Source organism: Gorilla gorilla, chromosome 7 (genome assembly GCF_029281585.2).
Source record: "Gorilla gorilla gorilla isolate KB3781 chromosome 7, NHGRI_mGorGor1-v2.1_pri, whole genome shotgun sequence".
NCBI classification, from domain to species: Eukaryota; Metazoa; Chordata; class Mammalia; order Primates; family Hominidae; genus Gorilla; species Gorilla gorilla.
This window is the reverse complement of record NC_073231.2, coordinates 74,268,204-74,340,292: the sequence shown is the minus strand read 5'-3', so window position 1 is coordinate 74,340,292 and position 72,089 is coordinate 74,268,204.

Sequence of the window (72,089 nt, the reverse complement as noted above, 5' to 3'; positions counted from 1 at the left end):
TCCATCCTGCTGAATCAAAATAAACATTTAACTCTCTGAGCTTCATGCACACATCAGAAAACAGTTTCACAGATAGCTTTTTTGTAATTTTTCTCAGTGGATATTTGGCTTTTTACAATAGGCCCCAGTATCTCCAAAATGTCCTTTCACAGATTCCACAAAAAAAAGTGTTTCCAATCTGCTGAATCAAAATAATGGATTAACTGTGTGGGTTGAATCCACGCATCACAAAGCAGTTTCACAGATAGCTGCTTTATAGTTTTTATCATGGGATATTGAATTTTTTATTATACACCTCTGTGGGTTCCAAAATGTCCCGTTGCTGATTCTACAAAAAGAGTGTTTCCAACTGTGGAAACAAAAGAAAAGTTTAAATCATTGAGCTGAATCAACACATCATAAAGGAGGTTCACAGATAGATTATTTCTAGTTTTTATCAAATGATATCTTGTTATTTACTATAGGCTTCACTGGGATCTGAAATGTCCATTTACAGATTCTAAAAAAAGAGTGTTTCCAATCTGCTGAATCTAAAGAAAGGTTTAACTCTGTGAGTTGAAAGCACACGTCAAAAAGCAGCTTCTCAGAAAGCTTCTTTCTAGTTTTGATCATGGGACATTCGTTTTTTTACCATAGCTCCCATTGGGCTTTGAAATATTTCTTCACAGATTATGTAAAAATATTTTTTCTAATCTGCTGAATCATAGGAAAGGTTTAACTCTTTAAGTTGAATCCACACATCACAAAGCAGTTTCACAGATAGCTTCTTTCCGGTTTTTATCATGAGGTATTTTCTTTTCCACTATTGTCCCCGTGGGGTACAAAATATCCCTGTGCAGATTTTACAAAAAGATTGTTTCTATCCTGCTGAATCAAAAAAAGTTTAACTTTGTGATCTAAGTCCACACATCACAAAGCAGTTTCAAAGATAGCATCTTTCCGGTTTTCATCGTGATTTACTTGGTTTTTACTGTAGGTCTCAGTTGGCTGTGAAATGTCCCTTTGCAAATCCTACACAAAAAGTGTTTTCAACCTGCTGAATAAATAAAATGATTTAACTTTGTGAAGTGAATCCACACATCACAAACCTGTTTCATCAATAACTTCTTTCTAGTTTGTATTGTGAGATATTTGGTTTTTCACCCCAGGCCTCAGTGGGCTTTGAAATGTCCCTTTGCAGATACCACTAAAAGAGTGTTTCCAACCTGCTGAAAAAATGAAACATTTAACTCTGCCTGCAGCATCCACAAATCACAAAGCAGTTTCACAGATAGCTTCATTCTAGTTTGTATCATGGGATATTTGGTTTTTCACTATAGGCCTCAGTGTCTCTGAAATATTTCTTCAAAGATTCCACAAAAAAGTGTTTTCAACTTGCTGAATCAAAAGAATGGATTACCTCTGTGAGGTAAACCCACAGATCACAAAGCAGTTTCACAAATACCTTCTTCCTGGTTTTAATTGCAGGATATTCAGTTTCTCACTATAGGCCTCAGTAAGGTCTGAAATGTCCATTTGCAGATTGTACAACGAGAGTGTTTTCAACCTGCTGAATGAAATAAAGGTTTAACCCTGTGAGCTGAATCCTCACATCACAAAGCAGTTTCAAAGATATAATCTTTTTTAGTTTTTATAGTGGGATATTCGCTTATTTACTGTGGTCCTCAGTGGGGTTTCAAATGTCCCTTCACAAATTCTACAAGAAGACTGTTTCCAAAATGCCAAATCAAAAGAAAGGTTTATGTCTGTGAACTGAATCCACACATCATAAAGCAGTTTCACAGATAGCATCTTTCCAATTTTTATCATGGTATATTTGGTTTTTCACTATGGGCCTCAGTGGGATGTAAAATGTCCCTTTGTAGATTTTACGAAAAGAGTGTTTCCAACCTGCTTAATCAAAACAACCATTTAACTCTGTGAGCTTCATCCACAATTCTGAAAGCAGTTTCACAGATAGCATTTTTGTATTTTTTATCAGGGACATTCAGTTTTTCACAATAGTCCTCAGTATCTCAGAAATGTCCCTTCACAGATATTACAAAAAACGTGTTTCCAATCTGCTGAATCAAAAGAATGGATTAACTCTGTGGGATGAAGCCCCACATCACAAAGCAGTTTCACAGATAGCTTCTTTATAATTTTTATCACAGGATATTCATTTTTTTATTGGCCTCTGTGGGCTCTGAAATGTCCCATTGCAGAGTCTACAAAAATAGTGTGTCCAACCTACTGAATCAAAAGACTGGTTTAAACTGGTGAGCTGAATCTACACATCATAAATCAGGTTTACAGATACATTCTTTCTAGTTTTCAATCAAATGATACACAATTTTTTATTATAGGCTTCAGTGGGTTTTAAAATGTCCATTTTCAGATTTTACAATAAGAGTGTTTCCAACCAGTTGAATGTAAAGAAAAATTTAACTTTGTGAGCTGAAAGCACACATCACAAAGCAGTTTCACAGACACCTTCTTTCCAGTTTTTATCACAGGTTATTCAGTTTTTCACCATAGGTCCCAGTGGGCTCTCAAATGTTTCTTTGCAGATTCTACAAAAATACTTTTTCCAACCTGCTGAATCAAAGGAAAGGTTTAACTCTGTGAGTTGAACCCACACATCATAAAGCACTTTCACAGATAGCTTCTTTCTCATTTTTATCACAGGATATTTGCTTTTTCACTATTGGCACAGTGGGGTTTAAAACGTCACTTTGAAGATTTTACAGAAAAGACTGTTTCCAACCTGCTGAATCAAAAGACAGGTTTAAATCCGTGAGCTGAATCCACACATCACAAAGCACTTTTGCAGATATCAACTTTCCAGTTTTCATCCCAGTTTGCTCGTTTTTTTTTTTACTATAGGACTCAGTGAGCTGCAAAATGTCCCTTTACAAATATTACAAAAATAGTGTTTCCAACTTGCTGAATCAAAAGTAAGGTTTAATTCTGTGAAGTGAATTCACACATCACAAAGCAGTTTCACAGATAACTTCTTTCTAGTTTGTATTGTGGGATATGCAGTTTTTTACCACCGGCCTCAGTAGACTCCATAATGTCCCTTTGCAGATTCTACAAGAAGAGTGTTTCCAACCTACTGAATCAAAGAAAAGCGTTAACCCTGTGAGCTGAATCCACACTTTGCAAAGAAGTGTCAAAGATAGCTTCTTTCTCTTTTTTGTCATGGGATGTTCAGTTTTTCACTATAGGCCTCAGTGAGCTCCAAAATTTGCCTATGCAGATTCTAAAAAACGAATGTTTCAAACCTACTGAATCAAAGCAAAGGTTTAACTCTGTGAGTTGAATGCACACTTCACAAAGGAGTTTGGGAGATAGCTTCTTACTCTTTTTTTTCACAAGACATTCCATTTTTCACTATAGGCATCAGTGGGCACTGAAAAATCCGTTTGCAGATTCTACAAAAACAGTGTTTCCAAACTGCTAAGTCAAAAGAAAAAACTCTGTGAGCACAAACAATGAAGCAGTTTCACAGAAAGATTCTTTCCAGTTTTCATTGTAGTGTATTCCATTTTCACAATTGGCATCAGTGGTCTCTGAAATGACACATTGCAGAATCTAAGTGAAGAGTTTTTCAAACCTGCTGAATGAAAAAAAAATGTTTAACTCTGTGAGCAGAATCCACACATCACAAAGTAGTTTCGTGGATAGCTTCTTTCTAGATTTAGTGCAAGATAGTCCCTTTTTAACTATAGGCCTCAGTGGGCTCTGAAATATCTTCATGTAGATTCTATGAAAAGAGAGTTTCCAACATACAAAATGAAAAGAAAAATGTAATGCTGTGAGCTGAATGCGCATGTCACAAAGCACTTTCACTGATAGGTTCCTTGTAGTTTTGTCATGGAATATTCTGTTTTTTATTATAGGCTCCAGTGCAATGTCCCTTTGCAGATTCTACAAAAAGAGTGTTTCCAACCTACTGAATCAAAAGAAAGGTTTAACTCTGGGAGCTGAATCTACACATCACAAAGCAGTTTCACAGGTAGCTTCTTTCTAGTTTTTATCACGGGATATTTGGTTTTTCACTACAGACTTCAGTTGGCTTGAAAATTTTCCATTGCAGATTCTACAAAGAGTGTTTCCAACTTGCTGAATCAAAAGAAAGGTTTAACCCTGTCAGCTGAGTACACACATCAAAAAGCAATTTCACCGATCACTTCTTTCTTATTTTTGCCACAGGATATCCAGTTTTTCAATATAGGCCTCAGTGGGCTTCAAAATTTCCCTTTGCATATTCTACAACAACAGCGTCTGACCTGTCAAATCAAAAGAAAGGCTTAACTCTGAGTTGAATGCACACCTCACAAAAGATTTTACAGATAGCTTCTTTCTCATTTTTATTGCAGGATATTCAGTTTTTCACTATAGGCCTCAGTGAGCTCTGAAATGTCCCTTCACAGATTCTACAAAAAGAGTGTCTCCAACCTGCTGAATTGAAAGAAAATTTTAAATCTGTGAGCCAAATCCACACATCACAAAGCAGTTTCACAGATAGCTTCTTTTTAGTTTTTATCATGGGACATTCTGTTTTTTACTGTAGGCATCAGTGCCTTATGAAATGTTTCTTCACAAATTCTACAAAAAGATTGTTTCCAACCTGCTGAATCAAAAGAAAGATTCAACTCTCTGAGTTGAATCCTCTGATTACAAAGCAGTTTCACAGATACTTTCTTCCAAGGTTTTATCATGGGATATTCAGTTTTTCATTATAAGCCTCTGTGTGCCCCTAAATGTCCCTTCACAGATTCTACAAAAAAAGTGATTCCAATCTTCCGAGTCAAAACAAAGGTATAACTTTGTAAGCTGGATCCACACATCACAATGCAGCTTCACAGGTACCTTCTTTCTAGATTTTATCATGGGATATTCAGTTTTTCTCTATAGGTCTCAGTGCACTTCAAAATGTTCCTTCACAGATTCTACAAAAAGAGTGTTTCCAACTTTCTGATTAAATACAAGTGTTTAACTCTGTGAACTGAATCCACACATCACAACTTCCTTTTACATATAGATTCTGTGTAGTTTTTGTCATGGGATATTTGATTTTTCACTATTGGCCTCAGATCGCTTTGAAATGTCTCTTCACAGATTTCACAAAAAGAGTGTTTCCAACCTGCTGAATCAAGAGAAAGGGTGAATTCTGTGAGGTAAATCTACATATCACAAAGCAATTTCACAGATAGCTTCTTTCTAGTTTCTATCATGGGATATTCGGTGTTTTGCTGTAGGCCTCAGTGTGCTTTTAAACTTCCCTTCACAGATTCTACATAAAGAGGGTTTCCAACCTGCTGAATTGAAAGAAAGGTTTAACTCTGTGAGCTGAATTCACACATCACAAAGCCATTTCACAGATATCTTCTTCAAAGTTTTTATCATGGGATATTCTGTTTTTCACTATAGGCCTCAGTGCTCTCAGAAATGTCCCTTTGCAGATGCCACAATATGAGTGTTTCTAACCTACTGAATCAAATCAAAAATTTAACTCTGTGAGCTGAGTCCACACTCCACAAATAAGTTTCATATATACCCTGTTTAGTGTTTTTACCCCCAAATATTTGGTGTTTCACTATAGGACTCTGAAATGTCACTTTGCAGATTCTACAAAAAGAGTGTTTCTAACCTGCTGAATCAAAAGTAAGTTTTAACACTGTAAGCTGAAACCACACATCACAAAGTAATTTCATACTTAGATTCTGTGTAGTTTTTATCATGGGATATTTGATTTTTCACTATAGGCCTCAGCGTGCTCCAAAATGTCCATTCGCAGATTCCACAAAAAGAGTGTTTCCGATCTGGTGAATCAAAAGAAAGGCTTAACTCTGTGAGCTGAATCAACATATCACAAAGCAATTTCACAGATAGCTTCTTTCTAGTTTTTATAATGGAATATTCAATGTTTCACTGTAGGCCAATGTCTGCTTTTAAATGTCCCTTTGCAGATTCTACAAAAACAGTGTTTCCAACCTGCTGAATAAAAACAAAGATTTAACTTTTTGAGCTGAATCCACACATAACAATGTAGTTTCACAGGCAGCTTCTTTCAGTTTTTATCACAGGATATTCAGTTTTTCACTATAGCCCTCAGTGGGCTTTGAAATATCCCTTCACAGATTCTACAAAGAGCGTGTTTTCACATTTGGTTAATTAAAAGAAAGGTTTAACTCTGTGAGATGAATCTACACATCTGAAGCATTATCACAGACAGCTTCTTTCTAGCTTTTATTGTGGGATATATTGTTTTTCACTATATTCCCCAGGGTGCTCTTAAATGTCCCTTTGTAGATTCTGTGAAAACAGTGTTTTCAACCTCCTGACTCAAAAGAAAGGTGTAACTCTGTGAGCAGAATCCACACATAACAAAGCAGTTTCACAAATAGCTTGTTTCTTGTTTTGACCATGGAATATTTGGTGTTTCACTATAGGCCACATTACACTTTTAAATGTCCCTTCACAGATTCAACAAAAAGAGTATTTCCAACCTTCTGAATTATAAGAAAGTTTTAACTCTGTGAGGTAAATCCACACTTCACAAAGCAGTTTCAAAGATACTTTCTTTCTAGTTTTTATCATGGGATATTCGAATTTTCACTGTAGGCCTCAGTGTGCTTTAAAATTTCCCATCACAGATTCTACAGAAAGAGTGTTTCCAACCTGCTGAATCCAAAGAAAGGTTTAACTCTGAGAGGTGAATCCACACATCACAAAGCAGTTTCACAGATACCTTCTTCCTAGTTTTTATCATGGGATATTCATGTTTTCACTGCAGGCCTCAGTGCTCTCTGAAATATTCCTTTGCTGATTCCACAATAAGAGTGTTTTCAACCAGCTGAATCAAAACAAAGGTTTAAATCTATGAGCTGAATCTACACATCACAAAGCAGTTTCACAGAAACTTTGTTTCTAGTTTTTAATCTTAGGATATTTGTTTTCTCATTATATGCCTCAGTAAGCTTTAAAATGTTTCTTCTCAGATTTGATAAAAATAGTGTTTCAAGCCTTCTTTTTAAAAAGATAGGTTTAACTCTTTGAGATGATTTCAAACATCACAAAGCAGTTTTACAGATAGCTTCCTTCTAGTTTTTATTGTGGGATATTTGGGTTTTTACTATAGGTCTCAGTGCACCCCAAAATGTCCTTTTGCAATTCTACAAAAGTAGTGTTTCCAACCTGCTGAACTAAAAAAAAAGTTTAACTCTGTGAGCTGAATTTGCATATCACAAAGCAGTTTTACAAATAGCTTCATTTTAGTTTTTATCACACGATTTTCAGTTTTTCACTACAGGGTCAGTGCTCTTTGAAATGTTCTTTTGCAGATTCTACAAGAAGAATGTTTCCAACTTGCTAAATAAAAAGAAAAGTTTACCTCCATCAGCTGAATTGACACATCACAAAGCATTTTCACGGGTAGCTTCTTTCTAGTTTTTATTGCAGATATTCATTTTTTCACTGCATGGCTCAGTGGGTTCCAAATGTTCCTTTGTAGATTCTATGAAAACAGTGTTTCCAACATGCTAATTGTTACAAAAGTCTTAACATTGTGAGCTGAATGCACACATTACAAAGAAGTTTTGCAGATAGCTTCTTTCTAATTTTTATCTTGGAATATTTAGTTTTTGACTATAGGTGTCAGTGAGCTTCAAAATATTCCTTTTAATAGTGTACAGAAACGATGTTTCAAACCAGCTGATTGTAAACAATGGTTTAACTCTGTGAGGTGAATCCACATCCCCAAAAGTGGTTTCACAGATAGCTTCTTTATAGTTCTTATTGCAGGATATTCATTTTTTCACTATAGGCTTCAGTGCCCTTTGAAATATTCCATCACAGATTCTACAAAAAAAGTATTTCCAACCTGCTAAATGTAAAGAAAGGTTTCACTCTGTGAGCTGAATGCACACATTACAAATCAGTTTCAAAGACAGCTTCTTTTCAGTTTTTATCACAAAATATTTGGGTTTTCACTGTAGGCCTCAGTAGGCTCCAAATGTTCTATCAAAGATTCTACAAAAACATTTTTTCCAACTTGCTGAATGTAAAGAAAAATTTTACTCTATGAGGTGAATTTACACCTCACAAAGCAGTTTCACAGAGAGCTTCTTTCCAGGTTTTAATTGAGAGATATTTGAATTGTAACTATAGGCCTTCACGGCCACCAAAATGTCCCTTTGCAGATTCTATAAAAACAATGTTTCCAACCTGCCAAATGTAAAGAAATGTTTAATTGTGTAAGCTAAATTAACACATTGAAAAGTGGTTTCACAGATAGCATCTTTCTAATTTTTATCATGGGATATTCTGTTTTTCACTATAGGCCTCAGTGACCTCTGAAATGTCTCCTCACAAGTTCTACAATAACAATGTTTCAATTTTGCAAAATGTAAAGGAAGGTTTTAATCTATGAGCTGAATCTACACATCACAAAGCAGTTACACAAAAAACCTCTTTCTGGTTTTTATCGTGGGATATTCAGTTTTTCACTATAAGCCTCAATTGGCTTTGAAATGTCCCCACACAGATCCTACAAAAATAAAATTTCCAACCTGGTGAATGTAAAGGAAAGTTTAACTCTATGAGCTCAATATACATCAATAAGTGGTTTGACACATAGCTTCTTTGTAGTTTTTATCTTGGGTTAATCCATTTTTCACTCTTGGCCTCAGTGAGCTCCAAAATATCCCTTCACAGAATCTATAAAAACAGTGTTTCCAACCTGCTGAATGTAAAAAAAGTTTAATTCTGTTTCCAACCTTCCAAATGTAAAGAAATGTTTAATTGTGTAAGCTAAATTAACACACCACAAAGTGTTTTCACAGATAGCATTTTTCTAGTTTTTAACACGGGATATTCGGTTTTTCATTATAGGCCTCAGTGAGCTTTGAAATGTCCCTTTGCAGATTATACATAAATAGTGTCTCCAACCTGCTGAATGTAAAGAAAGGTTTCACTCTATGAGCTTAATACACATATCACAAAGTGGTTTCACTGATAGATTTTTTCTAGTTTTTATCACAGGATATTTAGTTTTTCACTATACACTTCAGTGGGTTCGAAATGTCCCTTTGCAGGTTCTACGAAAACAGTGTTTCCAACCTGATGAATGTCAGAAAGTTTTCACTCTATGAACTGAATCCACACATCACAAAGTGTTTACACAGTTAGATTCTGTCTAGTTTTTATCATGGGATATTTTGTTTTTCATTATAGTCCTCAGTGAGTTCCAAAATGTTCCTTCACAGATTTTACAAAATCAGTGTTTCCAACCTGTTGAATGTGAAGAAAAGTTTCCCTCTATTAGCTGAATCCACACACCACAAAGCAGTTTCACACAAAGTTTCTTTCTAGTTTTTATAGCACAACATTCAGTTTTTCACTATATGCCACCACGGGCTCTGAAATGTCCTTTCACAGATTCTACAAAATCAGTGTTCCCATATTGCTGAATGTAAAGAAAGATTTAACTCTGAGGGCTGAATCCACCCATCACAAAGCAGTTTCTCAGAGAGCTTCTTTCTAGTTTGATTGCCATATACTTGCTTTTTCATTATAGGCTTCAGTGAGCTCCAAAATGTCCATTCATACATTTTACAAAAACAGTGTTTCCAACTTCTCAAATGTGTAAAGAAAGATTTAGCTTTGTGAGCTGAATCTACACATCAGAAAGCGTTTTCACAAGTAGCTTCTTTCCAGTTTTTATGGTGAGATATTTTCCTTCTTACTATGGGTCTCAGGGAGCTAGGAAATGTTTCTTTGCAGATTCTACAAAAACAGTGTTTCCAACCTGCTGAATGTAAACAATGGTTTAACTCTATGAACTGAATCCATACATCACAAAACAGTTTCACAGAGAGCTTCTTTCTAGTTTTTATTGCCGGATATTAGGTTTTTCACTACTGGCCTCCCTGGGCTCTGAAATGTCCCTTATCGGATCCTACAAAAACAGTGCATTCAACCTGCTCAATATAAAGAAAGGTATCACTCTATGAGCTGAATCCACACAACACAAAGCTGTTTCACAGATAGCTTCTTTCTAGATTTTATCATGGGATATTTCATTTTTCACTATTGGCCTCAGTGAGCTCTGAAATGACCCTTTGTAGTTTCTACAAAAAACAGGGTTTCCAAACTGTCAAATGTAAAGAAAGTTTTATCTGTGTGAACTGAATCCATGCATCACAAAGCAGTTTCACAGATAGCTTCCTTCTGGTTGTTATCACAGGATACTTTGTTATTCATTATAGACCTTGGTAAGCTCTGAAATGTGTCTTTGTAGATTCTACAAAAACACTGTTTCCAACCTGATGAATGTAAAGAAAGTTTCTATTCTTGAACATAATCCACACATCACAAAGTGGTTTCACAGATAGCTTCTTTCTAGTTTTTATCCTGAAATATTATGTTTTTCACTATACACCTCAGTGATCTCAGAAATGTCTTTTTGCAGATTCTACAAAAAGAGTGTCTCCAACCTGCTGAATGTAAACAATGGTTTAACTCTGTGAGCTGAATCCACACATCACTAAGCAATTTCAAAGATAGCTTCTTTCAAGTTTTCATTGCAGGATATTCAGTTTCTCACTCTAGGCCTCAGTCAGATCCGAAATGTCCCTTTGCAGATTCTACAAAAACTGTTTCCAAACTGCTAAATGTAAAGAAAGGTTTGACTCTGTGACCTGAATCCACACATCACATAGTAGTTTAACAGGAATCTTCTTTCTCGTTTTTATTGTGGGATATTCAGTTTTTCAGTATAGGACTCAGTGAGCTCCAAAATGTGTCTTCATAGATTGTACAAAAACAGGGTTTCCAACCTCCTGAATGTAAGGAACAGTTTCGCTCAATCAGCTGAAACCATACATCACAAAGTTGTTTCACAGAAAGATTTTTTCTAGTTTTTAATCACAGATATTTGGTTTTTCGCTTTAGGCCTCCATGGGTTCCAAAATATCCCATTGCAGAACCTACAAAAACAGTGTTTCCAATCTACTACTGAATGTAAAGAAAGATTTGACTCTGTGAGTTCATTCCACCCATCACAGAGCAGTTTTACAGATAGCTTCTTTCTTCTATTTATAGTGAGATATTTGGTTTTTCACTGTAGGCCTCATTGAGCTTTGAAATGTCCCTTGGCAGATAGTACAAAAACAGTGTTTCCATCTGCTGAATGTAAAGAAAGCTTTAACTGTGTAAGCTGAATCTACACATCAAAAAGCGATTTCACAGATAGCTTCTTTCTAGTTTTTATCATGGGATATTCTGTTTTTCAATATAGGCCTCAGTGACCTCCAAAAAGTCCCTTTGCAGATTCTACAAAAATAGTGTTTCCAACCTGCTGATTGCAAAGAAAGTTATCACTCTATGAGCTGAATCCACACATCACACAGTAGTTTCAGAGATAGCTTCTTTTTTGTTTTTATCTCAGAGTATTTTGTTTTTTCACTATATGTCTCCATGGGCTTTGAAATGTTTCTCAGCAGATACTGCAAAAAGTGCTTCCTACTTGCCGAATGTTAAGAAAGTTTTAACTCTGTGAGCTGAATCCACACATCACAAAGCAATTTCACAGATAGCTTTTTCCACGTTTTCATCACAGGATATTCAGTTTTTCACTATAGGCTTCAGTGAGATCCAAAATGAACCTTTGCAAATTCTACAAAAACAGTGTTTCCAACCTGCTGAATGTAGAGAAAGTTTCAACTATGTGATCTGATTACACACATCACAATGTGGTTTCACAGATAGCTTTTTTCTGGTTTTTATCCCGAGATTTTCAGTTTTTCACTATAGGCCTCAATGAGCTCAGAAATGTTCCTTCCCAGATCCTACAAAAACAGTGCTTCCAATCTGCTGAATGTAAAGAAAGGTTTCATTTGACAAGCTGAATCCACACATCACAAAGCAGTTTCACAGAAAGCTTCTTCCTAGTTTTTATCATGAGATATTCTGTTTTTCTCTGCAGGCCTAAGTGAGCTCTGAAATGTCTCTTTGCAGATAATACAGAAACAGTATTTCCAACCTGCTGAATGTAAAAAAAAAAGGTTTAACTGTGTGAGCAGAATGCATGCAACACAAAGTGATTTCACATACGCTTCTGTCTAGTTCTTATCACGGGATATTTAGTTTTACACTACAGGCCTCAGTGAGCTCCAAAGTGTTTCTTTGCAGATATGAACAAAAACATTGTTTACAACCTGATGAATGTAAAGAAAGGTATCACTCTATGAGCTGAATCCACATTTCACAAAGTGGTTTCACACATAGAGTCTTTTTAGTTTTCATCATGGGATATTCAGTTTTTCACTATAGGCATCTTTGGGCACTGAAATGTCCCTTTGTAGATCTTACAAAACAGTTTTTCCAGTTGCTGAATGTAAAGAAATGTTTAAATGTGAGCTGAATCCACACATCACAAACTGGTTTCACAGATAGCTTCTTTCTAGTTTTTATTGAGGGATATTCGATTTTTCACTATATTACTCAGTAAGTTCTGAAATGTCCCTTCACAGATTCTACAAAAACAGTGTTTTAATCCTGTTGTATCGAAAATATGGTTTAACTCTGTGAGCTGAATCCACACATCGCAAAGTGGTTTCACACATAACTTCTTTCTAGTTTTTATTGTGGAATATTCAGTTTTTAACTGCAGGCTTCATTGTCCTCCATAATTTCCCTTCAAGGAGTCTACAAAAACAGTGTTTCCAACCTGCTGAATGTAAAGAAATGCATCACTCTATGAGCTAAACCCACACATCACAAAGCACTTTCAAAGATACCTTATTTCTTGTTTTTATCATGAGTTATTTGGTTTTTCTCTATAGGTCTCCATGGGCTTTGAAGTATCCCTTCACAGATCTTACAAAAACAGTGTTTCCAACTTGCTGAAAATAAAGATAGATTTCATTCTGTGAGCTGAATCAACCCACCACAAAGTGGTTTCACAGATAGCTTCTTTCTAGTTTTTATCACAAGATAATCGGTTTCTCCCTATAGGTCTCAGTGAACTCTGAAATGTCTCTAGGCAAATACTACAAAAACAGTGTTTCCAACTTGCTGAATGTAAAGGATGGTTTCACTTATGAGCTGAATCCACACACTACAAAGTGGTTTCACAGATAGCTTCTTTGCAGTTTTTATCATGGGATATTTGGTTTTTCACTATAGAAATCTGTGAGATCCAAAATATCCCTCCACAGATTCTACAAAAACTGTGTTTCAATCTTGTTGAATGTAAAGAAAGGTTTAATGATATAAGTTGAAACCACACATCAAAAAGCCATTTCACAGATAGTTTCTTTCTAGTTTTTATCATGGGATATTCAGTTTTACACTATAGGCCTCAGTGTCCTCCAAAATTTCCCTTTGCAAATTCTACAAAAACAGTGTTTTGAACCTCCTGAATGTAAAGAAAAGTATCGCTCTTTGAGTTGAATCCACACATCAGTAAGCAGTTTCACAGACAATTATTTTCTACTTGTTATTTTGGGATATTCGATTTTTCACTGTAGGCTTCAATGAGCTCTGAAATGTCCCTTCTCAGGTTCTACAAAAACCCTGTTTTCAACCTTCTGTATGTAAATAAAGGTATCACTTTATGAGTTGAATCCACACATCACAAAGCACTTTCACAGATAGCTTCTTTCTAGTTTTTATCACGGGATATTTGGTTTTTCACTATAGTCCTCCATTGGCTTCAAAATGTTCCTTTGCAGATCCTGAAAAACATGTTTCCAACCTGTTGAATGTAAAGAAAGGTTTAAGTATGTGAGCTGAATCCTAACATTACAAAGCTGTTTCACAGACAGCTTCTATCTAGTTTTTATCACAGGATGTTTGGTTTTTCATTATAGGCCTCAATGAGATTTGACATGTCCCTTCACAGATTCTATAAAAACAGTGTCTCCAACCTGCTGAATGTAAATAAAGGTTTTACTCTAAGAGCTGAATCCACCCATCACAAAACAGTTTCACAGACAGCTTCTTTCTAGTTTTTATTGTGGGATATTCAGGTTTTTACTATGGGCCTCCAATGGCTCCAAACTTTTCTTTCACAGATTCTACAGATTCAGTGTTTCTAACCTATGAAATACAAAGAAAGGTTTAATTCTGTGAACTGAGTCTATACATCACAAAGCAGTTTCACAGATAGCTTCTTTCTAGTTTCAATCACAGGATATTAAGTTTTTCACTATAGGCCTCACTGAGATCTGAAATGTCCCTTTGCTGATCTTACAAAAACAATGCTTCAGCATTGATGAAAGTAATAATGGTTTCACTTTATGTGCTGAAAGCAATAAAGGTTTCACTTTATGTGCTGAAAGCACACAGTACAAAGCAGTTTCACAGATTCTTTCTAGTTATTATCATGAAGTATTTGGTTTTTTACTATAGGCCTTCATGGGGTCTGAATTGTCCTTTGGCAGATCTTACAAAAACAGTGTGTACAACTCGCAGAATGTAAAGCAAAGTTTAAGTCTGTGAGCTGAATCCACGTGTCCAAAACCCATTTCACAGGTAGCTTCTTTCTAATTTTGTCACAGGTTATTCTCTTTTTCACTATAGGCCTCAGTGAGCTTTGAAATGTCCCTTTGCAGATTGTATAAAAACAGTGTTTCCAACTTGCTGAATGTAAAGAAAGATTTAACTCTGTGATCTTAATGCACACATTACAGAGCAGTTTCACAGATGGCTTTTTTATAATTTTTATGCCAGAATATTCCGTTTTTCATTATAAGCCTCAGTGAGGTCAGAAATATCTCTTTGCAGATGCTACAAAATCAGTGTTTCCAAATTGCTGGATTTAAAGAAAGGTTTGACTCTGTGAGCTGATTCCATGCATCACAAAGCAGTTTCACAGGTAGCTTCTTGCTAGTTTTTATCCTGGGATATTCTGTTTTTCACTATAGGTCTCAGTGACCTCTGAAATATCCCTTTTTCAGATTCTACAAAAACAGTGTAGATTCTAGCAGTGTCTGTGAAGCTGCTTTTTGATGTGTGGATTTCACTGCAAAAACACTCTTTTGTAGAATCTGCAAGTTTTCAACTTGCTGGATGTTAACAAAGGTTTCACTTTATGAGCTGTATCCACCCATCACAAAGCGGTTTCACAGATAGCTTCTTTCTAGTTTTTATCACAGGATTTTTGGTTTTTCACTATAGGAGTCAGTGAGCTCTGAAATCTCCCTTTGCAGATTCTACAGAAACAGTGTTTCCAACCTACTGAATGCAAAAAGAAAACAAAGGTTAACTTTATGAGCTGAATCCACACATTATGATGAGGTTTCACATATGGTTCATTTCTAGTTTATATTGTGGGATATTTTAATTTGTTACTATAAGCCTCAGTGAGCTCTGAAATGTCCTTTTGCAGATTCTACAAAAACAGTGTTTCCAAGCTGCTCAATGTAAAGAAAGGTTTGACTTTATGAGCTGAATCCCCACATCACAAATAGTTTCACAGATAGCTTCTCCCTAATTTTTATCATGGGATATTCCATTTTTCACTGTAGGCTTCAGTGAGCTTCTAAATGCCCCTGCATAGATTCTACAATACAGTGTTTCCAACATGCTAAATGTAAAAAAAGGTTTCATTCTTTGAGCTAAATCCAAACATCACAAAACGGTTTCATGACTAGATTCTTTCAACTTTTTATTGTGGGATATTCAGATTTTCACTACAGGCCTCTGTGGGCTCCAAAATGTCCCTTTGCAGATCCTACAAAAACAGTGTTAAAACCTGCTGAATGTAAAGAAAGTTTAACTTGGTAAGCTCAATCCAAACATCACAATGTGGTTTCACAGATAGCGTCTGTCTAGTTGTATTTGGGAGATAATGATGTTTTCCCTATAGGCCTCAGTGAGCTTCAAAATGTTTCTTTGCAGATTCTACAAAGCAGTGTTTCCAACCTGCTGAATTTAAAGACAAGTTTCAGTCTATGAGCTTAATCCACACATCTAAAAGTGGTTTCACAGATAGCTTCCTTCAAGTCTTTATCGTGGGATATTTGATTTTTCACTTTAGGCCTCAGTGAGCTCTGAAATGTCCTTTTGCAGATTCTACCAAAACAGTGTTTCCAAGCTGCTCAATGTATGAAAGGTTACACATTAGGAGCTCAATCCACACGTCACAAAGCAGTTTTACATATAGCTTCTTTCAAGTTTTTATTGTGGTATATTCGATTTTTCACTTTAGGCCTCAGTGAGCTCTGAAATGCCCTTTTGCAGATTCTATTAAAACAGTGTTTCCAACCTGCTGAATGTAAAGAAAGGTTTCACTTTATGAGTTAAATCCACACATCACAAAGTAGTTTCACAGATAGCTTCTTTATAGTTTTTGTCAAGGGATATTCAATTTTTCACTATAGGCCTCAGTGAGCTCCGAAAAGTCCCTTCGCCACTTCTACAAAAAGAGTCTTTCCAATCTACTGAATGAAAAGAATGGTTTTACTCTATGAGCTGTATCCAAATATGGCAAAGCAGTTTCACAGATAACTTCTTTCAAGTTTTTATTGCAGGATATTCTGTTTTTCACTATAGGCCTCCATGGGCTCCAAAATGTTCCTTCGCAGATCCTACAAAAACACAATTTCCAATCTGCTTAATGTGAAGAAATATTTCACTCTATGAGCTGAATACAACATCTCAAAGCAGTTTATGAGATAGCTTCTTTCCAGTTTTTAATCGAGGTTTATTCAGTTTTTTAATATAGGCCTCAGTGAGCTGTGAAATGTTGTTTCACAGATCCTACAAAAGCAGTCTTTCCACCCAGCTGAATTTAAAGAAAATGTTTAACCCTGTGAGCTGAATCCACACATCACAAATCAGTTTCCCAGACAGCTTCTTTGTAGTTTTTATCACGGAATATTTTGTTTTTCACTATAGGCCTCAGTGAGCTTTGGAATGTCCTCTTGCAGATTCTACAAAAACAGAGTTTTCAACTTGCTGGATATAAAGAAAGGTTTCACTTTGTGAGCTATATCCACATGTCATAAAGCTGTTTCACAGATATCTTCTTTCCAGTTTTTATCATGGGATATTTTGTTTTTCACTATAGCACTCAGTGAGCTCTGAAATTTTCCTTTGCAGATTCTACAAAAACACTGTTTTCACCTGCTAAATGTAAAGAAAGGTTTACTCTATGAGCTGAATTCTCACATCACTAAACGATTTCACAGATAGCTTCTTTCTAGTATTTATTGCTGGATATTTGGTTTTTTACTGTAGGCCTCCAGGGGCTCCCAACTGTCCCATTGCATATCCTACAAAAACAGTGTTTCCAAGCTGCTGAATGCAAAGAAAAGGTTTATCTCTGTGAGCTGCATTCACACATCACAAAGCCATTTCACAGACAAGAGTCTTTCTAGTTTTTATCACATGATATTCAGTTTTTCCCTATAGGCCTCAGTGAGCTCTGAAATGTCCCATCACAGATTCTGCAAAAACAGTGTTTCCAACCTCTTGAATGTTAAAGAAAGTTTTCTGTTTTTGAGATGAATCCACACATCACAAAGCAGTTTCAGAGATAGGTTAGCTCTTGTTTTATCACAGAATATTCAGTTTTTTACTATAGGCTTCAGTGAGCTCCAAAATGTCCCTTCACAGATTTTACCATAACAGTGTTTCCAACCTGATGAATGTAAAAAAAGATTTCACTCTATGAGCTGTATCCAAATATGGCAAAGCAGTTTCACAGATAGGTTTTTTCGACTTTTTATTGTGGGTTTTTCAGTTTTTCACTATAGGCCTCCATGGGCTACAAAATGTCCCTTTGCAGATCCCTACAAAAATAGGATTTCTAACCTGTTGAATGTAAAGAAAGTTTAACTCAGTTAGCTGAGTAAGCACATCAAAAAGCAGTTTCACAGAAAGCTGCTGTCTAGTTTTTGTCATGGGATAATCTTTTTTTCACTTTAGGCCCAAGTGAGCCCCAAAATGTCCCTTCACAGATTGTACAAAAAGAATCTTTCCAACCTCCTGAATGTAAAGAAAGATTTCACTCCATGAACTGAATCCAACACCTCAAAGCAGTTTAACAGCTTCTTTGCAGTTTTTATTGCAGTTTTTATCTCAGTTTAACATCTTCTTTGCAGTTTTTACTATAGGCCTAAGTGAGCTCTGAAATGTCCTTTTGCAGATTCTACAAAAACAGTGTTTCCATCCTGCTGAATGCAAAGAAAGGTTTCAATTTATGAGCTGAATTCAACGTCTTAGATCAGTTTAAGAGATAGCATCTTTCCAGTTTTTATCGTGGGTTGTTTGGTTTTTAACTATAGGCCTCAGGAAGCTCTGAAATGTCCTTTTGCAGATTCTACTAAAATAGTGTTTCCAACCTGCTTATTGTAAGAAAGGTTTCACTGTATGAGCTGAATCCACACACCTCAAAGCAGTTTCACAGATAGATTCTTTCAAGTTTTTATTGTCAGATGTTCCATTTTTCACTATAGGCCTTAGTGAGCTCTGAAATGTCCCTTTGCAAATTCTACAAAAACAGTGTCTCCAACCTACTGAATGTAAAGAAAGGTTTCACTCTATGAGCTGAATCCTCACATCACAAAGCAGTTTCAGAGATGGCTCTTTCTAGTTTTTATTGCTGGATATTTGGTTTTTCACTATTGGCCTCCAGGGGCTCTGAAATGTCCCATCACAGAACAAACAAAATCAGTTTTTCCACCCTGCTGAATTTAATGAAAAGGTTTAACTCTGTGAGCTGAATCCACACATCATGAAGAGTTTCACAGATAGATTCTCTGTAGTTTTTATCATGGGATATTTGGTTTTTCACTATAGGCTTCAGTGAGCTCTGAAATGCCCTGTCACAGATTCTACAAAAACAGTGTTTCCAAGGTGCTGAATGTAAAGAAAGGTTTTAATTTATGAGCTGAATCCCCACATCACAAACAGTTTCACAGATAGCTTCTTTCTATTTTTATCATGGGATATTGTTTTTCAATAAAGGCCTCAGTGAGCTCCAAAATATCTCTTTGCAGATCCTATAAATTAGTGTTTCCAACCTCATCAATGTAAACAAACTTTAGCTCAGTTAGCTCAATCCACACATCACAATGTGGTTTCATAGATAGATTCTGTCTGTTTTTTATCATGGGATATTTGGGTTTTTACTATAGGCCTCAGTGAGATTCAAAATGTTTCATCACAGATTCTACAAAGCAGTGTTTCCAACCTGCTTAATGTAAAGAAATATTTCACTCTATGAGCTTAATCTACACATCTAAAAGCAGTTTCTCAGATAGCTTCTTTGTAGTTTTTATAATGGATTATTCGGTTTTTTACTATAGGCCTCAAATGCCCCATCACAGGTTCTACTAAAACAGTATTTCCAAGCCACTGAATGTAAGAAAGGTTTCACTTTAGGAGCTCAATCCACACATCACAAATCTGTTTTACAGAGAGCTTCTTTCAAATTTTTATCACAAGATGTTTGATTTTTCACTTTAGGCCCCAGTGAGCTCCAAAATATCCTTTTGCAGATTCCATGAAAACAGTGTTTCCAACCTGCTTAATGTAAAGAAAGGTTTCACTTTTTGAGTTAAATCCACACATAACAAGGCAGTTTCACAGGGCACTTCTTTCTAGTTTTTATCACAGGATATTCAATGTTTCACTATAGGCCTCAGTGATCTCCAAAATGTCCCTTCGCAGAGTTGACAAAAACAGTGTTTCCAGCCTGCTGAACATGAAGAAAGTTTTAATTGTGTGAGCTGAATCCACACATCATGAAGCAGCTTCACAGATAGCTTCTTCCTAGTTTTTTGTTAAGCACCCCATGCCCTATATCGGACTGAGTGAAGGGGGACAAATGTGGGAAGAAAAGACAAGGAGACAAAAGAGCATATTTGGAATAAGGGGTCAGTGGGCACATTGCCTCTAGTGGACATGGGCCCCGAGTTTCCACTGCCATTCTTATTTATTGCTAAAAGAGATAATGAGAAGGGTTTGGAAGAGTAGCTCACCTGCCTAGTCTGGTGTAGGCTTGCAAGACTACATTCCTCGAACAATAGGCTCTATGTATTTTAGTAGATAACTTCAAGGAGCATGGAACCAGGGAGTGATGGCCCTCAGCAATCCTTCTTCAGCAGGCACAGAATCGAGTTTGCCCACATTCTGTATTCATGATAAACAGTTTGCTGTTTGATTATATAGCCTCCAGCAAAATGCTGAGTTAGTCACAAACCCTTCAGCCTTTTCTTCTCTCAACATTTTCCCCTCTCAGTTTATGAATTAACTGAAAAAATGTAAGGCCAGGCTGGGCAGCTCTCATCTGATTGGCTGTTCATCCAATTTTACAGACTATGAACAAAAGACGGAGATAAAACTATTCCAAGAACTATATATGGGATGTTAACATAGGGCTTTAGGTAGATCCAACAATTGAGGCTCTCCAGGCCTTGCTGGAATTCAGTCCAGTCTTCTAAAGAAGGCTGAAAATCTTGAGTTTGTTTATTTAAATCAATAATTTTGTTTTGTAATTCACCAATACAAAAAGTGATGTTGGGTGTGAAAGCTCCCTGCAAATGGGCTTTCACAAGGCCCCATGGATAGTCACTTTTGTTATATTCTAAGTTGGTTACACATATATGAGTGTGGTTAAAATGACAATGCAATTGTTGCTGCAACTGCAAGCTTTGTCCTTGTTCCCCTAACCACAGAACTATGGATTTCAACATTGCCACTTCATTTTGTAGCTCAGTATTAATTTTATTCTGAAGTGGCTATGCTTGGTTGGCTGTACATGTCCAATTCTCTTCGTACTGAGCCATTTGAACAGAACTATGCAACGCTACAAAGGACATCACTCCAGAAGTTATTAGCATGACCAAGGAAACAATATCAAAAATTATCCTGCCTAAGGCTCTATGGACAATGAGTAAGCTAAGTTAGAAGTTTCACAAAGTGCAAAGCAGTTGTGGCAGCTCTAGGCTCAGACAGATTAACAGGAATCCAGAGGCCAGGGATGCAACCTAAAATCATCAAAGTAGATACACTATGTGTTTCCAATGTGCTATGATTAATGCAGTGATATAACTGGCAAGATTTACAGGTCAATTGGGTATTGTTTACCTGGAGCTTGTCCTTCTTAGCTGCCAAAAAGACATAAGGATTAAAAACACAAACTGTAAATTGAGTGGTGATACATTAAGACTGTGTTGCCTACTATTGCTATTATTGGCATATCCCAATCCAGATGCTGCCATTCACAAATGGGAGTGCTGCCTTTCATATTGTTTCTTGGACTGGTCCCGTTTTTCCTAAATAATGCCGTTGAGGCAAAGGCAGGCTAAAGCCTGCTCCATGCCAAGCAATCTGGGTGCAGACTGGGATTGCATTCCAGTGTTGTATACGGAATAAGTATTAAAAGCTCGCCACCAATGGCAGGGAAGTTTATGCCTTGATTTCTGACTTTTATCTTTACCATATAGTTGACCTTTAGGTCCTCAATCCATAATGTCTCCAGTTAACATAGATTGTTTTCTAGCCAGGGGACCAAGGCACTGGGTCCACGGAGAGTGATAGGAACTATTGGATGGAATCCATTCCATAAAATCAGTGCAACTAGAGTGATTGGGCTGGGAATGGTTGGTTAGTACACCTGTTACATTAATAGAACCAAGAGTTAATAAGTACCTGATTTTTCCACAGTGACTCAACCATGTTTGAGCTTGAATTGTAAGACACCTATGGCTCAGTGATATCTTTGTGGTGATACATAAAGGAAGTCCTTCCAGTGGAGTGGTATAATTAATGACATTTTTCTGAGAGTCTAAGTGTTCTATTTCAGGGGGAGTTAGGAGTCCTGGAGCCCACTCTCCCTGATCGTGATAAATCTCAGGAGGAGTGTCATTCTGAAGTACAGGTTGTAATATTGGGGGATTGGGAACATATGCCCAATATGTTTTTGCCTCTGCACAGGGAAAACGTACTGCACAGGACATTATGGTTAACAAGGCCATGAACATGGAATCAGGGGTTTTTGTCTGGCCTTGAAACTCCAGTAGTTTCTCAGCTTCCTGCGTGGTTTTCTTGAGTTGTCCCTAGGTTATGGGGGTTGGTGTCATCATGACTCTGGTTGTTCTTCTCTTTGTCTTTGCACTCAGGCTCAGCTGGCTCACAGCACATGCTGGAGGGACTGGGCCCATGGTTGGCCACCCTGGGTTCCTCTAGTCTCCCATTCCATGGTTGCACACACCCTGAGGGCACCCACATGGCTTGTCCATCTCCGGTAAAAATGTCAGCATACTCTCGTCCCCACATCAGTAAATCCACTGGACGTTTCCATTGTCCTTCTTCTTGGGATTTCCATAACACTTTCGGATAAATTTTCCTCTTTTCTTGTAACATTTGTCAATGTCTTTCTGCTGGAGTTTTACCATCCATACAAGGAGTCGAAAATTTTAAAGTAAATAAGGCTAAATGTAGTTTGGATTGCGGTAGTAAATGGTCTTCTATACTTCCTTTTTGTCTTTTCAACATGCTTTGTAATGTTTGATGTGCCTGCTCTATAATTCCTTGTCCTCTAGGATTATAAGGAATTTCTCTTTTATGGGTTATAGCCAAAAGCTGTAAGAAATTTCGAAAAGCATGACAAGTATAAGTCAGTCCATTGTCAGTTTTTAATTGTTTAGTTGTCCCCATATGAGGAAATAATGACAGACAGTATCACCATAAATGGCCAGCTGTCTCACTTGCTTGGCAAGTAGCATGCAGCATATGAGAATAAGTGTCTACAGTCACATGAACATAGCTAAGCTTGCCAAAGGCTGTTATGTGTGTAACATCGTTTTGCCAAATTTCATATGGAGCCAAACCCATGGATTACATCCTTCTACAAGTGTGGCACCAGGGACATGGTGGCAAGTAGGACAGCTTGTATTATAACCCTAGCTTGGCTGCCAGGTAAATGGAACATGTGAATAAGGGCAGAAGTATTTTGGTGCAGTAGCACATGAGATGCTTGAGCTTACTGAAACAGAGAACAAATCAGTTTATCTGCTCTCTCATTAGCTAGACATAGTGGCCCAGGAAGTTGCGTGTGAGAACGAATATGAGAAATATGAAAAGGAGCTCACGAGAGTGAATAACTTGTTCAAGTCTTAAAAATAAATTAAGCAGTTCTGGGTCTAGTGTACTTGTAACTGTCGCAGTTTCTATGTGACTGGCTACATTTACAACATAAGCTGAATCACAGACAACGTTGATATTATCTAAAGCTGTGAGATGTAAAACCTGAATGATGGCAATTAGCTCTGAGAGTTGAGCTGAAACCCGAGAGGTCATTATTATTTGAGTATGATTAGGTCCACAGACAGTGGCATGACCTTTGGAAGAGCCATCAGTAAAATAAGTCTAGCCACCTGGAATAGGCTTGTGATGAGTAATCACAGGAAGAATGAAATAATGGAATTTATAAAAGTGCAGAATTTTGTGTGAGGAATAATGGTTAACTGTAGCACCCATAAAGTCTGCAAAAGCAGTTTGCCAGGCAATTGACATTTCCCAAGCTGCAGCTTGTTGCTGAGAGTCTAAAGGAACAATAATTTTACCAGGGTAATATCCCATAAGCATTTTTGACCTATGTCAGCCCATAGTCACAATTTGTGTAATTAAAGAAAGATAAACTTGTAGGGTTTTGACTGTTTGATTAGGTAGAACGAGCCATTCTATTACTGTTACAGACTTGTCTGTGAACTGGCCCAAAAGTCCTGTTGGAGAATGGGGGTAGGAAGACTAAACAAAAGCAAAAATTTTTGCAGTTGTAGCTGTGAGGCATCTCTCTGCTGAAGCATCTGCTCTACAAGATGTAACTAGGCTTCTGCCTCTTTTGTTAATTGCCACAGGGAATTTAAAGAAGAATCTTCTTGCAGGGTTTGGTAAAGATGTGTAAATTGATAGGTTGCAATACCTAGCATCGGGCGTAGCCAATTTATGTCTCCTAATAATTGTTGAAAATCATTTAAAGTCTGCAACCTGTCTTTACAGAGAACTGCTTTCTGAGGCCTTACACTTCTTTCAATAACAATTGTTCCTAAGTAATAGTATGTGGAAGTTGTTTGTACTTTTTCTGTTGCTATTTTGAGACTCCATTTAGCCAAAGCCTGGTTTGTTTCTCTGAATAACTGATGTAGGATTTGATCTGTAGGAGTGGCCAAAAAAATCATCCATAAAATGAATGATATAAGCCATAGGAAACATCTTCTGAGAATTCTTTAATGCCTGTCCTACAAAGTGCTGACATAGCGTAGGACTGTTAAGCATGCCTTGGGGTAAAACTCTCCATTGGTAACGATAAACATGAACTCTTTGATTAATAGAAGACACCGAGAAGGCAAATTGAGGCTTATCCTTTGATAAGGGTATAGTAAATAATCCTCAAGATTTGTTACAAGAGGCTAGTCTCTTGGAAGAGCTGGTAGAGATGGTAAACCTTTCTGTAAGACACCCATCAGTTTAATTTGGGCGTTAATAGCTCTCAAATCATGCTGCAGTTGATATCTTCTGGACTTTTTTGGAATAACAAACACTGGCATATTCCAGGAGCTACATGACTTCTCTATGTGTCCTGCATCCAATTGTTCTTTTACTAGCTACTGAAGCTGCATCAGCTTCTCCTGAGATGGGGCCATTAATCCACCCATACAGGTTTTTCACTGAGCCATTCTAATGGTAAGGCAGAGGGTGAAGGAGAAATGTCAACGACCTCTATCAGAAATCCTGACATCCTAGCCCTTTTCTATCTGTTTTTCCAATTACTGATATCGGTTAGAATTTTCCTGTAGGAACCTCCTCAAACCTCTTCCACTCTGATATCCCATGTCCTTCAACATTTTAAGTCCTGGGTTATCAAAGTTTTCATTTGTAAGTCTCATATCCCATGCTGTAAGTCTTGACTCTGTAAATTGATAGTTATATTTGCAACATAAGGCTGAAAAGTACATGACTGTCCATCCACACCAAGACAAGGTAAAGTCTCAGCACTTTGTTGAACACTTTGAGCTGATCCTACTCCCACTAGAGACATAGAAGTTAATTGCCAGGGCCAGGATGGGGGCCAATTGTCTTTAGATATTACTGACACATCAGCTCCCATATCTGTAAGCCCATAAAATGTATTTCCTTTAATTTGTACTACACAGGTAGGTCTATTAAAGGCTATGGTTTGGGATAGATAGATTTCTCGTGTAATTGTGCTCCCAAACCCTTTATTTTCCTTTTTCTCCTTTCGTGGGGAAGAGTGTAATTTGCAGGGAATAAGCAATAATTGAGTAATATACTCTCCCGGTTCAAAAACCCAAAGGTCTTGTGACATTAAAACTGCTTAAATTTCTCCTTCATAATCAGAGTCGATCACTCCTGGGACTACAGTGATGCCTTGAAAGTTAAGATGGCTTTTGCCTAAAATTGGTGCAGTGTATCCTGTTGGTAAATGTCCCCAAATACCAGTGGAACTTTGATGGTTTTTTTTCCCCAAACTAATGCGATTCTTTCTCTGGTGGGTAGATCTAATCCTCCACTTCCTGGTTTTCCTGGGGTAATCAATGTGCTTCTGGAAACCCATGCCTGAAACTGGATTGAGGTCTGGACTGAGAATGCCCTCACTGTTTGTGGGGTCTGGGTCCCGGTCCCTGTCTCATTTCCCAACAGGGGGGTGCCATTCTGATGAAGTTGTGAACGGCACTGATTAGCCCAGTGATTTCCTTTGTTACAGTGAGGACAAAGTCTTGGCATTTTTTTCCCTTGTCAGGGGGGAACTGCATTATAAGGTCCTTTCTGTCCTGCTATCTGGTAATATTCCTTTTTAAAATGTCCAGTTTTTCCACAATTATAACACTTTCCCATTTTAGAATTTGACTGTTGGCTCCTTTTAGATTTGTCGGGAATCTGATGCTTCAGTGTCTCTTGCAATAATGCAAGAAAATGTGCATGAGACTCATGTGACCATTGCATGATATGTAGAAAGGGTTGAACTGGGACTCCCTCTTCAGGAATTGTGGCCCAGGAATATTTGTGGCCTGTGCACACTGCTGATATGCAGCATCTGGTGGTGCCATTTGTTGTTCCAGGTCTGAATAAAGGTATTACCTAACAGCATATTCTCTGTAATGTCTCCATGCCCAGCAACAGGATTCTGTCTAGCCTGCTCTCCACACATTTCTTGCAAATTCAAATTCCTTGACAGATATCCACTAGCAGACAAGCAACTTCAAGCCAAATGTTTTACATCAAAGGGTAAAAGATGCATTGCACCAAACACAGATTCTAGCAATCCTAAAATGAGTGGGCTTTGTACACAATTATTAACCACACCCACTTTTAATTCTTTCAACAACTTATACTCTAGTGGGGCTTGTTCATGAATAAACTTCTGTGGATTATTTGGATCAGGCCTTACAAAAATAGGAAAAGTTCAAGGTCCTAAGGTCTCTCCAGCTATGGCAGCAGGACATAAAATTCTTTGTATTGGGGTCTCTATTTCTGCTACCAAAGAGGCAGTAAAGATGTTTCTGCAAGTTGAGGGGGTGGTATAAGCCAATTTTTATCCTCTCTCTCCGGTTTTTTATTTTCAATTGGAGCTGTGGGTGGGACAACAGATTCTTTCACATTTTTTGTCTCAGAACATGACTCCTTCTGTCCAGCAGAATAAGAAAGAGATAATGGCAGAAGTACAGTATGAACTAAACTCCAAGTGGAGAAAACAGAAGAATCAATTTAAGTCTTTTTGATGAGCCCATTTTAATTTTTCTTCTGCTCAGTCCCAATTTTCCACATCAAGAGTGCCTACCTGTGGAAACCATGGGTTATATGTAATAACTTCTTGCAGCATCATAGTTAGCTTCTGAGATCTAACCTTAGCACCAGTTTGTTTCAACAAAACTTTAAGCAACTGCATATGTTTTTCTCCAATAGACAGACTCTGCCTCATGTTATCCTGATTCAGAAAACTTCCCATTCCCAGTACTTCTTTAAAGCACTGCTCCCATTACCATTTTGGGCAATGATCAGTACCTCTTTAAAGCACTGACCTTACTTGCCTTGCCAGCACACTTGTCCCAGGGTCCCGTTTGTCTTGCTAATTTCAGTTCCTCTTCTCTAGCAGACCTTCTCTGTTCACATCCTCAAAGACCATCTGCTTGGGTGCCACTTTTTAAAGCACCCCATGACCTGTATCAGACAGAACAAACGTGGATGAACACAGGAATAAAAGACAAAGAGACAAAAGAGTGTATTTGGAAGAAGAGGTTGGGGGCACCTTACCTCTAGTGGACAAGGGCCAGCTTTCCACAGCCCTTCATATTTATTGGTAAAAGAGATAGCAAGGGAATGGGAAAAGAGGTCAACTGCTAGGTCCATAGCAGGCTTGGAAGACTGCATTCCTTGAACAATAGGCTCTAGATGTTCCAATAGATACAATTAAGGAACACAGTGCCAGGGAATGACGGCCCTCAGCAAACTTTCTCAGGCAGGCAGAGAGGCGAGTTTGCCCACATTCTGTATTCATGATAAACAGTTTGCAGTTTGATCACATAGACTCCAGTGGAATGCTGAGAAGGTCATGATCCCTTTGGTCTTTTTTGGTTTTCAACATTTTTTATTGCAGGATATTCTGTTTTTCACTATAAGCCTAAGTGAGCTCCAAAATGTCCCTTTGAAGATTCTACAAAAACAATGTTTACAAACTGCTGAATGTAAAGAAAGGTTTAACTCTGTGAGATGAATCCACACATTACAAAACCGTTTCACAGATAGCTTCTTTCTAGTTTTTATAGTGGGATATTCTGTTTTTCACTATAGACCTCAGTGAGTTTTAAAATGTTCCTTTGCAGATTATACAAAAACAGTGTTTCCAAAATACTGAACATAAAGATAGGTTTTCTTCAATGAGCTGAATCCAAAAATCACAATGCAGGTTCACTGATAGCTTCTTTCTAGTTTTAATCTAGGGATATTTTGTTTTTTACTATAATCCTCAGTGAGCTCTGAAATGTCCCTTCATAGATTACAGAAAAATGGTGTTTCCAACCAGCTGAATGTAAACAAAGGTTTCACTCTATGAGCTGAATCCACGTGTCAGAAAGTGATATCACAGATAGCTTGTTTCTAGATATTGTTGCAGGATATTTGATTTTTCACTATAGGCCTCAGTGAGCTCCAAAATGTCTCTTTGCAGATTCTACCAAAACAGTGTTTCCAACCTGCTGAATGTAAAGAAAGTTTTCACTCTATGAGCTGAATCCTAACATCACAAAACAGATCCACAGAATGATTCCTTCTAGTTTTTAGTCGTGGGATATTTGGTTTTTCACTACAGGCCTCTGTGAGCTCAGAAATATACCTTTCCAGATACTACAAAAACAGTTTTTCCAACCTGCTAAATATAAAAAAGCTTTCACTCTATAAGCTGAATCCAAACCTCTAAAATCAGTTTCATAGATAAGTTCTTTCCAGTTTTTATCATGGAATATTCAGTTTTTCACTGTAGTCTTAAGGGGGCTTTGAAAAGTCCCTTCACATGTTCTACTAAAACAGTGTTTACAAATTGCTGAATGTAAAGAAAGATTTCACTTAAGAGCTAATGTACACTTCACAGATAGATTCTTTCTCCTATTTATAGCATGATATTCAGTTTTTTCCTATAGGCCATAGTGAGAACCAAAATGTCCCCTCACAGATTCTACAAAAACAGTGTTTCCAACCTGCTGAATGTAAAGGAAGGTTTCATGTTAGGAGTTGAATCCACACATCAAAAAGCAGTTTGACAGTTACTTTCTTTCTGGGTTTTACAGTAGGATATTTATTTTTTTTTATAGGCCTCAATGAGCTCCGAAATGTCACTTTGCAGATTCTGCAAGAACAGTTTTTCAATCCTGCAGAATGAAAAAAAAAGTTTAATTCTGTTAGCTGAATCAACACGACACAAAGCCGTTTCACAGAGAGCTTTTTTCTAGTTTTTGTCATGGGATACTCTTTTTCACCATTGGCCTTAGTGTGCTCCAAAATGTCCCTTTGCAAATTCTAAAATACAGTGCTTACAGCCTGCTGAATAAAAAGAACAGTTTCACACTCTGAGCTAAATCTAAATATCACAAATCAGTTTCACAGACAGCTTCTTTCTAGATTTTATTGTGGGATATTCGGTTTTCACTATAGGCCTCCACAGCCTCCAAAATGTCCCTTTGCAGATCCTACAAAAACAGGGTTTCCAACCTACTGAATGTTCAGAAAGGTTTAACTCTATGAGATGAATCTACACATCACAAAGCGGTTTCACAGAGAGCTTCTTTCTAGTTTTTATTGTAAGTTATTTTGTTTTTCATGATAGGCCTCAGCTCCAAAATGTCCCTTCACAGATTCTACTGAAACAGTGTTTCCAACCTGTTGAATATAACAAAAGTATCACTTTAGGAGTTGAATCCATGCTTCACAAAGCAGTTTCACAGGTAGCTTCTTTCAAGTTTTTATCATGGGATATTCCGTTTTTCACTATAGGTCTCAGTGAGCTCCAAAATGTTCTTTCACAGATTCTACAAAAACAGTGTTTTCAACCTCCTGACTGTAATGAAATGATTCACCTTATGAGCTAAATCCACACATTCCAAAGTGGCTTCACAGATAGTTTCTTTCTGGTTTTTATCGTGGGATATTCAGTTTTTAACCATAGGCCTCTGTGAGCTCAAAAATGTCCCTTCACAGATTCTACAAAAACAGTTTTTTTCCAACCTGCTAAATGTAAAAATATTTCATGCTATAAGCTGAATCCACATATCCCAAAGCAGTTTCACAGATATCTTCTTTCAAGTTTCTTTTGCAGAATATTTTGTTTTTTGCTAGAGGCCTCTGTGAACTCCAAAAAGTCCCTTCACATATTCTACAAAAACAGCTTTTCCAACCAGCTATATGTAAAAAAATTTCACTTTATAAACTGAATCCATATACCACAAAGCAGTTTCACTGATAGCTTCTTTCTAGTTTCTTTCACGGGATATTTGGTTTTTCACTATAGGCCTCTGTGAGCTCTGAAGTATCTCTTTGTAGATTCTATAAATAAAGTTTTTCCAACCTGCGATATGTAAAAAAAGTTTCACTTTATGAGCTGAATCCACACACCTCAAAGTAGTTTCACAGAGAGCTTCTTTCTAGTTTTTATCATGGGATATTTGGTTTTTCACTATAGGCTTAAGGGAGCTTTGAAATGTCGCTTTGCAAATTCTATTAAAACAGTGTTTCCAACCTGCTGAATGTAAGAAATGTTTCACATTAAGAGCTGAATCTGCATATCACAAAGCAGTTTCACATATAGCTTCTTTAAAGTTTTTATTGTGTGATATTCAGATTTTTATTATAGCCTTCAGTGAGCTCTGAAATGTCCTTTTGCAGATTCTACACAAACAGTGTTTTCAACCTGCTGAATTTAAAGAAAGATTTCACTTTATGAGCTAAATGCACACATCACAAAGCAGTTTCACAGATATAGATTCTTTTCAGTTTTTCTCATGGGATATTCAGTTTTTCACCATAGGCCTCAGTGAATTCCAAAATGTCCTTTCACAGATTCTACAAAAACAGGGTTTACAACATGCTGAATGTGAAGAAAGGTTTCGTTTTATGAGCTGAATCCACACATCATAAAGCAGCTTCACAAATAGCTTGTTTCTAGTTTATATAGCAGGATATTTGGTTTTTCACTATAGGCCACAGTGACTTCCCAAATATCTTTTCACATATTCTACAAAAACAGTGTTTCCAGCCTGCTGAATATAAAGAAAGTTTTCATTTTATGAGCTGAATCCACAAATCACAAATCAGTTTCAAAGATAGCTTCTTTCTAGTATTTATTGCGGGTTGTTCGGTTTTCACTATAGGCCTCAGTGAGCTATGAAATGCTTTTTTCACAGATTCTACTAAAATACTGTTTCCAACCTGCTGAATGTAAAGAAAGGTACCAGTTTATTTCCTGAATTCACACATCACAAAGCAGTTTGACAGATAGCTTCTTTTTAGTATTTATTCTGGGATATTTTGTTTTTCACTATCGGCATCAGTGAGCTATGAAATGTTTTTTTGCAGATTATACTAAGACAGTGTTTTCAACCTGCTGAATGTAAAGAAAGGTTTCATTTTATAAGTTGAATCCACACATTACAAATCGGTTTCACAGATAACTTCTTTTTAGTTTTTATTGTGGGATATTTTTTTTCTCATCGTGGGGGTCAGTGAGCTGTGAAATGTCCCTTCACAGATTCTACAAAAACAGTGTTTCCAACCTGCTGCATGTAAAGAAAGATTTCACTCTATGAGCTGAATGCAAACATTGCAAAGCAGTTACAAAGATAGCTTCTTTCTGTTTTTTTTAATCTCAGGATATTTTGTATTTCACTATAAGCCTCCATGGTCTCCAAAATATACCTTTGCCGATGCTACAAAATCAGTTTTTCCATCCTGCTAAATGTAAAGAAAGTTTTAATTCTGTGAGCTGAATCCACACATCAAAAAGCAGTTTCACAGACAGCTTCATTCCAGTTTTTATTGTGTTTTTGGTTTTTCACAATAGACCTCAGTGATCTCCAAAATGTCCCTTCACAGATTTTACTAAAACAAAGTTTCTAACCAACTAAGTGCAAGAAAGGATTCATTTTAGGAGCTGAATCCACACATCCCAAAGCAGTTTCACAGGTAGTTTCTTCCGAGTGTTTATCAAGTGATATTTTGTTTCTCACTGTAGGTCTCAGTGAGCTCTGAAATGTCCTCTTGCAAATTCTACACATACCATTGTTCCAACCTGCTGAATGTAAAGAAAAGTTTCACTCTATGAGAGGAATCCACACATCTCAAAGTAGTTTCACAGATAGTTTCTTTCTAGTTTTTATCACAGTTTGTTCAATTTTTCACTATACACCTCAGAGAGCTTTGAAATGTTTCTTTGAAGATTCTATTAAAACAGTGTTTCCTACCTGCAGAATGTAAAGAATAGTCTCACCTTAGGAACTGAATCCACACATCACAAAGCAGTCTCACAGATAGCTTTTTTCTATTTTTTATTGTGGGATATTGTGTTTTACTCTAGGCCCCAGTGAGTTTTAAAATGTCCTTTCACTGATTGTACAAAAACAGTGTTTCCAACCGGCAGAATATTAAGAAAGTTATCAGTTTATCAGCTAAATATACACATCACAAAGCAGTTTCAAAGATAGCTTCTTTCTAGTATTTATTGCAGGATAGTCCAGTTTTCACTATAGTCCTCAATGAGCACTGAAATATCCCTTCACAGGTTCTACAAAAACAGTGTTTTCAACATGCTGGATGTAAAGAAAGTTTTAACACTGTGAGCTGAATCCACACATCACAAAGCAGTTTCACAGATAGCTTTTTTCTAGTTTTTATCTTGGGTTATTCTGTTTTTCACTATAGGCCTTTGTGAGTGCTGATATGTCTATTTGCAGATTCTACTAAAACAGTGTCTCCAGCCTGTTGAATGTAAGAAAGGTTTCACATTCTGAGCTGAATCCACACATCACAAAGCAGTTTCACAAATAGGTTTTTTTCAAGTTTTTGTCATGGGATATTCAGTTTTTCACTACAGGTTTCAGTGAGTTCCAAAATGTTCTTTCACAGATTCTGCAAAAACAGTGCTTCCAACCTCCTGAATGTAAAGAAAGTTTTCACTTTATGAGCTGAATTCCCACATCACAAAGTCGTTTCACAGATAGTTTCTTCATGGGATATTCAGTTTTTTACTATAGCCCTCAGTGAGCTCTGAAATGTCCCTTCACAGATTCTACAGAAACAGTGTTTTTAACTTGCCGAATGTAAAGAAAGTTTTAACTCTGTAAGCTGTATGCACATATGATAAAGTGGTTTCACAGATAGCTTCTTTCTAGTTTTTATTGCAAATATTCTGTTTTTCACTATAGTTCTCAGTGAGCTCTGAAATTTTCGTTTGTAGATTCTACAAAACAGTGTTCCAAAAATGCTGAATGTGCAGAAATATTTCACTCTATGAGCTGAATCTAGGCATCACAAAGCTGTTTCACAGATAGCTTCCTTCTAGTTTTTATTGCAAGATATTCAGTTTCTTACAACACGCTGCAGTGAGCTTTAAAAAGTTCCTTTGCAGATTCTGCAAAAATAGTGTTTCCAAACTGCCAAATGTAAAGAAAGCTTTCACTTTACATGCTAAATCCACATATCACAAAGCAGCTCCACAGATAGCCTTTTTTCTAGTTTTTATCATGGGATATTCAGTTTATCATGATAGGCCTCCATGGGGTCCAAAATGTCAATCTGCAGATCTTAAAAAACAGTGTTTCCAGCCTGCTGAATGTAAAGAAAGTTTTAACTCTGTGAATTAAATCCACACATCACATAGAAGTTTCACAGATAGCTTCTTTCTCCTTTTTATCATGGGATATTAAGTTTTTCATTGTAGGCCTCAGTTAGCTCAGAAATGTGTTTTTGCACATTCTAAAAAAAACAGTGGTCAAACTTGCTGAATGAAAGAAAGATTTAACTTTGATAGCTGAATCCACACATCTCAAAGTAGTTTTAAAGATAGCTTCTTTCTAGTTTTCATTTTGGAATATGTGTTTTCTCACTAGAGGTCTCAGTGAGCTCTGAAATATTCCTTTGCAGACTCTACAAAAGCATAATTACAATCCTGTTGATTGTAAAGAAAAGTTTATCTTTATGAGCTGAATCCACATATCACAAAGTGGTTTCACAGATAAATTTTTTCTAGTTTTTATCACGGGATATTCAGTTTTTCACTATGGGACTCCATGGACTGTGAAATGTCTTTTCACAGATCCTGCACAGTGTTTCCAACCTGCTGAATTTATACAAAACTTTAACTGTGTGAGCTGAATTCACAAAAAACGAATCAGTTTCACAGATAGCTTCTTTTTGGTTTTTATCATGGGATATTTTGTTTTTCATTATAGGCCAACATGAATTCTGAATTGGCCCACCATGGATTCTACAAAAATGGTGTTTCCAGCTTGCTGAATGTAAAGAAAGCTTTCAGTTTATGAGATGAATCCATATATCACAAAGCAGTTTCACGGATAGCTTCTTTCTAGTTTTTATGATGTGATATTCTATTTTTCATTATAGGCTGAAGTGAGCTCAGAAACGTCAGTTCGCATATTCTACAAAAACAATGTTTCAATCCTGCTGAATATAAGAAAAGTTAACTCTTTGAGGTGACTCCACACATCACAAAGCAGTTTCCCAGTTAACTTCTTTCTAGTTATAATTGCTGGATATTTGATTTTTCAGTAGAGGCCTCAGTGAGCTCTGAAATGTCACTTGGCAGATTCTACAAAAACAGTGTTTTTCACCTGCTGAATTTAAAGAGCAGTTTCACTCTATGAGCTGAATCCACACAACACAAAGCACTTTCACAGACAGATTCTTTCTAGTTTTTATTGTGAGATATTCGGTTTTTCACTGGAAGCCTCCTTGAGCTCCTAATTGCCCCATTGCAGGTTTTATAAAACAGTGTTTCCAACCTGCAGAATGTAAAAAAAGGTTTAACTGTGTGAGATGAATCCACACTTCACAAAGTTGATTCTCAGATAGCTTCTTTCTAGTTTTAATTTCCAGATATTTGGTTTTTCACTACAGGCCTCAGTGAGTTTCAAAATTTCCCTTCACAGATTCTCCACAGAGTTTCCAACACGTTGAATGTAAAGAAAGATTTCACTTTATGAGCTAAATCCACTTACCATAAAGTGGTTTCACAGATAGCTTCTTTGTAGTTTTTATTGTGGCATATTTGATTTTTCATATAGGCCTCATTTAGCTCTGAAGTGCCTTTTTCCAGGTTCTACAATAAAAGAGTTTTAATCCTGTTGAATGTAAAGAAAAGTTTAACTCAATGAGGTGAATCCACATATCACAAAAAGGTTTCACAGATATCTTCTTTCTAGTTTCTATCACAAGATATTTGGTTTTTCAATACAGGCCTCCATGGGCTCTGAAATATTCCTTCTCAGATTCTACAAAAACAGTGTTTTCAACCTGGTGAATGTATAGAAATGTTTAACAGTTTGAGCTGAATCCACACATCACAAATAAGTTTCACAGATAACTTCTTTTTAGCTTTTATCAAGAGGTATTAAGTTTTTCACTATAGGTCTCTGTGAGCTCATAAATGTTTTTTCAAATATTCCACAAAAACAGCACCTCAATCCTGCTGAATAAAAGAAAGATTTAACTCTTCAAGTTTATCCACACATGAAAAGCAATTTCACACATAGATTCTTTCTAGTTATTATTGTGGGATATTCAGTTTTTCACTATAGTTCTCAATGAGCTCTGACTTGTCCTTTTGCAGATTCTACAGAAACAGTGTTTCCAACCTGCTGAACATAAAGGAAGGTTTCATTTTTTGAGCTGAATCCACACATCAAAAGCGATTTCACAGGCAACCTCTTTCTAGGTTTTATCTTGAGATATTCAGTTTTTCACTATAGGACTTAGTGAGCTCCACAATGATCTTTCACAGATTCTACAAAAACAGTCTTTCCAACCTGCTGAATGTAAAGAAAGGTTTAATTATGTGTGCTGAATCCACACATCACACATCCATTTCAGAAATAGCTTCTTTCTAGTGTTTATCCTGGGATATTCAGTTTTTCACTATAGTGCTCAATGAGCTCCAAAATGTCCCTTCTCAGATTGTAAGAAAACAGTGTTTCCAACCTGCTGAATATAAAGAAGGGCTTAAGTCTGTGAGCTGAATCCACACATCACAAAACAGTTTCACAGATAGCTTCTTTCTCGTTTTTATTGCAGGATATTTGCTTTTTTCACTATAGTCCTCAGTGAGCTATGAAATATCCTTTCAGAGACGCTACAAAAACAGTGTTTCCAACCTGCTTGATGTGAAGAAATATTTCACCCTATGAGCTGAATCCACACATCACAAAGCAGTTTCACAGACGTCTTCTTTCAAGTTTGTGTGTGTGTGGGGGGGGATATTCTGTTTTTTACTACAGGTCGCAATGACCTCTGAAATGTCCCTTCACAGATTCTACAAAACAGTTTTTCCAACCTGCTGAATGTAGAGGGAGGTTTAACTCTTTGAACTGAGTCCACTCATCACAAAGCAGTTTCACACATACCTTCTTTCTAGCTTTTATTGCAAGATATTCAGTTTTTCACTACTGTCCTCAGTGAGTTCTGAAATGTCCCTTTGCAGATTCTACAAAAACAGTGTTTCCCACCTGCTGAATATGAGGAAAATTTTGCTCTATGAGCTGAATACACGCATCACAAAGCAGTTTCACAGATAGTTTCTTTCTAGTTTTTATCCCAAGGTATGTGATTTTTCACAATAGGCTTTAGTAGCTCTGAAATGTTTTTTGCATATTCTACAAAAATAGTGTCTCCAGCATGCTGAATGTAAAGAAATTTCTAATTCTGTGATCTGAATACACATATCAAAAATCTGTTTCACAGATAGATTATTTCTAGTTTTATTCTCAGGATACTCATTTTTCCACTGTAAGCCTCAGTGAGTTGTGAAATGTCCATTCACAGATTCTACTAAAACAGTGTTTCCAATATGCCAAATGTAAAGAAAGGTTTAGTTCTGTGAAATGAATGCACACATCACATAGCGGTTTTACAGATAGCTTTTTTTCTAGTTTTTATTGTGAGATAATCAGTTTTTCACTATAGGCCTTAGTGAGCTGTGAAACATCCCTTCACAGATTCTACAAAAACAGTTTTTCCAACCTACTGAATGTAAAGAATTGTTTAATGCTGTGAGCTGAATGCACACATCAAAAAGCGTTTTTCAGAGATAGTTTCATTCTAGTTTTCATCACAGGATATTTGGTTTTTCACTATAGGCATCAGTGAGCTCTGAAATGTCTTCTTTCAGATTCTACAAAAACAGTGTTTCCAACCTGCTGAATTTAAAGAAAGGCTTAACTCTGTGAGCTGAATCCACACATCACAAAGCAGCTTCACAGATAGCTTATTTTTAGTTTTTATTGTGGGATATTTGCTTTTTTCACTATAGTCCTCAGTGAGCTCTGAAATGTCCCTTCAGAGACAGATGCTACAAAAACGGTGTTTCCAATCTGCTGAATGTGAAAAAAGATTTCAGTCTATGAGCTGAATCTGCACATCACAAAGCAGTTTCACAGATAGCTTCTTTCAAGGATTTTTCATGGGATATTCTGTGTTTTACTACAGGTCTTGGTGACCTCTGAAATGTCCCTTCACAGATTCTCCAAGAACAGTGTTTCCAACATGCTGAATGTAAAGAAAGATTTAACTCTGTGAACTGAATCCACACATCACAAAGTCATTTCACAGCTACCTTCTTTCTAGTTTTTATTGCAGGATAATTTGTTTTTCACTATTGTCCTCAGTGAGCTCTGAAATGTTCCTTTGCAGATTCTACAAAAACAGTGTTTCCCACCTGCTGAATGGGAGGAAAAATTTTACTCTATGAGCTGAATACACACATCACAAAGCGATTTCACAGATAGCTTCTTTCTAGTTTTTATTCCAAGGTGTTTGTTTTTTCACAGTAGGCTTTAGTGAGCTTTGAATATTTCTTTGCAGATTCTACAAAAATAGTGTTTCCAACCTGCTGGATGTAAAGAAATGTCTAATTCTGTAACCTGAATGCACACATCAAAAAGCGGTTTCTCAGACACCTTCTTTCTAGTTACTAGTGTGGGATATTCGGTTTTTCATTCTAGGTCTCAGTGAGCTCTAAAATGTTTTTTCACAGATTCTGCAAAAACAGTGTTCCAACGAGCTGAATGTAAGGAACGTTTTCACTTTATTAGTGGAATTCACACATCACAAAGCAATTTCACAGATAGCTTCTTTCTAGTTTTTTCATGAAATAGTCAGTTTTTCACTATAACCCTCAGTGAGCTCCAAGATGTCCCTTCACAGATTCTACAAAAACAGTGCTTACAACCTGCTGTATGTAAAGAAAGGTTTGACTTTGTGAGCCTAATCCATACATCATAAAAATGGTTTCACAGATAGCTTCTTTCTAGTTTTATTGCAAGTTATTCTGTTTTTCACTATAATTTTCAGTGAGTTCCAAAATGTTCCTTTGCAGATTCTCCAAAGCAGTGTTTCCAAAATGCTGAATGCAAAGAAAATTTTTGCTCTATGAGCTCAATCCAGACATCAAAAAGCAGTTTCACAGAGAGCTTCTGTGATCTGAATGCACATATCAAAAATCAGGTTCACAACTAGGGTCTTTCTGGTTTTATTTGCAGGATATTGGTTTTTTCACTATAGGCATCAGTGAGTTTTGAAATGTCCCCTCACAGATTCCACTAAAACAGTGTTTCCAACATGCTGAATGTAAAGAAAGTTTTAGCTCTGTGAGCTGAAAGCACACATCACAAAGCAGTTTTACAGATAGCTTCTTTCTAGTTTTATTGTGAGATAATCAGTTTTTCACTATAGGCCTTAGTGAGCTGTGAAACATCCCTTCACAGATTCTACAAAAACAGCTTTTCCAACCTACTGAAGGTAAAGAATTGTTTAAAGCTGTGAGCTGAATTCACACATGAAAAAGCGTTTTTCAGAGATAGCTTCATTCTAGTTTTCATCACAGGATATTTGGTTTTTCACTACAGGCATCCATGAGCACTGAAATATCTTCTTTCAAATTCTAAACAAACAGTGTTTCCAACCTGCTGAATGTGAAGACAGATTTCACTCTAGGAGCTGAATCCACACATCACAAAGCAGTTTCACAGATAGCTTCTTTCAAGTTTTTTTTTTGGGTGGGATATTCTGTGTTTTACTACAGGTCTCAGTGAGCTCCAAAATGTCCCTTCTCAGATTCTACAAGAACAGTGTTTCCAATGTGCTGAATGTAAAGAAAGTTTTAACTCTGTGAGCTGAATCCACACATCACAAGGTGGTTGGTTTCACAGATTGCTTCTTTCTAGTTTTTACCATGGCATATTCAATTTCTCATTATAGTCCTCAGTGAACTCTGAATGTGCCTTCATAGATTCTACAAAAACAGTTCTTCCGATCTGCTGAATGTAATGAAAGGTTTTACTTTATAAGCTAAATACACATATCACAAAGTGACTTCACAGGTAGCTTCTTGTTTTATCGTGGAATATTCAGTTTGTCTCTATAGGCCTCAGTAACCTCCAAAATTCCCCATGGCTTCTCCTTCACAAACAGTGTTTTCAACATCATGAATGTAAAGGAAGGTTTAACTGTGTGAGCTGAGCTGAATCCATGCATCAGAAAGAAGTTTCACAGATAGCTTCTTTCTAGCTTTTATCATGGGATATTTGCTTTATCACTATAGGTCTCCATGGGACTCAAACTGTCCTTTCGCCGATACTTCAAAACTGTGTTTCCAACCAGCTGAATGAAAGAAATTTTTAAATCTGAGGGCTGAATCCACACAGCTCAAAGCAGTTTAACATACAGCTTCTTTCTAGTTTTCATCACTAGACATTTTGTTTTCCACTTTAGGGCTCAGTGAGCTCCGAAATGTCCCTTCACAGATTCTACAAAAGCAGAATTTCAATCCTGCTGAATGTAAAGAAAGGTTTAACTCTATGACCTGAGTCCATATGCCACAAAAGAGTTTCACAGATAAATTATTTCTAGTTTTTATCACGGGATATTTGGTTTTTCACTGTATGCCTCCACTGACTCCAAAGTGTCCTTTTGTAGATCCTACAAAAACAGTGTTTCCAACCTGCTGAATGTATAAAAAAGTTTAACTGTATGAGGTGATTCCACAAATATCAAATCAGTTTCAAAGATAGCTTCTTTTTAGTTTTTATCATAGGATACTGTTTTTCACTATTGGTCTCAGTGAGCTCTGAATTGGCCCTTGGTAGATGCTGCAAAAATAGTGTTTCCAACCTGCTGAATGTAAAGAAAGGTTTCAGTTTATGAGCTGAATCCACACATCACCAAGCAGTTTCACAGATAGCTTCTTTCTAGCTTTTATCATAGGATATTCTATTTTTCATTATATGCCTAAGTGAGATCAGAAATACCCATTTGCGTATTCTACAAAAAGAGTGTTTTAATCCTACTGAGTATAAGAAAGGTTTAACTCTTTGAGCTGAATCCACACATCATGAATCAGTTTCACAGATAACTTCTTTCTCATTATAATCAGGGGAAATTTTGTTTTTCAGTAGAGGCCTCAGTGAGCTCTGAAATGACACTTCGCAGACACTACAAAAACAATATTTTTAATGGCCGAATGTAAAGGACCATTTCATTCTATGAGCTGAATCCACACAACACAAAGCACTTTCACCACAGATTCTTTCTAGTTTTTATCATAGGATATTCGATTTTTTACTACAGGTCCCTGTGTGCTCTGAATTGCCCCTTTGCAGATTCTACAAAACAGTGTTTCCAACCTGCTGAATGTATAGAAAAGTTTAACTCTGTTAGCTGAATCCACACTTCACAAAACTGTTTCTCAGAAAGCTTCCTTCTAGTTTTAATCACAGGATATTCCGTTTTTCAGTATAGGCCTCAGTGAGCTTCAAAATGTCCCTTCACAGATTCTCCAAAAACAGTGTGTCTGACATGCTGAATGTAAAGAAAGTTTTCACTTTACAAGCTAAATCCACACATCATAAAGTGGTTTCAAAGATAGCTTCTTTCTAGTTTTTATGTGGCTTATTCATTTTTTTACTACAGTAAAATTCTGTGATATCTGAAATGTATTTTCAAAGATTCTACAAAATATCTTTTCACAGATTCTACAAAAACAGAGTTTTAATCTTGTTGAATGTAAAGAAAGGTTTAAAATAATGAGGTGAATCCACATATCACAAAGTGGTTTCACAGATATCTTCTTTCTAGCTTGTTGGTGGGATATTCACTTTTTAACTTTAGGCCTCCATGGGCTCTGAAATTTTGCTTCACAGATCCTACAAAAACGGTATTTTCATACTCATGAATACAAAGAAAGTTTTAACAGTTTAAGCTGAATCCACACATAAAAATCATTTTCACAGACAGCTTCTTTGTAGCTTTTATTGTTGGATATTAGGTTTTTCACTATAGGTCTCACTCAGCTCAAAAATGTTTCTTTGAATATTCCACAGAAACAGTGCTTCAACCCTGCTGAATAAAAGAAAAGTTTAACTCTTTGACCTCTATCAACACATCACAAAGAGGTTTCACATATAGATTCTTTCTAGGTATTATTGCAGAATATTCAGTTTTTCACTATATCCATCAGTGAACTTCAAATTGTCTCTTTGCAGATTCTACAAAAGCAGTGTTTTCAACCTGCTAAATGTAAAGAAAGGTTTAACTCTGTGAGCTGAATCCACACATCACAAAGCAGTTTCACAAATAGCTTCTTTCTAGTTTTTATTGCAGAATATTTTGTTTTTCACCATAGTCCTCTGTGAGCTCTGAAATGTTCCTTCACAGATTCTAAAAAAGCAGTGTTTCCAAAATGCGGAATGTGAAAAAAGATTTCTTTCTGTGAGTTGAATCCGGATATCACAAAGTGGTTTCACAGATAGCTTCTTTCTAGTTTTATTTGTGTGATATTCATTTTTTCACTACAGGCCTCAGTGAGTTTTGAAATGTCCCTTCACGGATTCTACTAAAACAGTGCTTCCAACATGTTTAATGTACATAAAGGTTTAACTCTGTTAGCTGAATGCACGCAACACAAAGCACTTTCAGAGATAGCTTCTTTCAAGTTTTTATCGTGAGATAATCAATTTTTCACTATAGGCCTTGGTGAGCTCTGAAACATCTCTTCACAGATCCTACAAAAACAGTGTTTCCAACCTACTGAATGTGAAGAATGGTTTGCCTCTGTGAGCTGAATGTACACATCACAAAGCAGTGTCAGAGATAGCTTCATTCTATTTTTTATCACAGGATATTTGGTTTTTTACTATTGGCATCAGTGAGCTCTGAATTGTCCCTTCACAGATTCTACAAAAACAGTGTTTCCAACCTGCTAAATGTAAAGAAAGTTTTAACTCTGTTAGGTGAATCTGCACATCACAAAATGGTGTCTGAGATAGCTTTGTCCTATTTTTTATCACCAGATATTTGCTTTTTAACTATTGGCATTGCTGAGCTCTGAATTGTCCCTTCACAGATTCTACAAAAACAATATTTCCAGCCTGCTGAACATAAAGAAAGGATTATATCTGTGAGCTAAATCCACACATCACAAAGTGCCTGCACATACAGTTTCTTTCTAGTTTTTTGTCACAGGATATTTGGTTTTTCACTATAGGCCTCAATGAGCTCTGAGTGTCCCTTAGTAGATTCCACAAAAACAATGTTTCCAACCTGCTGAATGTAAAGAAAGGTTTCACTTTATGAGCTGAATACACACATCACAAAGCAGTTTCACAGGTAGCTTCTTTCTAGTTTTATCGTGGAATATTCAGTTTCTCTCTATAAGCATCAGTGAGCTGTGAAATGTCTCTTCTCAGATTCTACAAATAAAAAAGAGATTCCAACCTGCTGAATGTAAAGAAAGGTTTCACTCTTTCAGCTGAATGCACACATCACAAAGCAGTTTCACAGATAGTTTATTTCTAGTTCTTATCACTTTTTTACTATAAGCCTTCATGGGCTCCAAAATGTTCCTTCACAGATCCTACAAAAACAGTGTTTCCAACCTGCTGAATGTAAAGAAAGTTTATATCTGTGAGCTGAATCCACATACCACAAAGTGGTTTCACAGATAGCTTCTTTCTACTTTTTTATTGCTGGATATTCATTTTTGTCAATGTAGGCCTCAGTGAGGTCCCAAATGGTCCCTCACAGAATCTACAAAAACTGTGTTTCCAACGTGCTCAATGTGAGGAAACGTTTTAATCTATGAGCTGAATACACACATCACAAAGCGCTTACACAGGTAGCTTCTTTCTACTTTTTATCTCGGGATATTAGTTTTTTTACTATAGGCCTCAATGACCTCTGAAATGTCCCATTGCTTAGCCTAGAAAAACAGTGTTTTCAACACACTTAATGTAAAGGAAGGTTTATCTTTGTGAGCTGCATCCATGCATCACAAAACAGTTTTGCATATAGCTTTCTTCTAGCTTTTATCATGGGATATTGGCTTTTTCACTATAGGCCTCCTTGGGATCCTAAATGTCCTTTTGCTGATGCTTCAAAAATAGTGTTTCCAACCTGCTGAATGAAAAGCAAGTTTTACTCTGTAAGCTGAATCCACACATCATGAAGCAGTTTCACAGATAGCGTCTTTCTACTTTTTATCAAGGGATACTCCTTTTTTTGCTATAGGATACAGTGAGCTCTGAAATGCCCTTTCACAGATTCTACTAAAACAGTGTTTCCAACCTGCTGAATGTGAAGAAATGTTTCACTCTGTGAACTGAATCCACACATCACTAAATGGTTTCACAGATAGCTTCTTTCTAGTTGTTATCAGGGGATTTCATTTTTCCAGTATAGGCCTCCATGGGCTTAGAAATGTCCCTTGGCAGAGCCTACAAAAACAGTGTTTCCAAACGGCTGAATGTAAACAAAATTTAACTCTGTGTACTGAATGTAAATATCACAAAGTGGTTTCACAGATAATTTCTTTCTAGTTTTTATCATGGAATATTTCTTTTTTCACTATAGGCCCCAGTGAGCTATGAAATATCCCTGTGCAGATTCTACAAAAACAGTGTTTCCAATGAGCTGAGTTTAAAGAAAGGTTTAAATCTATGAGCTGGATCCACATATCACAAAGCGATTTAACAGGCAACTTCTGTCTAGTTTTCATCTTGAGATATTCAGTTTTTCACTATAGGACTCAGTGAACTCTGAAATGTCCCTTCACAGATTCTACAAAAACAGTCTTTGCAACCTGCTGAATGTAAAGTTTAACTCTGTGAGCTGAATCCATACATCACACAGCAGTTTCAGAGATAGTTTCTTTCTGGTTTTTATTCTGGGATATTCATTTTTTCACTATAGTGTTCAGTGAGCTCTGAAATGTGCCTTCCCAGATTCTACAAAAACATTGTTTCCAACCTGCTGAATGTAAAGAAAGGTTTCACTCTATGAGCTGAATCCACACATCACAAAGCAGTGTCACAGATAGCTTCTTTCTTGGCTTTTCACGTGATATTCAGCTTTTCACTATACCCCTTAGTGTGCTCCAAAATGTCCTTTTGCAGATTCTACAAAAACAGTGTTTCAAACCTGCTGAATGTAAAGAAATATTTTCCTCTGTGATCTGAATCAACACATGTCAAAGCACTTTCACACATACCTTCTTTCTAGTTTTATCTCAGGATATTTGGTTTTTCACTATAGTCTTCTATGCATTCCAAAATGATTTTTCACAGATTCTATACAAATAGTTGTTCCATCTTGGTGAATGAGAAAAAAAATCACTCATAAGCTGAATAAACACATCACAAAGCAGTTTCACAGATACTTTATTTCTGATTTTTATTACAGGATATTCAGTTTTTCACAGTAGACTTTAGTGAGTTCCAAAATGATTCTTCACAGATTATACAAAAATAGTGTTTTCAACCTGCTGAATGAAAATATATCTCTAATTCTGTGAGCTGAATGCATACATCAAAAAGCAGTTTCACAGATAGCTTCTTTCTAGTTATTATTGTGGGATATTCAGATTTTTACTACAGGTCTCAATGAGTTCTGAAATGTCTCTTAACAGATTCTGCAAAAACAGTGTTTTCAACATACTGAATGTAAAGAAAGATTTAACTCTATGAGCTGAATGTACACATCACAAAACGGGTTCACAGATAGCTTTTTTTCTAGTTTTTATTGAGAGATGATCAGTTTTTCACTATAGACCTTATTGAGCTCCATAACATCCCTTCACACATTCTACAAAAACAGTGTTTCCAACCTACTGAATGTAAAGAATTGTTTAAGTCTGAGAACTGAATGCACACATCACAAAGTGGTTTCAGAGATAGCTTCATTCTAAGTTTTTATCATGGGACATTTTGTTTTTCACTATAGGCATCAGTGAGCTCCAAAATGTCCCCTTTCAGATTCTACAAAAATAGTGTTTCCAATCTGCTGAATGTAAATAAAGGTTTAACTCTGTGAGCTGAGCCCACACAGCACAAAGCAGTTTCACAGATAGCTTCTTTTTAGTTTTTATTGCCGGATATTTGTTTTTTTTCACTATAGTCCTCAGTGAGATCTTAAATGTCCCTTCACAGATACTACAAAAACAGTGTTTCCAACCTGCTGAATGTGAGAAAGATTTCACTTTATGAGCTGAATCTACACATCAAAAAACAGTTTCACAAATAGCTTCTTTCAAGTTTTTTTCATGGGATGTTCCATTTTTCACTACAGGCCTCACTGAGCTCTGAAATGTCCCCTCGCAGATTCTACAAAACCAGTGTTTCCAACCTGCTGAATGTAAAGAAAGGTTTCACTGTATGAGCTGAATACACACATCACAAAGCAGTTTCACAGATAGGTTCTTTCTAGTTTTGTCACAGAATATTCCATTTTTCTGTATAGGCGTCAGTGAGCTCTGAAATGTCTCTTTTCAGATTCTACAATAAAAATTTTCCAATCTGCTGAATGGAAAAAATGATTTCACTCCATGAGCTGAATCCACAGAAAGCAGTTTCATAGATAGTTTCTAGTTTTTATCATGGGACAATCAGTTTTTCACAATAGGCTTTCCTGGGTTTTGAAATGTCCCTTCACAGATCCTACAAAAACAGTGACTTCAACCTGCTGAATGTAAAGAAAGGATTATATCTGTGAGCTAAATCCACATATCACAAAGTGGTTTCACATATAGTTTGTTTCTAGTTTTTTAATCACAGGATATTCGGGTTTTTGCTATAGGACTCAGTGAGCTCAGAAATGTCCCCTCACAGAATCTACAAAAACAGTGTTTCCAACCTGCTCAATGTGAAGAAAGGTTTCACTTTATGAGCTGAATCCACACATTACAAAGTGCTTACACAGGTAGCTTATTTCTACGTTTTATTGTGGGATATTTAGTTCTTTAATATAGGCCTCAATGACCTCCCAAATGTCCTGTCACTTATGCTACAAAAACAGTGTTTCCACATGCTGATTGTAAAGGAAGTTTTAACTCTGTGAGCTGAATCCATGCATCACAATGCCATTTCACAAATAGCTTCTTTCTAGCTTTTATCACAGGATATTCACTTTTTTACTATAGGCCTGCATGGGATATGAAATGTCTTTTCACCAATGCTTCAAAAACAGTGTTTACAACCTGCTGAATGAAAACAAAGGTTTAACTCTGTGTGCTGAATCCACACATCACAAAGTGATTTCACAGATAGCATCTTTCTACATTTTATCGGGGGATATTAGGTCTTTTGCTATAGGCTTCAGTGAGCTCTGAAATGCCCTTTCACGGATTCTACAAAAACACTGTTTCCAAACTGCTAAATGTAAAGAAATGTTACATTCTGTGAGCTAAATCTACACATCGTGGCAGTTTCACAAATAGCTTCTTTCTAGTTTATATTACGGGGTATTCAGTTGTTCAATGTAGGCTTCAGTGAGGTCTGAAATGTCCTTTCACAGATTCTACAAAAACAGTGTTTCCAACCTGCTGAATATGAAGAAATATCTCCCTTTATCAGCTGAATTCACAAATCACTAAGCAGTTTCACAGATAGCTTCTTTCTAGTTTTTATCACAGGATATCTATTTTTTAATATAGGCATCCATGGCCTTAGAAATGTCCCTTGGCAGATACTATGAAAACAGTGTTTCCAAACTGCTGAATGTAAAGAACATTTAACTCCGTAAGCTGTATCCACACATCACAAAGCGGTTGCACAGATAACTTCTTTCTAGCTTTCTTTGTGGAATATTTGCTTTTTTCCTATAGGCCTCAGTGAGCTGCGAAGTGTCCCTGAACAGATTCTACAAAAAGAGTGTTTCCAATGTGCTGAGTTTAGAGAAAGTTTTCTCAGTGAGCTGAATTCACACATCACAAAGTGATTTCACAGACAATTTCTTCCTACTTTTTATCTAGAGAAATTCAGTTTTTCACTATAGAACTCAATGAGGTCTGAAATGTCCCTTCACAGAGTCTACAAAAACAGCCTTTCCAACCTGCTGAATGTAAACAAAGCTTTGACTTTATGAGCTGAATCCACAAATCACAAAGTAATTTCACAGATAGCTTCTTTGTAGTTTTTATCACAGGATATTCAGTTTTTCACTATAGGCCACAGTGAGCTTTAAAATGCCCCTTCTCAGATTCAACAAAAACAGTGTTTCCAACCTGCTGAACATAAAAAAGTTTCACTTTATGAGCTGAATCCACACATCAAAAAGCAGTTTCACAAATAGGTTCTTCTAGTTTTTATTGCAGAATATTCGGTTTTTCACTATAACCTCAGTGAGCTCCGAAATGTCCCAGTGTGGATTCTAAAAAAAAAGTACTTCCAACATGCTGAGTATAAAGAAATATTTACCTCTGTGAGCTGAATCCACCCATCACAAAGCGATTTCACAGGCAAATTCTTTCTAGTTTTTATCTTGAGATATTCAGTTTTTCACGATAGGACTCAGTGAACTTTGAAATGTCCCTTCACCAATTCTACAAAAACAGTGTTTCTAATCTGGTGAATATAAAGAAAGTTTTAATTATGTGAGCTGAATTTACACATCACACAGCAGTTTCAGAGACAGCTTCTTTCAAGGTTTTATCGTGTGTTATTCAGTTTTTCACTGTAGTGCTCAGTGAGCTCCGAAATGTCCCTACTCATATTCTACAAAAACAATGTTTCCAACCTGCTGATGTAAAGAAAGGTTAACTCTGTGAGCTGAATCCACACATCACAAGGTGGTTTCACAGATAGCTTCTTTCTAGTTTTTATTGTGAGATGTTTGTTTTTTCACTATAGGCCTCAGTGAGCTCCAAAATTTCCCTTTGCAGGTTCTACAACAAAAGTGTTTCCAACCTGCTCAATTTAAAGGATGGTTTCCCTCTATGATCTGAAACCACGCATCACAAACCAGTTTCACACATAGCTTCCTTCTAGTTTTTTTTCACGAGATGGTCAGATTTTTACTATCAGCCTCAGTGAGCTCTGAAATGTCCCTTTGCAGATTCTACAAAAACAGTGTTTCTAACCCACTGAATGTAAAGAAAGGTTTAATTCTGTGGGGTGAATCCACACATCACACACCGGTTTCATTGATCTCTTCTTTCTAGTTTTATTGTGGGATATTCAATTTTTTTTCCTATAGGTCTAGTGTGCTCCAAAATGTCCCTTCACAGATTCTACAAAAACAGTGTTTCTAACCTGTTGAAGGATCTGTGAAGGCACATTTTGCAACCCATGTTGGCCTACAGTGAAAAACAGAATATTCCATGATAAAAACTTGAAATACGCTGCCTATGAAACTGCTTTGTGATGTGAGGAATCAGCTCATAACATGAATTCTTTCTTTATATTCAGCAAATTTGAAACACTCTTTTTATATGATCTATGAAGAGACATTTCAGAGCTCACTGAGGCCTATAGTGAAAGACAGTATATCCCCCAATAAAAACTAGAAAAAAGCTATTGAGAAAACCACTTTGTGATTTGTGGATTCATCACATGAAGTGAAACCTTGCTTTATATTCAACAACTTGGAAACACTGTTTTCATAAAATCTGTAAAGGGGCATTTCAGAACTCACTGAGGCTTATGGTAAAAAAAATGAATTTCCCATGAAAAAATTAAAAAGAAACTGCCTTTGAATTGCTCTGTGATGTGTGGCTTCAGCTCACAGAGTTAAACCTTTCTTTAGATTAAGCAGGTTGGAAACACTATTTTTGTAGAATCTGCGAGGGGAGATTTCATAGCTCACTGAGGCTTGTAGTGAGAAAAACGAATATCACGTGATAAGAACTAGAAAAATGCTATCTGTGAAACCACATTGTGATGTGTGGATTCAGCTAATAGAGTGAAAGTTTTCTTTACATTCAGCAGTTGGAAACACTCTGTTTGTAGAATCTGCACAAACACATTTTGAAGCTCACTGAAGCCTAAAGTGAAAAACCGAATATCCAACTATAAAAACTAGAAAGAAGATGGGAACCACTTTGTGATGTTTGGATTCAGCTTATAGAGTGAAATCTTTATTTACACTTAGTAGGTAGAAACACTGTTTACGTAGAATTTACAAAAAGACATTTCAGAGCTCACTTAGGCTTATACTGAAAAACCAAATATCCTGCAATAAAAACTAGAAAGAAGCTATCTTTGAAAATGCTTTGTGATGTTTGGATTCAGCTCATAAAGAGAAACCTTGCTTTGCATTCACCAGGTTGGAAACACTGTATTTGTAGAATCTGAAAAAGGATATTTCAAAGCTAACAGAGGTCTATAGTAAAAAAGTGAATATCCTGTGACAAATACTAGAAAGAAGCTATCTGTGAAACCGCTTTGTGACATTGGATTCAGCTCACAGAGTTAAACCTTTCTTTACATTCAGGAGGTTGGAAACACTGCTTTTGTGGAATTGACAAAGGGACATTTCAAAGCTAATTGAGGCCTATAGTGAAAAAACTAATATCTTGTGATGAAACGAAGATAGAAGCTATCTGTGAAAGTGATTTGTGGTGTATGGAATCAGCTTATAAAGTGAAACCTTTCTTTATATACAGTAGGTTGGAAACACTGTATTTGTAGGATCTGTAAAGGAAAATTTCAGAGCTCAATGAGGCCCTGTGATAAAAACTAGAAAGAAGTTATATGTGAAACCACTTTGAGATGTGTGGATTCAACTCACAGAGTTAAACCATTTTTACATTCAGCAGGTTGGAAACACTGTTTTTGTAGGATATACAAAGGGACATTTGGGAGCTCACTGAGGCCTATAGTGAAAAAACAAATATTACATTATAAAAACTAGAAAAAAGCTATCAGAGAAACTGCTTTGTGATGTGTTGATTCAGCTGACAAAGTGAAAATTTTCTTTGGATTCAGGAGGTTGGAAAGACTGTTTTTGTAGAATCTGCAAAGAGATACTTTGAAGCTCACTGAGGCTAATAGTGAAAAGCTGAATATCTCATGAAAAAAAACTAGAAAGAAACTATCACTGTCTTTGATACCACTTTGTGATGTCTGGATTCAACTCAAATAGTTAAACCTTTCTTTACATTCAGCAGGTTGGAAACACTGGTTTTGTAGAAACAGTGAGGGGAAATTTCAGAGCTCACTGAGGCCAGAAGTGAAAATCTGAATATCCCACGTTAAAAACTAGAAAGAAGCTATCTGTGAAACTGCTTTGTGATGTGCAGATTCAGCGCATATAGTGAAAAGTTTCTTTATATTCAGCAGGGTGGAAAAACTGTTTTTGTATAATCTGTGCACACATTACTGAGCTTGCTGAGCTCTAAACTGAAAAACAGAATATTCCATGATAAAAACTAGAAAGAAGCTATCTGTGATACTGCTTTGTGGTGTGTGGATTCAGCTCATAGAGTAAAACCTTTCTTCACATTCAGCAGGTGGGAAACACATTTTTTAGGATCTCTGAAGGTAATTTCAAAGCTTACTGAGGACTGCAGTGAAAAACAAATTATCCCACAGTAAATACTAGAAAAATGCTATATGTGAAACAGCTTTGTGATGTTTGGATTCAGCCCCCAGAGTTAAAACTTTCTTTACATTCAGCAGGCCGGTAACATTGTTTTTGTAGAATTTGTGAAGAGACATTTCTGACCTCACTGAGGCCTATAGTGAAAAACTGAATATCCTGCAATAAAAACTAGAAAGAAGCTATCTGTGAAGCCACTTTGTGATGTGTGGAATCAGTTCACATTGTGAAACCATCCTTTATATTAAGCAGGTTGGAAACACTGTTTTCGTAGGATCTGTGAAGGAACATTTTGGAGTTCAATGAGGATTATAGTAAAACGAAAATGTCCTGTGATTAAAACTAGAAAGAGACTGTCTGTGAGCCTGCTTCATGGTGTGTGGATTCAGCTCAAATAGTTAAATCTTTCTTTACATTCAGCAGGTTAGAAATACTGTTTCTTTAGAATCTGTGAGGGGTAATTTTGAAGTTCACTAAGTCCTGTAGTGAAAAACCATGTATGTTGAGATAAAAGCTAGAAAGAAGCTATCTGTGTAAGCACTTTGTGATGTGTGGATTCAGCTCATATAGAGAAACGTGTCTTTACATTCAGCAGGTTGGGAAAAGTGTTTTTGTAGAAACTGCACAAACACAGTTCTGAGCTCATTGAGGCCTAAAGTGAAAAACAGAACATCCCATGATAAAAACTGGAAAAAAGCTATTTGTCAAACTGGTATGTGATGTTTGCATTCAGCTCATAGACTGAAACCTTTCTTTACATTCGGTAGGTTGGAAACACTGGCGTTTTTCTTTTTTTAATTTTACTTTAGGTTTTAGGGTACATGTGCACAATGTGCAGATTTGTTACATATGTGTACATGCACCATGTTGGTGTGCTGCACCCATTAACTCATCATTTCACCCCACAACAGGCCCCAGTGTGTCATGTTCCCCTTCCCGTGTCCGTGTGTTCTCATTGTTCAATTCCCACCTATGAGTGAGAACATGTGGTATTTGGTTTTTTGTCCTTGTGACAGTTTGCTGAGAATGATGATTTCCAGCTTCATCCACGTCCCTACAAAGGACATGAACTCATTTTTTATGGCTGCATACTATTCCATGGTGTATATGTGCCACATTCTTAATCCAGTCTATCATTGTTGGATATTTGGGTTGGTTCCAAGTCTTTGCTATTGTGAATAGTGCCACAATAAACTTACGTGTGCATGTGTCTTTATAACAGCATGATTTATAATCCTTTGGGTATATACCCAGTAATGTGATGGCTGGGCCAAATGGTATTCCTAGTTCTAGATCCCTGAGGAATTACCACACTGACTTCCACAAGGGTTGAACTAGTTTACAGTCCCACCAACAGTGTAAAAGTGTTTCTATTACTCCACATCCTCTCCAGCACCTGTTGTTTCCTGACTTTTTAATGATCACCATTCTAACTGGTGTGAGATGGTATCTCATTGTGGTTTTGATTTGCATTTCTCTGATGGCCAGTGATGATGAGCATTTTTTTCATGTGTCTTTTGGCCTCATAAAATGTCTTCTTTTGAGAAGTGTCTGTTCATATCCTTCACCCACTTGTTGATGGGGTTGCTTATTTTTTTTCTTGTAAATTTGTTTGAGTTCATTGTAGATTCTGGATATTAACCCTGTGTCAGATGAGTAGATTGCAAAAATTTTCTCCCATTTTGTAGGTTGCCTGTTCACTCTGATGGTAGTTTCTTTTGCTGTGCAGAAGCTCTTTAGTTTAATTAGATCCCATTTGTCAATTTTGGCTTTTGTTACCATTGTTTTTGGTGTTTTAGACATGAAGTCCTTGCCAATGCCTATGTCCTAAATGGTATTGCCTAGGTTTTCTTCTAGGGTTTTTATGGTTTTAGATCTAACATTTAAGTCTTTAATCCATCTTGAGTTAATTTTTGTATAAGGTGTAAGGAAGGGGTCCAGTTTCAGCTTTCTAAATATGGCTAGCTAGTTTTCCCAGCACCATTTATTACATAGGGAATCCTTTCCCCATTTCTTGGGAAACACAGGTTTTTAGACTCTGCAAAGGGACTCCTATAAGCTCTCTGAGGCCTATAGTGAAAAACTCAATATCCCATGATATAAACTATCTGTGAAACCACTTTGTTATGTATGAATTCAGATAACAGTGTGAAACCTTTCTTTACATTTATCAGGATTGAAACACTGTTCTTAGATTCTGTGAAGGAACTTTTCAGAGCACACTGAGTTCTATAATGAAAAACCACATATTCTGTGATAAAAACTAGAAAGAAGCTGTCAAACTGCTTTGTGATGTGTGATTTTAACTCATAAAATAGAACCTTTCTTTACACTCAGTAGGTTGCAAACACTGTTTTTGTTGGTTCTGCCAAGGGACATTTCTGAGATCACTGTGGTATATATTGTAAAATGGAGTATCCTGTAATAAAAACTAGAAAGAACCTATCAGTGAGACCACTTTGTGTTGTGTGGATTCAGCTCACAGAGTTAAAACTTGTTTACATTCAGCAGGTTGGAAACACTTTTTTACTGGGATTTGTGAAGTGACATTTCTGAGCTCACTGAGGCCTATAGTAAAAAAAATTCTCAAGATAAAAAGTAGAAAGTAACTTGTGATTTGTGATGTCTGGATTCAGCTCACAGAGTTAAAACTTTCTTTACATTCAGCAATTTGCAAACACTCTTTTTGTAGAATCTGCAAAAAGACTTTTCAAAGCTCAGTGAGGTCTATAGGAAAAAAACCAAATATCCCATGGTAAAAACTAGAAAGGAGCTATGTGTGAAATGGCTTTGTAATGTGTGTATTCAGCTCATAAATGGAAACATTTGTTTACATTCAGCAGGTTGTAGGCACTGTTTTTGTAGATTCTGTGAAAAAGCATTTCAAATCTCACTGAGGCCTATAGCCAAAAACTGAATATCATGCAATAAAAACTAGAAAGAAGCTATCTGTGAAACTTCTTTGTGATATGTGGATTCAGCTCATAGAGTGAAAACTTTCCTCACATAGAGCAGTTTGGAAACACTGTTTCTTTTCTTTTTTTTTTTTTTTTTTGGACCTGCAATGAAATATTTTAAATCTCCCTAAGGATTATAGTGAAAAACCAGACATTGCATGATAAAAGGTAGATGGAAGCTATCTTTGAAACAGCTTTGTGATGTCTGGATTCAGCTCACAGAGTCAAACCTTCCTTTAAATTCAGAAAATTGGAAATGCTGTGTTTGTATGGTCTGCAAAGAAATATATTGGAGCCCATGGAAAACTATACTGAAAAACCAAATATCTCAAGTTAAAAACTATCTGTGAAACCAATTTGTGATGTGTGGATTCAGCTCATAGAGTGAAACTCTTTACATTCAGCAGGTTGGAAACATTGTTTTTGTAGAACCTGTGAAGGAACATATCTGAGCTCACTGAGGCCTCTAATGATAAATTGAATATCCCATGATAAAAACTGGAAACTATATGTGAAATTGCTTTGTGACATGCATGCAGCTCACAGAGTCAAACCATTCTTTACATTCAGCAAGTTGGAAACTTTGTTTTCATAAAATCTGCAAAGAGATATTTCAGAGCTTACTTGGGCCTATAGTGAAAAACTGAATATCCCATCATAAAAATTTGAAAGAATCTATCTGCGAAACTGCTTTGTAGAGTGAGGATTCAGTTCACTAAGTGAAACTTTTTTGACATTCAGAAGGCTGTAGACACTGTTTTTATAGATTATGTGAAGGGACATTTCAGAGTTTACTGAGGTCTACAGTGAAAAACTGAATATCCTGCAATAAAAACTAGAAAGAAGCTATCTGTAAAACCATTTGTGATTTGTGGATTCAGCCCATAGTATGAAATCTTTCTTTACAATCATTACATTGGATATATTGTTTTTGTAGGATCTGCAAAAAGACATTTTGGAACTCACTGATGATTATAGTGAAAAACTGAATATCTTGTGATTAAAAACTAGAAAGAATTTATCCGTGAAACTGTTTTGTGATGCATGGGTTTGGCTCATAAAATAAAACCTTTCTTTACATTCAGCAGATAGAAAACACTGTTTTTGCAGGATCTGCAAAGGGACTTTTCAGAGCTCACTGAGGCCTGTAGTGAAAAACCGAATATCCCATGATAAAAACTAGAAAGAAGCTTTCTGTGAGACTGCTTTGGGATGTGTGGATTCAGCTTACATCCTTAAATCTTTTTTTACATTCAGTAGGTTGGAAACTCTGTTTTTATAGTATCCGAGGGGACGTTTCAGAGCTCACTGAGGCCAGTTGTGAAAAACTGAATATCCCACCATAAAAACTAGAAAGAATCTATGTGTGAAACAGCTTTGTAATTTGTGGATTCAGGTTGTAAAGTGAAACTTTTCTTCACATTCAGCAGGTTGTAGACACTGTTTTTGTAGAATCTGTGAAGACATTTCAGAGCTCACTAAGGGCTACAGTGAAAAATCAAATATCCCATGATAAAAACTAGAAAGAAGCTCTCTGTGACTGATTTGTGATACGTGCATTCAGCTCATATAGTGAAATGTTTCTTTACATTCAGTAGGTTGGAAACACTGTTTTTGTAGAACCTGCAAAAAGACATTTTTGAGCTCACTGAGGCATATAGTGAAAAACCAAATGTTCCACCATAAAAAGAAGAAAGAAGCTATCTGTGAAACTGCTTTGTGATGTTTGGATTGAGCTCAGAGAAGGAAACCTTTATTTTCATTCAGCAGGTTGGAAACACTGTTTTTGTAGCATCTGCAAAGAGACATTTCTTAGCCCACTGAGGCCAATAGTGAAAAGCTGAATATTCCTGGATAAAAACTAGAAGAAATCTATTTGTGAAACTGCTTTGTGATATTTGGATTGAGCTCAGAGAAGGAAACCTTTATTTTCATTCAGCAGGTTGGAAACACTGTTTTTGTAGCATCTGCAAAGAGACATTTCTTAGCCCACTGAGGCCAATAGTGAAAAGCTGAATATTCCCGGATAAAAACTAGAAGAAATCTATTTGTAAAACTGCTTTGCCATGTCTGGATTCAGCTTCCAGAATTAAACCATTCTTTACATTTAGCAGGTTAGTAACACTGTTTTTGTAGAATTTGCAAAAAGACATTTCAGAGCTCACTGAGTTACATTGTCAAAAACCTAATATACCATGATAAAACACTAGAAGGAAGCTATCTGTGAAACTTCTTTGTGATGTGTGGATTCAGTTCACACAGCTCACACAGTTAAACATTTCTTTATGACCAGGCATGGTGGCTCACGTCTGTAATCTCAGAACTTTGGGGTCCAAGGTCGGTGGATCACGAGGTCAGGAGATCAAGACCATCCTAACACAGTGAAACCCCATCTCTACTAAAAATTACAAAAATTTAGGCAGGTGCGGTGGTGGGTGCCTGTAGTCCCAGCTACTCAGGAGGCTGAGGCAGGAGAATGGTGTGAACCCTGGAGGCAGAGCTTTCAGTGAGCCAAGAGTGTGCTTCTGAAATCCAGCCTTGGTGACAGAACAAGACTCCATCTTAAAAAAATAAAAATTTCTTTACATACAACAGGTTGGAAACACTGTTTTTGTAGAATCTGTGAAGGGACATTTTGGAGCTCACTGAGGCCTATAGTGAAAAACCGACCATCCTGAAAAAAAAAAAAAACCAGAATACCCCACTATAAAAACTACTAAGAATCTTATTGTGAAACTGCCTTGTGATGTGTAGATTCAGCTCACAGAGTTAAAATTTTCTTTACTTTCAGAAGGTTGAAAACACTGTTTTTGTAGGATCTGTGAAGGGACATTTAGTAGTTAATGGAGGCCTATTGTGACAAATCGAATATCCGGTCATAAAAACTAGAAAGAAGCTATCTGTGAAAATGCTTTGTGATGTGTGGATTCAACTCATAGAGTGAAATCTTTCTTCACATTCAGCACGTTAGAAACACTGTTCTTGTGGGACCTGCAGTGGAACATTTCAAATCTCACTAAGAACCATAGTGAAAAACCATATATTGCATGATAAAAACTATATGGAAGCTATCTGTAAAATCACATGTGTGGATTCAGCTCACAGAGTTAAGCCTTTCTTTAAATTCAGTAGATTTGAATTACTGTTTTTTTTTTTTTTTTTGAATCTTGCAAAGGGACATTTGGAGATCCTGGAAAACTATAGTGAAAAAACAAATAATTTGCAATAAACACTATTTGTGAAACTGCTTTTTGATGTGTGGATTCAGCTCACCATGTGAAAACTTTCTTTACATCCAGCAGGATTGAAACACTGTTTTTAGAAATTGTGAAGGGATATTTAGGAGCTCAATGGGGCCTGTAGTGAAAAAAAATGAATATTCTGTGATTGAAAACTAGGAAGAGGCTGTATTTGAAACTGCTTTGTAATGTGTGAATTCACCTCACAGAGTTAAACATTTATTTACATTAAGCAGGTTGGAAACACTGTTTTTGTGGAATCTGAAAAGGGATATTTCAGAGCCCATAGAGGCCTATGGTGAAAAACTGAACATCCTGTGATAAAAACTAGAAAAGTGCTATCTGCAAAACCGCTCTGTGCTGTGTGGATTCAGCTCATAGAGTGAAATTTTTCTTCACATTCAGCAGGTTGGCAATGCAGTTTTTGGAGAATGTGTACAGGGACATTTTGGAGCTCACTGAAGCCTATAGTACAAAATGGAATATCCCATGATAAAAGCTAGAAAGAAGCTCTCAGAGAAAATGCTTTTTGATGTGTAGATTCAGCTCACATAGTGAAACATTTCCTTACCTTCAGTAGATTGGAAACACTGTTTTGGTAGAATCTATGAAAGGACATTTCAGAGCTCACGGAGGCCTATAGTGAAAACTGAATATCCCATGATAAAAACAGTAAAGATATTCTCAGTGAAACAGGTTTCTGATGTGTGGATTCAGCTCATAAGTGAAATTTTTCTTTACTTTTAGCAGGTTGGAAATGCTCTTTTTGTAGAATCTGTGAAGGGACATTTCAAAGCTCACTGAGGACTACAGTGAAAAACTAAATATTCTGCAATAAAAATGAGAAAGAAGCTATCTGTGAAACTGCTTTGTGATGTGTGGATTCAGCTTAAAGAATAAAACCTATCTTTACATTCAGCAGGTTTTAAGCACTCTTTTTGTAGAATCTGTGTTGGGACATTTCAGAGCTCACTGAGGCTTATAGTGAAAAACCAAACATCCTGCGATAAAAACTAAAAAGAAGCTATCAGTGAAACTGCTTTGTGATTATATGTGGACTCAGGGCATATGGTGAAAAGTTTATTTACATTCAGCAGGTTGGAAACACTGTTTTTGTAGGATCTGCATAGGAATATTATGGAGCCCATGGAGGCATATAGTGAAAAACTGAAAATCCCACAATAAAAACTAGAAAGCACCTATCTGTCAACCTGCTTTGTGAAGTGTGGATTCAGATCATAGAGTAAAAGCTTTCTTTACATTCAGGAGGTTGAAAACACTGTTTTTGTAGAATCTGCAAAGGAACATTTCAGAGCTCACTCAGGACTATAGTGACAAATGGAATATTTCACAGTAAAAACTAGAAAGAAGGTATGTGAGAAACCACTTGTGATGTGTGGATTCAACACACAGAGTTAAACCTTTCTTTACATTCAGCATGTTAGAAAAACTTTTTTGGAAGAATCTATGAAAGGACATTTAGAACCTCTTTGAAGCCTGTAGTGAAAAACAGAATATCCTACAATAAAAACTAGAAAGAAGCTATTTGTGAAAAGGCTTTGTGATGTGTGGAATCAGCTCACAGGTTAAACACTTCTTTACATTCAGCAGGTTGGAAACTCTGTTTTTGTGGATTCTGTGAAGGGACATTTTAGAGCTCACGGAGGTCTATATTGAAAAACAGAATATTGTGTGATAAAAACTGTAAAGAAGCTATTTGTGAAAGCACTTTGTAATGTGTGGATTCACCTCATAAAGGGAAACCACTCTTTACATTTAGCAGGCTGTAGGCACTGTTTTTGTAGATTCAGCAAAAGGACATTTCAGAGCCCATGCAAGCCTCTCGTGAAAAACTGTATAACTTGTGATAAAAACTAAAAAGGAGCTATCTGTGAAACCTCTTTGTGATGTGTGGATTCAGCTCATAGAGTGAAATGTTTCTTTACATTCAGCAGGTTGAATCACTGTTTTTGTAAAATCTGTGAAGGAACATTTTGAAGCTCACTTATGCCTATAGTGAAAAACAGAATATCCTGAGATAAAAACTAGAAAGAATCTATCTGTGAAACCCCTTAGTGATGTGTGAATTCAGCTCTCACAGTTAAACCTTTATTTGCATTCAGCAGGTTTTAAGCGCTGTTTTTGTAAAATCTTGAAGGGACATTTCAGAGCCCAGTGATGTCTCTAGTGAAAAACCAAATATTCCATGATAAAAACTTGAAAGAAAGTTTCTGTGAAACTGCTTTGTGATGTGATGTTTCAGCTCACAGAGTTAATTTTTTTTAACATTTAGCACGTTTGAAACACTGTTTTTATAGAGTCTGTGAAGTGACAATTTGGAGCTTATAGAAGCCTACAGTGAATAACAGAATATCCCATGAAAAACTTGAAAGAAACTATATGTGAAACCTCTTTCTGATGTGTTTATTCAGCTCATAAAGCAAAACCTACCTTCACATTCAGCAGGTTGGAAACGCTGTTTTTGCAGAAAAGGTGAAGAGACATTTTGGAGCTCACAGAGGCCTATTCTAAAAAACCAAACATTTCCTGATAAAAACTAGAAAGATGCTATCTGTGAAACTGCTATGTGATGTGTGGATTCAGCACATAGAATGAAATTTTTCTTTACATTCAGCAGGTAAGAAACACTGTTTTTGTAGAATCTATGAAAGAACATTTCTGATCTCACTGAAGCCTATAGTGAAAAACTGAATATCCCATGATAAAAACTAGAAAGAAGCTATCTGTGAAACCCTTTTGTAATGTGAGCATTCAGCTCACAGAGGCAAACCTTTTTTTTACATTCAGCAGGTTGGAAAGACTATTTTTGTGGAATCTGCATAGTTACATTTCAGACCTCACTGAGTCCTGTGGTGAAAAAAACAAATATTCTACCTTAAAAACTAGAAAGAAGCTATCTGTGAAGTCTATTTGTGATATGTGGATTCAACTCATGAAGTGAAACATTTTTCAGCTGGAAACAATGTTTTTGTAAAATCTGCAAAGGGACATTTTGGAGCTCATAGTAGCCTATAGTTAAAAACAAAATATCTTGTGATAAAAACTAAAAAGATGCTCTCTGTGAAGCCACTTTGTGATGTGTGGATTCAGCTCACACAGACAATCTTTTCTCTTCATTCAGCAGGTTGGAAGCACTGTTTTTGTAGAATCTGCAATGGGACATTTTAAATCCCATGGAGGCCTATCGTGTAAAGCAGAATATCTTGTGATAAAAGTTTGAAAGAAGCTAGCAGTGAAACCTCTTTGTGATGTGTGGATTCACCTCATAGAGTGAAAGCTTTCTTCACCTTCAGCAGGTTGGAAACACTGTTTTGGTAGAATCTACGAAGTGTTCACTGAGGCCTACAGTGAAAAACAGAATGTTTCATGATAAAAACTGTAAAGAAGCTATTTGTGTAACCACTTTGTGGTGTGTGTTTTCAGATCACAGAGTTAAGCCATTTTTTACATACAGCAGGTTGGAAACACTGTTTTGGTAGAATCTGCAAAAATACATTTTGGAACCCACTGAGGCCTATAGTGAAAAAATAAATATCCTGTGATAAAGACTAGAAAGAATCTGTCTGAGAAATTTATTTGTGATGTGTGGATTCATCACACAGAGTTAAACCCTTCTTTTGATTCAGCATGTTGGAAACACTCTTTTTTAGAATCTGCAAGGGGACATTTCGAACCCCATAAAGGCCTGCAGAAGAAATCAACTATCCTGTGATAAAAACTAGAAAGTAGCTATTTGCGAACAACCTTGCAATGTGTGGATTTGTCTCACAGAGGTAAACCTTTCTTTTGATTCAGCAGTTTAGAAATGCTCTTTTTGCAGAATCTACAAGGGGACATTTGGGAGCTAAATGAAGCCTATAGGGGAAAAACTGAATATCCTGTAATAAAAACTAGAAAGAAGCTATCTGTGAAACCACTTTTGTGATGTGCTGATTAATCACACAGAGTTAAACCTTTCTTTTTATTCAACTGTTTGGAAACATTGTTTTTGTAGTATCGGCAAGGTGATATTTGGAAGACCATTGGGGCATATAGAGAAAAACTGAATATCATTAGCTAAAAACTAGACAGAAGCAATATGTGAAACGGCTTTGTGATGTGTGAATTCATGGTGCAGAGTTAAACCTTTCTTTTCATTTAACAGGTTGGAAATACTCTTTTTGTAGAATCTGCAAAGGGACATTTTGGAGCCAACTGAGGTCCATAGTGAAAAACAAAATATCCCATGATAAAAACCAGAAGGAAGCTATCTGTGAAACAGCTTTATGATATGCGGATTCAGCTCACAGAGTTAAACCTTTCCTTTGATTCAGCATGTTTGAAACAGTCTTTTTGCAGAATCTGTGAAGGGACTTTTTAGAGCCCAATGAGGCCTACTGTGAAAATCTGAATATTCTGTGACAAAAACTAGAAAGAAGCCATCTGTATAACCACTTTGAGATGTGTGGATTCATCTCGCAGAGTTAAATCTTTCCTTTGGTTCAGAAGTTTGCAAACAGTCTTTTTGTAAGATCAGCAAATTTACATTACATAGCCCATTGAGGTATATAAGGTGAAGCCAAATAGCCCACAAAAAAAAAAACTAGAAAGAAACTATCTGTGAAACGACTTTGTGATGTGTGAATTCATTTCACAGAATTAAAACTTTCTTTTAATATAGCAGTTGTAAATACTCTTTGTAGAATGTATGATGTAATATTTTGGGTCCCACTAAGGCTTAGAGTGAAACACCAAATATCATGCTGTAAAATATTGAAAAAAGCCATCTGTGAAACCGCTTTGTGATGTGTGGTTTCAGTTCACAGAATTAAACTTTTTTTTTTATTCAACAGGTTGGAAACACTCCTTTTGCAGAATCTGCAAAGGGACATTTCAGGGCCACTGAGGTTCAGAGTGAAAAACTGAATATCCTGTGATAAAATCTAGAAAGAAGATCTGTAAAACTGCTTTGTGATGTGTGGATTCACCTCACAGAATTAAACATCTCTTTTGATTTAGCAGGTTGGAAACACACTGTAGAAACAGTGAAGGGACATTTCAGGGCCCACTGAGGCCTATAGTGAAAAACCAAATATCACATGTTAAAAACAAGATAGAAGCTGTCTGTGAAACTGCTTTGTGATGTCTGGATTTAGCTCAAAGATGTAAACCTGTCTTTTGATTCAGCAGGTGAAAAACACTCTTATTGCAAAATCTGTGAAGGGACATTTCAGAGTCCACTGATTCCTGTAGTAAAAACAGGACATCCCATGATAAAAACTAGAGGAATCTATAAGTGAAATTCCTTTGTGATGTGTGAATTCAGCTCACGGAGTTAAACCTTTTTTTGTTTCAGCAGGTTGGCAACACTCTTCTTTTAGAATCTGTGAAGGAACATTTCTGAGACCACTGAGGCCCATATTGAAAAATTGAATATTCTGTGACAACAACTAGAAAGAAGCTATCTGTGAAATTGGTTTGCAATGTATGGATTCAGCTCATAGAGGTAAAATTTTTTTATTCAGCAGGTTGGAAACACTGTGTTTGTGAAATCTGTGAGGGGACATTTAGTAGCCCACTGTGGCCTATAGTGAAAAACCAAATATCATGAGAAAAACTAGAAAGAAGCTATCTTCGAAACTGCTATGTGATGTGCAGATCCAATCACGGATTTCAACCTTTCTTTTTGAGCAGTTTGAAAATGCCCTTTTTGCAATATCTGCAAAGGCTCCTAAAGGGCCACTGAGTATTACATTTAAAAACCGAATGTTTTGTGATAAAAAGTAGAAGGAAGCTGTCTGAAAAATGGCTTTGTGATGTGTGGATTCGTATTCACAGAGTTAAACCTCTATTTCGATTCAGCACATTGGAAACACTTTGTAGAATCTGTGAAGGGATATTTTGGGCCACTGAGGCCAAAAGTAAAAAGCAAATATCCTACAATAAAACAAGAAAGATACTGTCTGAGAAACTGCCTTAGAATGTGTGGATTTAGCTCTAAGATTTAAACATTTCTTTTGATTTAACAGATTGGAAACACTCTTTTTGCAGAATCTGTGGGGGGACATTTTGGAAATCACTGTGGCCTATAGTGAAAAAACAAATATCCTGTGATAAAAACTAGAAGAAGATCTCTGTGAAACTTCTTTGTGATGTGTGGATTTAGCTCACAGAGTTGAGCTTTTCTTTTTGTTCAGCTTGTTGGTAACACTCTATTTTAGAATCTGTGAAAGGACATTTTGGAGCTCACTGAGATCTATAATGAAAAACTGTATATCTTGCAAAAAAAACTAGAAAGAATCTATGTGTGAAACTTTTCTGTGATGTGTGGATTCAACTCACAGAGTTGATCCTTTCTTTTGATTCAGCAGGTTGGAAACACTTTTTGCAGAATGTGCGAAGGGACATTTCACTGACACAGAGGCCTGTAGTGAAAAACCAAATATCCCACGAAAAAATTTAGAAAAAAGCTATCTGTAAAACTGCTTTGTGATATGTGGATTCATCACACAGAGTTAAACCTTTCTGTTGATTCAGCAGGTTGGAAACACTGTATTTTTAGAGTCTACAGGAGATATTTAGGAGCCCATTGAGGAATACAGTGAAAATCTGAATTTCTTGTTGCAAAGAAAGAATCTAGCTGTGAAAACTCTTTGTGATGTTTGTATTAATCTCACAGAGTTGAACCTTTGTTCAGATTCAGCAGTTTGAAAACATTCTTTATTTAGAATCTATGAAGGGCTTTTTGGAGCCCTTTAAGGCCTATGGGGAAAAACTGAATATCCCTCAATAAAAACCAGAAAGAAGCTATCTTTTAAACTGCATTGCAATTTGTGCAATTATCCCACAGATCTAAACCTTTCCTTTGATTTAAGAGGTTAAAAACACTCTTTCCATAGAATCTAACAAGGCCCATTGAGGCTTATAGTGAAAACCTGAATATCCCGTGATAAAAACTGAAAGGCATAATCTGGGAAATTGTTTGGTGATGTGTGGATTCATCTCACAGAGTTAAAACCTTCTTTTGATTTAACAAGTTGCAAACACCCTTTCTGTGGAATCTACAAAGCAACGTTTTTGAGCCCATTGAGGCCTACAGTGTAAAAGATAATATACCACAATAAAAAGTAGAAAGTAGCTATCTGTGGAACAGCTTTGTGATGTGTGGATTCATCTTTAAGAGATAAAACTTTCTTTTGATTCAGCAGTTTGGAAACACTCTTTGGGTAGGATCTACAAGGGAACATTTCAGAGCCCATTGAGACATATACCAAAAATCTGAATATCCTGTGATAAAACTAGAAAGACACATATGGTAAATTGCTTGGTGATGTGTGGATTCATATCACAGAGTTAATCTTTATTATGATTCAGTAGCTTGGAAACACTCTTTCTGTTGTATCTGCAAAGAGACCATTCAGAGCCCAGTGAGGCCTATAGTGAATATCCAAATATCCTGATAAAAACTAGAAAAAGGCTATGTGTGAATATGTATTGTGATGTGTAGATTCATCTCACCGAGTTAAACCTTTATTTTGATTCAGCAGGTTTGAAACACTCTTTTTGTAGAATCTACTTCCTTGGTCATTGAGGTCTATAGTGAAAACCTGAATATCCCATAATAAAAACCAGAAATATATGTCTGTGAAACTGCTTGGCAATGTGTGGATTCACCTCATAGATTTAAATGTTTCTTTTGATTCAGCAGGTTGTAAACACTCTTTTTGTAGTATCAACAAAGGGAAATTTCAAAACCCATTCTGGTCTATAGTGAAAAAATGAATCTCTCTCAATAAAAAGAAAAATAAAGCTATCTGTGAATCTACTTTGGATGTCTGCATTCATCTCACAGAGTTAAACGTTTCTTTTGATTCAGATGGTTGGTAACACTGTTTTTGTAGAATCTATGAAGCGACACTTCAAAGCCCCTTGAGTAACTATGTGAAAAACTGAACATGCCGTGATAAAAAAATAGAAAGAAGCTATGTATGAAACTGCTTTGCGATGTGTGGATTCATCTCATAGAGTGAAACCTTTCTTTTGATTCAGCAGGTTGGAAACACTCTTTTTGTAGACTCAACAAAGATTCATGTCATAAGCCATTGAGGCCTACAATGAAAAAACAGATATCCCATGATAAAAACTAGAAAAAAGCTATCTTTGAAACTGATTTGTGATATGTGGATTCAACTAACAGAGTTCTCTTTTGATTCAGTGAAGTGGAAACACTCATTTTGTAGAATCTGTGGGGGACAATTGGGAGCCCATTGTGGTCTATAGGGAGAAAACAGAATACCTGCAATATAAAAATAGAAATAAGCTCTCTGTGAAACCACTTTATGATGTGTGGATTCATCACACAGAGTAAAATCTGTTTTTTGATTCAGCAGGTTGGAAAAAAATGTTTTTCTAGAATCTACTAAGGGACCATTTGGAGACAATTTAGGCCTGTAGTGTAAAATGAAATATCCTATGATAAAAACTAGAAAGAAGCTATCTGAGAAACTGCTTTGTAATGTGTGGATTTCTCTTACAGAGTAAATGTTGTATTAGCTTCAGCAGGTTGGAAACACTCTTTCTGTAGAATCTAAAAGGGACATTTCAGAGCCTGTTGAGGAATATACTGAAAAACTGAATAAATCACGATAAAAACCAGAAAGAAGCTATCTGTGAAGCCATTTAGTGATGTGCAAATTCATCTCACAGAGTTAAACTTTCTTTGGAGGCACTGTTTTTGTAGAATCTTCAAAGAATATTTCAAAGCCAATAGATACCTATGTTGTAAAACTGAATATCTGGTGATAAAAAAAAAACAGAAAAAAATGTCTGTGAAACTGCTTTGTGATGTGTGCTTTCATCTCACAGAATTAAAACTTTCTTTTGATTCAGCAACATGTAAATACTCTTTTTTAGAATCTTTGAAGAAACATTTCATAGCCCATTGAAGCCTATAATGAAAAATTGAATATCTGATGATAAAAGCTAGAAAGGTGCAATTTGGGCAACGACTTTGCAATGTGCGGATTCATCTCACAGAGTTAAGCCTTTCTTTTGATTCAGCAGGTTGGAAACAATCTTTCTGTGGAATCTATGAAGGGACATTTCAGAGCCCAGTGAGGCCTATAGCAGATTTCCAAATATCCCGTGATAAAAGCTAGAAAGGAGCTATATGTGAAACCATTTTGTGATTTATGGATTCATCTCACAGAGATAAACTTTCTTTTGATACAGCAGCTTGAAATACTCTTTTTGCAGAATGTATGAAAATACCATTCTGAGCCCAAGGCAAATAGTGAAAAATGAATATCCCACAATAAAAATTAAAAATAAACTATCTGTGGTACTGTTTTTCTATGTGTGCATTGATCCCACAGTGATAAACCTCACTTTTGATTCAGCAGGTTGGAAAGACTTTTACAGAATCTACAAAGGGACATTTCAGATCCCACTGAGGCCTTTAGTGAAAAATCAAATATCCTGCAATAAAAACTAGAAAGATGCAATCTGGGCAACTGCTTTGCAAAGTGTGGATTCATCTCACAGAGTTAAGCCAAAAAAAAAAAAAATCTCTGTGAACTGCATTGCAATGTGTGGATTTACCTAACAGAGATAAATCTTTCTTTTGATTCAGCAGGTTCAAAACACTCTTTTTTGTAGAATCTATGAAGAAACATTTTGGAGCCCATTGAGGGCTATAGTCAAAAACTGGATATCCCACAACAAAAGCTAGAAAAAAGATTCTGTGAAACTCTTTGTGATGTGTGGATCCAGTTCACAGATTTAAATGTTTCTTTTGATTCAGCAGGTTAAAAGCACTCATTTTTTAGTATCTAAAAGGGACAGCTCAAAGACAATTGAGGCCTATAGTGAAAAACTGAATATCACCAAAGAAAAACTAAAAAGAAGCTATCTGTGAAAACACTTTGGTTGTCTATATTTACGTCACAGAGTTAAATATTTCTTTTGATTAAGCAGATTGAAAACACTCTTTTTGTAGAGTGTACAAACAAATATTTCATAGCCCACTGGTGCCTGTTGTGAAAAACTGAATACCTCAAGATAAAAACTAGAAAGAAGCTATTTGAGAAACTGCTTTGCAATGTGTGAATTCATCTTGCAGTGATAAAACTTTCTTTTTTTTTTTTTTTTTTTTTGTTTTTTTTTTTTTTTTTTTTTTTTTTTTTTTTTTTTTTTTTGAGACGGAGTCTCGCTCTGTCACCCAGCCTGGAGTGCAGTGGCGCGATCTCTGCTCACTGCAAGCTCCGCCTCCCGGGTTCACGCCATTCTCCTGCCTCAGCCTCCCGAGTAGCTGGGACTACAGGCGCCCGCCACCGCGCCCGGCTAATTTTTTTGTATTTTTAGTAGAGACGGGGTTTCACCATGTTAGCCAGGATGGTCTCGATCTCCTGACCTCGTGATCCGCCCGCCTCGGCCTCCCAAAGTGCTGGGATTACAGGCGTGAGCCACCGCGCCCGGCCTAAAACTTTCTTTTGATTCAGCAGGTTGGAAACACTCTTTTTGGAGTCTCTACAAAGGGGCATTTCAAATCCCATTGAGGACTATTTGAAAAACCAAATATTTCATGATAAAAACAAGCATGAAACTATCTGTGAAACCTCTTTGTGATGTGTGGATTCATCTCACAGAGGTAAACCTTTCTTTTTGTTCAGCAGGTAGGAATAACTCTTTTTGTAGAATCTACAAAGGAACATTTTACATACCATTAAGGACAATAGGGAAATACCTAATATCTAGTGATAAAAACTAGAAAGAATCTGTCTGTGGAACTGCTTTGTGATGTGTGAGTTTATCTCACAGAGGTAAACCTTTCTTTTAATTCAGCAGGTTTTAAACACTTTTTTTGTAGAATCAACATAGGGATGTTTCATAGAGTATTGAGGCCTAGAGTGAAAAACCAAATATCCCATGATAAAATCTTGCTATGTGTGGATTTACCTAACAGAGATAAAACTTTCTTTTGATTCAGCAGGTTCAAAACACTCTTTTTTGTAGAATCTATGAAGACAGAATCTTTGTGTGAAATTGCTTTGTGTTCTATGGATTCATATCACAGGGTTATACTTTTCTTTTGATTCAGCTGGTTGGAAACACTCTCTGTTTAATGTATGAAAGGACTTTTTGGAGCCTGTTGAGGCCCATAGTGAAAATTCAAACATCCCATGATAAAAGCTAGAAAGAAGCTACTTGAGAAACCGCTTTGTGATATGTGGATTTATCTCACAGTGGCCAACTTCTTTTGTTTCAGCAGGTTGGAAACACTCGTTTTGGACACTCTGTGAGGGGACATTTCAGAGCCCATTGAGGCTTATAGTGAAAAATTGAATATTCTGAAATAAAAACTAGCAAGTAGCTATTTGAGAAACTGCTTTGCAATCGTGGATTCACCTTACAGTGGTTTTTTTTTTATTATTCAGCAGGTTGGAAACACTCTTTTTGTAGAATCTGCAAGGGGACATTTCAGAGTCCATTGAGGCCTATCATAAAAAAATATATTATGTAATAAAAACTAGAAGGAAGCTATCTGTGAAATCGTTTTGTAATGTGTGGATTCAGCCCACAGATTTAAGCCTGTCTTTTGATTCCACAAGTTGGAGGCACTCTTTTCATAGAATCTGTGAAGGGACATGTCAAAGCTCTTTGAGGCCTATAGTGAAAATTCAAATATCTCGCAATGTCTCCCAATAAAAAATAGAAAAAAAGCTATCTATGAAAACGTTTTGTGAGGTGTGGATTCATCTCACAAAAATTAAGTTTTTTTTTAATTCAGCCAGTTGGAAACACTATTTTGTAGGCTCTATGAAGGGACATTTTAAATCCCATAGAGGACTAGATTGAAAATGCAAATATTATTCCATAAAAACAAAGGAAGCTATCTGTGGTACCACTTTGTGATGTGTGGATTCATCTTACAAAATAAACCTTTCTTTTGATTCCACAGGTTGGAAACCCTCTTTTTTTAGAATCTACAAAGAGACATTTCAGAAACCATTGAGGCCTATGCTGAAATACTTATTATCTCATGATAAAAACTGGTAAGAATCCACCTATAAAACCACTTTCCAATGTGTGAATTTATATCACAGAGTTAAACCTTTCTTTTCATTTAGCAATGTTTAAACACTTTTTTTGTAGATTTGATGGAGGGACATTTGGGAGAGTATTGATGCCTATAGTGAAAAATTAAATAGCCCATGATAAAAACTAGAAATAAGTTATCTGAGAGGCTGCTTGGTGATGTGTGGATTCACCTCACAGAGGTAAGCCTTTCTTTTAATTCAGCAGGTTGAAAACACTATTTTTGTAGAATCTGTAAAGGGACATTTTGGACCATATTGTGGTATATATCGAAAACCGAATATCACGTGATGAAATCTAGAAAGAAGCTATTTGTGAAAGTGTTTTACAGTGTGTGGATTCATCTTACAGAGATTAACTTTTCCTTTGGTACACCAGGTTGGAAAATCTCTTTTTGTAGAATCTACGAATGGACATTTCAGAGCCCATTGAATCTTACAGTGAAAAACCAATACTTTGAGATAAAAACTAGAAAGAAGCCATCTATAAAACTGCTTTGTGATGTGTAGCTTCATCTTACAAAAGTAAACCTTTCTTTTGATACAGCAGGTTGGAAACACTCTCTTATAGAATCTAAAAATAGACATTTTGGAGCCCACTGAGGTCTATAAAGAACAACCAAATATCTCATGATAAAGACGAAAAAGAAGCAACCTGTGAAACGGCTTTGTGATGTGTGGATTCATCTTAAAGAGTTCATCCTTTCTCTTAATTCAGCAGGTTGGAAACTTTTTTTTTGTAAAATCAAAGAAGGAACATTTCAGAGCCCATTGAGGCCCATAGTACAAAACTGAATATCCCACAATAAAAACTAGAAGGAAGCTATCTGTGAAACTGCTTTGAAACGTGGGGATTCATCTCACAGAGATAAAGCTTTCTCTTGGTTCAGTAGGTTGGAAACACTCTTTTTGTAGAAACTATGAAGGAACATTTTAGAGCCCATTGAGGCCTATAGTGAAAAACAGAGTATTCCATGATAAAAACTAGAAAGAAGCTATTTGTGAAACCGATTTGCAATGTGTGAATTCAGCTCAAACAGTTAAACCTTTCTTTTGATTCACAATGTTAGAAACACTCTTTTCATAAAACCTACAAGGGACATTTCAAACCCATTGAGTCCCATAGTGTAAAACCAAATATCACACAATAAAAACTAGAAAGAATCTACTAGGAAGAAGCTATCTCTGAAACCACTTTGTGACGTGTGGATTCATCCTAGAAAGTTAAACCTTTCTTTTGATTGAGGAGGTTGGAAACTTTATTTTGTAGAATCTATGAAGGCACAGTTCAAAGCCCATTTAGGCCTACAGTGAAATTCTGACTATCCCAAGATAAAAACGAGAAAGAGGTTGAGAAACCACTTTGCAGGATGTGGATTCATCTCACAGAGTTAAGCCTTTGTTTTGATTTAGCAGGTTGGAAACACTATTTCTGTGGAATCTACAAAGGGACATTTCAGAGCCCAGTGAGGCTATAGTGAATTTCTGAATATTCCACAATAAAAAGTAAAAACAAAAACAAAAACTATCTGTGAACTGCATTGTGATGTGTGAATTCATCTCACAGAGATAAATCTTTCTTTTGATTCAGCAGGTTCAAAACTCTCTTTTTTGTAGAATCTATGAAGAAATATTTTGGAATCCATTGAGGATTATAGTCAAAAACTGAATATTCCATGATAAAAACTAGAAAGAAGATTCCGTGAAACCTTTTTATGATGTGTGGATTCAGTTCACAGATTTAAACATTTCTTTTGATTCAGCAGGTTGAAAACACTCATTTTTTAGTATCTACAAAGGGACATTTTAATGTCAATTGAGGCCTATAGTAAAAAAAATGAATATCCCTGAATAAAAACTAAAAAGAAGCTATCTGTGAAAACACTTTGGTTGTCTATATTTATCTCACAGACCTGAACGTTTCTTTTGATTCAGCAGGTTGAAAACTCTCTTTTTGTAGAGTCTACAAAGAAACATTTCAAAGCCCACTGAGGCCTGTTTTGAAAAACCAAATATCTCATGATAAAAACTAGAAAGAAGCTATTTTATAAACCACTTTGTGATGTGTGGATTCATCTTAAAGTGGTAAACCATTATTTTGATTCAGCAAGTTGGAAACACTCTTTTTGGAGTCTCTACAAAGGGGCATTTCAAATCCCATTGAGGACTATATTGAAAAACCAAATATTTCATGATAAAAACAAGGATGAAGCTATCTGTGAAACTTCTTTGTGATGTGTGGATTCATCTCACAGAGGTAAACCTTTCTTTTTACTCAGCAGGTAGGAATAACTCTTTTTGTAGAATCTACAAAGGAATATTTTAGAGACCATTGAGAACAATAGCAAAATACCTAATATCTCATGATAAAAACTAGAAGGAATCTATCTGTGGAACCACTTTGTGATGTGTGAGTGTATCTCACAGAGATAAACCTTTATTTAATTCAGCAGGTTTTAAACACTTTTTTTGTAGATTCGACAAAGGAACATTTTGTGGAGTATTAAGGCCTAGAGTGAAAAACCTAATACCCTGCAATAAAAACTAGAAAGATGCTTTGTGTGCAATCACTTTGTGATGTGTGGGTTCATATCACAGGGTTAAACATTTCTTTTGATTCAGCAGGTTGGAAACACTATTTTGTAGAAACTCCAAAGGAACATTTCAGAGCCCTTTGGGGGGCCTAGGCCTGTGGTGAAAAACAGAATATTCCATGATAAAAACTAGAAAGAAGCTATCTGCGAAACTACTCTGCAATTTGTGGATTCATCCTAGATAGTTAAACTTTTTTTTTGATTCAGCAGCTTGGAAACTATTTTGTAGAATCTACAAAGGCACATTTCAAAGCCCCTTAAGGCCTATACTGAATATCAAACTATCCCACAATAAAAACTAGAAAGAAGCTATCTGTGAAACCGCTTTGCAATATGTGGATTCATCTTACAGAGTTAAACTTTTAATTTGAATCACCAGGTTGGAAACCCTCTTTTTAAAGGGTCTACATAGGGACATTTCAGAGCCCATTGAGGAATATAGTGTAAAAATGAATATCCCATGATAAAAACTAGAAAGAAGCTATCTGTACAACTGCTTTGGCATGTGTGGATTCATCCCACACTGTTAAATGTTTCATTTGATTCTACAGATTGGAAACACTCTTTGTAGAATGTAGGAAAGAACATTTGGGAGCCCAT